The following is a 61,794-nucleotide window of genomic DNA, read 5'->3' as shown; positions in this document are numbered from 1 at the left end:
TGTGTTTCAAACAAACAAATGAGCTAACCCTAGTAAAAATGGTAGACATGTTAAGGAAAGATTTTAGCCAGTAATTTTTTTTAATTTTTTTTTATTTGAAGCCAGTAATTTTTGAATACGTTAGAGTCCAATGTGAGCAGAGCTCAACTTCTATTTGCATGTGGACAAGCAGAAGTCAGGGAAGTGAGAAATTATGAAGGGCTGGTCAGTGTAAACAAGATTGGACCAGCTGTATGCAATCATCAAAGCCAGTTCCACCCTCCCACGGAAACTGGGAGCCCTAGCTTCATATGTGGGCTGGAACAAGCAGCCCTTTTGGCCGCCTAAAGTTTTCTCAGTCAACACTTTGAGGGAGTCTTAAAAGTTCATCTTACAGATGCGGTCTTCAGTAGTCAGAAACTAAGGCTGCGCCGTGGTTAGACAGCTAAGATCTAAAATGTAAAACCGGGCCCAGGGATTTCAGGAAGCCGAGCGAGGCTCCCCCTCTCTCCACAGTGTTTCACAGGCCAAAACGGCGGCCTGGGCAAGAGGGGCCTGTGGTTCTCTGATAGTGCCGCTGCAGGGGTTCTGCACACACCCACTTTTTTTTTTTTTTTAATAGGTTGTGATCATGTCTCCAAAAACATCTACTAGGAGCTGAGAGGTTGCAACCCAGGGGAGTCAGGGATCTATTACTGGGCCACCTGGCTCTGGTCAGGAGTCCAGCTGTGCAAGGCCGTCCCGTTCCACTGGGGTCCTTCCTTTGTCGTTGGAGCATTGATGACGTGTGCGGAGGAGGGGCGTTCTCCCACCTCTGGGAGAAGAGGGGTCACCACCGCCCACCCTTGAGAGACTCGAAGGATGCCGCCGTTCACATGGTGACCGATGTCATAGCTGCCCACAGCTGTGAGACGTCACTCCTAATCCTGGGGTGGGTATCCATGGGGTTCCCAGTGCTGGGCAGAAGATTGGCCACCTGTCCAAAACCCGGAGCCACCCAAGGGTCACTCACTGCATGCATGTGAAAGGCCAAGGTTCACCCACCCAGCCCTCAGGATGCCACGGGGTAAACCGGCCAGTGCAGGGCCACGCGAAGCTGGGGGGCTCCACCCGGGCAGAGGGCCACCACGCACCCCAACCTCGGCGAAAGTGCAACAATCCGAAGCAGGCCACAGGGCACATCCCCGCAGTGACCAAACAGAGGGCAGCCACACCCCAGGGGAGAGGCCGGGTGGGGTGCCCAGGGCTCAGCCGTCCCAGTCCAACGCCTCGGCCCCCGGTTCGCGCCGACGCGGCGGGCAGCGCATCGCCGAGCGGGTCGTCGCCGCCGAGCCGCGCAAGGGCAAGGGGGCGTCCTCGGGGCGGCGCGACGGGCGTCGCAAGGGACCCTGCACGCCCAAGCCGGCGCCCAAGGCCCCCGACATGGCCCGGGGCGGCAGTCACAACTGGAGCTCGGGGGAGTCGGACGGGCAGCCCGAGGAGGAGCCGGCGCCCGAGGACAGCGGGTGAGCGCTCGTGGTGGTGGTGGTGGTGGTGGTGGTGGGGAGATAGGGGAGGTCGGGGGTGGGGGAGCCCGGCTGCTGCCCCGAGGACCCAGGGGTGGGGGGGGGGTTGGTGGGCACCGCCCGGAACCTCCGCGAAGGTTCTGGGCCTTCGTGGCGTCACTGTCTCCGCGCGGAACCTTCCGCCCGCGCGCGCCCAATAAAACCCCGCGGCGGAGGAGCCGGCGGCCGAGTGTGCGCGGCCGAGTGTGCGCGCCCGCGGTGCGGAGGTCGGCCCGGAGCGCGCGGGAGGAAGTCGCAAACCCCCCCCTCCACCCCGGCGGCCCCCCATCACCCCCCCCATCACCCACCCACCCGGAGCGGCGGCCGTGGCCGTGGCCGTGGCCGTGACGCGCGCGCCGGCGGCGGCGGCGGCGGCGGGGGGCGCGGGCCCAGGTGGGGTGGGTGGGTGGGTCGGTGGGGAGGGGGGGCGTCCGGGACGCCGCGCGCTGACCCGCCCCGCCCTGCAGAGACAAGATGGTGAAGGAGACCGAGTATTATGACATCCTGGGGGTGAAGCCCAGCGCCTCCCCGGAGGAGATCAAGAAGGCCTATCGCAAGCTGGCACTCAAGTACCACCCGGATAAGAACCCGGATGAGGGCGAGAAGGTGCGGGGCGGCGGCGCGGGCTGTGAGCGAGGGTGTTTTTCGGGAGTGTGTGGGGGGGGGATCGGGAGGGAGGCTGGGGTCGCGGGCAACTTTAGTTATCTCCCCCAACCCCCACCCCCGGGCTGAATTGATTGCAAGGTTTCCTTGGAGAGGCTGGGACACCTGAAGCGGGGGCCCGGAGAGAGGTGGCCGGTGGAGGGCACTTGTCCGAAACCCCAGTTCACCCCCAGATGCGGCTGGTGAGGGAGAGGGGGGAGTGTCCAGGGGGACCCACATCCAGAGCCCCTGCGCAGTCCAGTCATGCCTCCATCCACTCGACAAGTGTTTAATGGAGCCCCTACCTACCGATTGCGCCCCAAACGGAGGAGGCACCGGAGTTGATCTGTGGCAACCCAGTTTTCACAGTTTTTATTGGCATTCCTCTGGGAGAGGCAGCCAGCAAAACGGAAAAACCATGGCACGCCTGACCAGAAGTTGTACACACTTGGTGGGCATTGCTGGTATCGAATTACTTTTTTTTTTTTTTTTGCTTATGTTTTCTTGTTTTTGCATCAACCTCCCAAAGATATATTTCTGTAATCTGAGCTGTACCGTCGCCCTCATTTGACAGGGTAGCTGAATGGATTTGATCTGTGATACAGTTTGCAGACATTTATTTGGTATTAGGCAGGGACACAGGTCTGTAACCTGACACATCTGTTTCTAATGTGTACTCCAGGCTTCTGTGACAAATGACCCATTATAGATCCTTAAGTACCAAGGACAGGCTGATAATGCTCCATGGTTCTAAATTAAACTTTTCCACCTTATTTACAGAAACACACTTTCTGCTTTATTTATTTATTTATTTATTTATTTATTTATTTGTCTCCAAGGAGGACATGACCCATCGGAATAGGTGACTTGGAAGGGAAGCTTGTTAGCCATCCTCTTCCTCCCTTCATGCCTTGCCATTTTCTAGGCAGATTTTGGATGTGCTAAATGAGTCTTGGGAGGTGGGGCTATGGCAAGAGCTGATAGCAATGACACTTGCACCACTTTTGAAGCCACCGCTCGCCCGGGTCTAGCATTTAGACCTGTGGAAACCACACGCGGATCAAAATACCTGTCTGCATTAGTAATTCCAAGCTGGAGCCGGCAAGCTACTTAAGGAAGGTTGGCCGGGGTGGCAGCAATGATAGAATATTTATATTTAGCCACATGTGCTGAATCGTGGCTGTCACAAGTTTAAAAATGCTTCCCTGTAAGACCATTATACCCATTTGTGTTCTCTCTCATCTATATTTAGGTGGCTTACTGTAGCTTTTAAAGTTACGGGCTTTTCTGCATGGTGTTGGTGATTCATAGACATGCTCCCTCAGTTTCATGTCATTTACTGCTGTCAGACTGTCCTTTAGGGAGAGCTTCTGGTCTTCTAATTTTATGTTTCAGCAGTCTGGCTACCAGCAAGTTGGGGGAAAGCCTTCCATCTTGCCTCAGGTCTCATAGCACTCACCAAGAGGAAGTTCAAGGCTGTCTAGTTACTAGTTAAGATGAGTGAGCTTTTGATGTCCACAAGCTTTCACCCTCTGTACGCCCCTCTGGGTAGGTTGTTTGCCCTTTATGTTAAAACTATTTAGAGCCAGATACCCAAGTTAAGTGCTATATGGGGAGGGGGGAGATCTGTGATATGCCCATTGGCAGGAAGACTTTGACTTCCCTACTTTTTCATTCTCTGCTAAGACATTTTCTCAGTGTCTGCCTCTGAGTATACACTGACTCAGTGGCCCTGTGCTCTTCCTGCTTGTGATGGTGTTACTGGTCTCATACCTGCTCCACTTAGGGGTGCCCTGTGTCTAGCTGGTCTGTGAGGTGCTAGAGTGTTTGTGGGCTGGCTGAGTGAATAATAATATCATAAGAAGAAATGTTCTTCAAAAACGTCCACGTGCGAGGAGATCACCTCCATAGGCGTGGGTTGGAAGGAAAGGAAAAGGGAAGGGCGGCTGGGGACCCCATTTATACAAACTGCTGTGAATTTTCCCAGAGAAGCCTCATTCATTAGTTCGTTCATTCATTCACTCACCAAATACTTCCTGTTGTGGTCCTACAGTTCTCTATGCATACTAATACGCAGGCCTTTTCTGGTTTGTGTAGTCTGTGTAGTTCTGGTCTACTTTACCTGCCACAGGTGGCACTGTTTTACTTGTTTATTTTATTTTATTTTTTTTTTCACCTAAGTTGGTCACTGTATTCATGTCTCCTTCAAAAATAGACTGAGCCAGTTTTTTTCCCCCCACCTTGCCCTAGGACAACTGAGAAGGCCACTGGGGCGTTGCTCTTTGTTTCTTTGCTCTGTTGTCCTGGGTTGCTAAGCGTTGGCCCTGCGTGGAGTCTGTGCCGCTTCTAGCCACAGTTGGGGTTTGTTTTTTGGCAAGACACAGGGAGGCAGGTCAGCAAAATAGTCCCCCTCCGAGCAGTGATAGGCGCATTCTTGGCTGCGCATTAAGATGCGCTTGGTCTTTTGGACAAGTTCTTTGCAACTTTTAGTTTGAACAACAGCTTTTTAGGGTAAAAAAAAAAAAAAAAAATCCTACCAGATTTTTCTAACAGTGCCAAAAGTTTCAGAATAGAGGAAAACCCACCAAGAACATACCATACACACCCACGTGCCTCTCCAATCTGAGAGTGACCATATGTGGTCACTCTGGTACGTGGTGGGGGGTGGGCAACGCTCGTCTTGTCTTTTTCCTTGTGTTTTCTTGCTTTGAGACAGGATCTAACCCTGTAGCCTATGTTGGCCTCAAACTCACAGTTCTGCTTCAGCCTCTTAGGTGCTGGGATGACAGGTGGGATCTGACTTTTTTTTTCTCTTTCTTTTTTATTTATTTTTCTATTTTGATTTTTCGAGGTAAGATCACACGTCCAGCCCAGGCTGAACTGGAATTCACTGTGTAGTCTCAGGCTGACCTCGAACTCACAGTGATCCTCCTCCCTCTGCCTTCTGAGTGCTGGGATTAAAGGCGTGCGCCACCACGCCTGGGTATGATTCAGTTTTTGAAGAGGTGTTGGTATGTGGTACGTATTTATTTGCAGAAATGTGAGAACTAATGTATCAAAAGGTCTTTGTGCCTTGTATATGGTACTGATGGCCTTATGAGATTTCAGCATAGCTTGTAAAGTTATAATTATTAGCTATGGTTTATTAGTTATTGTTCTTGGTCAAGAGTCCACGGAACATGGAGTGACCTGGCATCTCTATCGATTCCAATATTTATGTCTTCATACACACACACACATACACACACATTATATAGACCCTACTTTGAAAAACATATAATCATATATAATATAATAATACATATTATATATATATTTTTCGAAGTAGGGTCTTACTGTAGCCCAAGCTGACCTGGAATTCACTATGGAGTTTCATGGTGGCCTTGAACTCATGGCAATCCTTCTACCTTTGCCTCCCAAATGCTGGAACTAAAGGCAGGAACCACCACTTCAGCACTTTTTGTGTGTGTTTGTTTTGTTTTTTTGAGATAGGGTCTCTCTCTAGTCCGGGCTGACCTGGAGTTCACTATGTAGTCTCAGGCTGGCGTCAAACTCCTAGTGATCTTCCTCCCTTTGCCTTCTGAGTGCTGGGGTTGAAGGTGTGAGCCACTACACCTGGCACTTTTTAAAAATAAATATTTTTATTTATTTACTTGCAAGCAGAGAGAGATAGAAGAGAGACAAAAACGAGAGGGGGTGGGGAGGGAGGGAGAGAATAGACATACCATTCATGCAGATGAATTCCAGATATATGTACCAGTGCGCATCTGGCTTAATGTGGGTACTGGGCAGTTGAACCCCAGTCATGAGGCTTTTCAGGCAAGCTCCTTAAACCACTGAGCCAGCCCCAGAATACTTTTTTTTTTTTCCCTCCCTCTTGTGCAGTTCCTGGAGCCGCAGCAGTGCGAGATAGTTATGTATACATCTTTCCCTGAAACTAAAGGTCTCTGTAGGGCCAAGAGCCATCCTCATTTATTCATCTCTGAATTCCCAGAATTGAGCTGTTCATTTCACAAATATTTACCAAGTCTTGTCCACCCGGCAGACACAGTTGCAGGCTCAGGGATGCCCTTGTGGGCCAAGCTGACAAAATTCCCCATCTTCATGGGGCTTGTGTTGTGGCGGAGGCGTGGCGTGGTAGAAGACCATGCACCGGGGGAGGGCCGGGAGCCTCTGGGTGGTGGTGGGGTGGGCCTGCGTTGGAAAGCTAGGGTGTGGGCTCCCTGAGAAGGAGGGCTTTCAGTGAAGGCTTGAAAGAGGAGGGAGGCTGTGCTCCTAAGTGGCAGTGCTCAGGAAGTACAAGGAGACTGAAGCAGATGGGAACAGGGGGAGGCTGAGGACCGTTGAGCTTGAGGCTAGTCTAGGCCTAACCGTGTTTCCAAAGAAAGAAAGAGAAAGGAAGGGAGGGAAGAAAAAAAGGAGAAATATTACGGAAGGTAATACAGCCTGAGTTCAATTCCCCAGTACCCATGTAAAGGAAGGGTGACAGCTCACAGGTTTGGTGGGGAACAGTGAGGAGGTCATTGTAGTGGTCCAGGTAACCTCAGCCAATACAGACAATGGCAACAGGAAGGAAGGATGGAATTAGCATGTTCTAGTATCCTGATTTTATTTTAGAGATGTCCAAATACTTAAAAGAGACTGGGACGAGGCACACTGGCATATTTTCCACCTGACCTCACCTTTTACAGATCAGTTGCCACACACACTCTGTCATCTCTTAGCATGACCAGTGCTGTTTGCTAAGGCTTTTGAGAGTGGAACGTGTCCGTCGTAGAACCGTTCAGTGCTCGGTGGTTTAACGCATTTTCCCTGGGAACAAGGACGTCCGTGTAGGTAATCATGGTACAGTTATCAGACACAAGAATTGTTGTTTTTTAGGTAGACCCGCACTAGCCCAGGCTGACCTGGAGCTCTTCTGTTGTCCCAGGCTGGCCTCGAACTCACAGTGATCCTCCTACCAGATGTAAGAATTTTCACATTGAAAAACTAAATTTGTATTTCCCACTTGTTCCAATCATGTCATTTATAAACGTCCCCCTTTCTTTTAACCTATTCAGGATACACTCCAATCACCCATTGCGTTTAGTTTTACTATCTTTTTTGGGGGGGGGATCTTTATTTATTGCAATGGCCTGTAGCCATTGCAAACAAACTGCAGATGCATGTACTACCTCGTCCATCTGCTTATGCAGGTCCTGGAGAATCGAACCTGAGTCCTTTGGCTTTGCAGGCAAATGCCTTAACTGCTAAATCATCTGTCCATCCCAGTTTTACTGTCTTTTAGATTTGCAGAATGCCTCTTACTTAGTCTGGCTTTTCTGTTTTGTTTTGGTTTGTTTCTCTCGTAATTGGATTCTGAGCAGGTGTGCATACATAGGTAGCGCGTCTGTCTCCAGGTGCCGGAGACACAGAGCAAACACAGCGCTGCCAGGGTTTGTTGGCAGGAGGAACTCCAGGCTGGTAACGGAGATACAGAGGGGACTGTGGGCAGGGCGGGCAGGACTCGGGGAAGAGCAGGAGTACAGGTCCGCACGCGGTACCTGACACGCCGGCTGGTGCTCCCAGATGCCTGTAGTTGAATTTCACACTTGTAAGCTAGTCAAGTGACTCCTGTGAGCTAGAAACCATAGGAGCACCTAGAGTCCTGAGTGGTGCCTAGTTACCACTGAGCCTCCACTGCACTCTGTAGCTTCCCGTCTGCTGCAAACAAAGTGCTTTCTGACTGTGTCCTCACAATGTCCCCACCACCAGCCCCTTGGTATGTGCCTTGTGCATCTCACTTTATTTTGTTTGTTTGACGTAGGTTCTCACCCTAGCCCAGGCTGACCTGGAACTCACTATGTCGTCTCAGGGTGGCCTTGAACTCTCGGTGATCCTCCTACCTCCGCCTCCTGAGTGCTGGGACTCAAGGCGTGTGCCCCCACGCCTGGCTTTTTAAAATATTATTTATTTATTTATTTGAGACCGAGAAAGAGAGGAAGTGTATGTGGAGTGGGGGCCACACCAGGACCTCCTGCCACTGCAAAGGAACTCCAGACACATGTGTCGCTTTGTGTGTCTGGCTTTACATGGGTACTGGGGAATTGAACTCAGGCTGTCAGGCTTTATAAGCAAGAGCCTTTAACTGCTGAGCCATCTCTCCAGACATGCTGTCAATACAGAAAGTGTTGGGCACTAGCTGGGCAGCTTGAGGGGCTGGTGCGTGACCCTTCTGTCACGGTGTTTCATTTGGATGGTAGGCTTGCTTAAGAGAACAACTCATACCTCTCCATGCCTCTTTTACAATCTTTCTTTCTTTTTCTTTTTAAAGTTTAAACTTATATCCCAGGCATATGAAGTACTTTCAGATCCAAAGAAAAGGGACATTTATGACCAAGGCGGAGAACAAGCAATTAAAGAAGGAGGCTCTGGCAGCCCCGGCTTCTCCTCACCCATGGACATCTTTGACATGTTCTTTGGTGGTGGAGGACGGATGGCTAGAGAGAGAAGAGGTAAATATTTTTTAAAGAAATGTAAGCAATGGTTATGTTACCACAATTGTACATGTTGCTGGGTTCAGGATGGATCATGTTTTGTTATTGTTTCTGTTTGAGGCAGGGTCTCGCGCTAGCCTAGGCTGACCTGGATTTTCTATATAGTCTCAGGCTGGCCTCGAACTCACAGTGATCATCCTACCTCTGCCTCCGGAGTGCTGGGATCAAAGGCGTGCACCACGATGCCTGGCTTGAGATGGATCATGCTTTCAAAGGGGTGTGATTGTTATGTTTGGGGATCAAGTTAAAGAGTTCACTATTTGTTAGTAACTCAGGCTGCTGGGATCTCTTGTACATCTTATATCAGACACCTCACATAAAGGACTGGATGGGACTGTGGACAGGCTAGAAGGTCAGCTGGGTGAGGTGGCACACCTGTAATTTCAGTCCCCTTGAGTTTGGGGAGGGAGGATGCTAAGTTCCATGCCAACCTGAGATGTGTAGTGGTACCTGGTCTCAAAGCAGGCAAACAGATGAAGGAAAGAGTAAGCTTAAATTCTTCTTGCTGTCTCCTGCTGTGTGGGATTGGGCACCATGATGTTGTAAGGGACAGAAGTGGCACCTCTCCGCTAAGTGAAGCCTCTACCAAGAATGCTTCTCTCCTCCCCGTCTGCCCTCCGCCCTGGCTCTTGGTCCCCTACCTGCGCCAGGGCCTGCAGGCCCTCTCATTATCCTGGCTGGGACCCTGCTGTTCAGGGCAGCCGCATCTCAGCCAGTGTGGGATTTTTCTGAGTAACAAAATTCAACTCTTTCTGTTTTAAAATCTTTATAAAATAAATGACCTGCCTTTTTGTTTTTAAAGAAGGCATTATGGTGTAGATTAATAGCCTTATTCCCACGAGGTGAATAAGGAATTTTTTTTTTTCCCCCTGAATGGTCCCAGGCTTCTGATTTTGAGTTCTGGGATTTGCTTCCCCCATCCTCCTCCCTTTCTTCCCATCTCTTTTTTGTTGTTAGGGTTTTTGGTTGGTTTTTTTTTTTTGTTTTGTTTTGTTTTTCCCTAAGATAGGGTCTTGCTGTAGCCCAGGCTGACCTGGAATTCACTAGGTAGCCTTAGGGTGGCCTCGAACTCATGGTGATCCTCCTACCTCTGCCTCCCGAGTGCGGATTAAAGGCATGCGCCACCACGCCTGGCCCATATTTAGGGTTTTAGAAAATATTTTTATTTTCAAGGCCAGGGGAGAGGGGGATGGGAGGGAGAGGGGAAGACAGTGGGTAGGTTGGCCTCTTGAAGCTGCAGAAAAACTCCAGGTGCAAGTGCACTTTATATATCTGGCTTTATGTGGGCACTAGGGGACTGAACAAAGGCCAGTAGGCTCTGCAAGTAAGTGCCTTTAACCACTGAGCCATCTCTCCAGCCCCTCCTTCTCTCTCTCTTTTTTTTAGATAGGGTTTTACTCTAGTCCAGGCTGACCTGGAATTAACTATGTGGTCTCAGGGTAGACTGAAACTCTCAGTGATCCTCCTCCCTCTGCCTCCTGGAGTACTGGGATTAAAGGCATGTGCCACCATGCCCAGCGCCCTCCTCTTTTGGAGACAGGTTGTCATACATCCCAGTCTGGCCTCCCAACTTTCTTTGTAGTTGGGAATGATCTTCATTTTCTGATCCTCCTTCCTTCACCTCCCAAATGCTGGTGTTACAGGTGTGTGGCACCCTGCCTGGTTTATGAGGTGCTAGGGACTGAACCCAGGGTTTCGTGCATGCTAGGCAAGCACTCTGCCCACTGAACTACGCCCCCAGCCTCAGTTTTCTACATCTCATCTGTTGCCAAACTGCCTGCTGTCATTTCTGAATCGTCTGTGACCGAGCCCCTCCCTGCCCATCAGTTCACTGCTGACGATCCACTCTGGATCCTAAGACCAGATGGATAGCCAAAGCTTGGTGCACTTCCAAATACAATCAGCTCTGCATGGGTTTTAAGAAGTATGGCTTTGGTCAACGAGAAGCCCCTGGGTAAACATATTTGCTCTCACATTATAATTGACTTTGAGCTTTAGAAAGCTTGGGTGTCAATCCTGCGAACGCAACATCCTGAAAATCACAACATGCTTATAAGGGGAAGATTCCCATCCCTGCCCTCTGGGTGCGCTGCCAAAATTGTGGGTATTCTCTTGCTGTCTTCAGAGGAAAAACCTCACACCCTTAATTAAGTCATCTCTCAAAGCTGACAGCCAGTAAAACAGGACACCTTGTCCCAGTGACTGCAGAAATGCTGGGGCAACAGAGAAGGTCTCGATGCTGTCAGTCCTCCTGAGTGGGCACATCGCCAGTGCAGCGACTACCACCCTGAGGACTAAAGACAGAAGCCAGACTTGGCCATAGGGGAGGAAAGAGCCCCCACGTGGCTGTAGGCCACAGCAGGGCTCAGAAAGTGAAAAGCCAGGCACCCAAGGAAGAGATTCAATGAGAGGGCCAGACCAGATGCCACGTCATCTGAGGGAAGGAAGGGCTTCCGTCATAGTTTCACCGGTGAACTGCCTTCAGGTCTCAGCGGTCTCCCTGCCCCCAGAAATGAAGGCAGACAGTCTTTTTGTTGACCACTATCAGTGATCGCATAACTAGCTCATGGCTAGGCAAATGTTAGTTCTCTGTTTTGGCAGGGGCAGTAGGATGGACTGGTGTAATGGAAGAACTGCTTCTCTGGGAGGGGGGTGAAGGGCCCAGGACTGAGCTTTGATTCTCCTTATGGGGACTCAATAAGGGTCATGTGGGTGGTATGTAATACAGTAGAATATTTAAGATATTACTAACTGGCTGCTTCTTCCTACCCTGGTAAGGCAAGAATGTTGTACACCAGTTGTCTGTAACTCTGGAAGACTTATATAATGGAGTCACAAAGAAATTGGCCCTCCAGAAGAATGTAATTTGTGAGAAATGCGAAGGTAAAACTTTATTTTTGAATGGCTGTCACAGCTCTGATCCCTTAGATCTGGAAACAGGCAGAGTCCTTTCTGTTGCCCAGTGCAAAGAAAAGTAATTGATCCTTTTGAATGTGAGGTGCAGGCAGTTTGCAAACAGGTAGCCCGAAAGTCAGGCGTTTGTACATACGTTTACTATGTTAACAGTCATTTGAAAAGCTTCAAAATCAAGACAGTTGGGGTGACGTGGGAGTGGGTGGTTTGTGTGCCGGGACACAGCAGGGACTGCCAGCTTTGTGGACCTTGCAGCACGGCACACAGAGGAGTCAGGTGTGCTGTGTCCCTCTGAGGCCTTATTTGCATAATGTAATTAAATACAGTTTCAAGATCTGTGTTTTCAAGAAGTCAGGTCTGGTGACTTCAGGATACACGTCGTTCCCCAGAGAACTGGCTGAGCTGTGCAGCCGCCCCCATGTGTGCTAGAGCTTCACAGTCCCCCAGCTTCTCACGTACCTGTGAGCGTGAGTGCTTTGCACCCCAACAGTGCATTTAACAAAGCTAGAGTAATACATTTGGGGTAATGCATCTCCCAACATAATTGTTTGAGGCCATGTTCAACATCTAGATATGATCTGCCCTTCTACACTGCTTTCCATGTTCGTAAATAGAATTCCAGCCCCAGTGTCCAGCGTGATCCCTTAGTCGCGTTCTGCCTGGCCAGGGAAGAACACAGCGCTCTCATTTTCCCGATGTCCCTCCCCTCTGCAGGCATTGGTGGGAAGAAGGGATCCGTGGAGAAGTGCCCACTGTGCAAGGGGCGGGGCATGCAGATCCACATCCAGCAGATCGGGCCTGGCATGGTGCAGCAGATCCAGACGGTGTGCATCGAGTGCAAGGGCCAGGGTGAGCGCATCAACCCCAAGGACCGCTGCGAAGAATGCAGCGGCGCCAAGGTGATCCGGGAGAAGAAGATCATCGAGGTGCACGTGGAGAAAGGTGAGGCTGCGGGCGGGAAGCGGACCGCGGTCCCTGCTAATGGCGCCCCCGGGTGGGTGTCAGACATACACTTAAAAGGACCATGGCTGCCAGCAGCCCTTTTTCTTACTAGGGCCTCTTCCCATGACCTTTCCCGGCCTTGCTTAGTCGCCCACCGTTTCCTGCTGAGGTCTACACCCTTAGGGTTCACAACCTTTTCAAGGTTTTCTAATGCTCTGAAGGGTCTTGACCTCAGTTTTGCTCAGTTGCTCTTTTCCAGCCACCCTTCAGAATCTTCTGGAATATCTTGTCCTTACAGCTTCGATTGCTCACGGGCTGTCAGAGCTTGGTCAAGTCTCTGCACCAGCATGTTCCTTTCCCCACGTTTCCCTCCTGCAGTTGTCTGGCCATCATTTTAATATCACTCCCAGCTATTTTCCAAATACCCAAATATATCCTGTGGGTTTCTGATAGCACATATGCCATAGGTCAGATGAAACCAAGATGAGACCAAAATTTAAAGAATCAATAACCAAACCAAAACAGGTGTTGTGAGAAGACTTCTCGTTTAAGCACACCTTCCCTCTGCTTGTGTGCACACCAGCATGCTAGAAAGGAACGCACCTGGGCTGAGCTTTCCCCTTCACGCCCAGGAGCCAGGGAACCCAGCCTGCACCAGGAAGTGGGTGATGACCTCACCAGACTGGCTTCAGTGTCACACCTCAGCTCCTGGGGCTGACGAGTGTGGCCTGGCCACATGTGGGGCCTGATTTGCTCTCCCAGCTGTGCCCTGCACAGGGCCACTGGTGGAAGTGAAACGTCATTTTTCAGTGACAGTGCCAGCACCACCTCTCCCTGTGGCCATGTGAGGTTGGGAGGCTTAATGTATGAAGAACCCCCCCCCCCCCAGACCTCCAAGTCCCATCCCTAAAAGCTCTGGGAAGCTCTGGCTGTTGTGAGGAATGGCTAATCAGAAAGGGGTGATGTTTCATAGGTATGAAGGATGGGCAAAAGATACTATTTCATGGAGAAGGAGATCAGGAGCCTGAGCTGGAGCCTGGCGATGTCATAATTGTGCTTGATCAGAAGGATCATAGTGTCTTTCAGAGACGAGGCCATGACTTGATCATGAAAATGAAAATTCAGCTTTCTGAAGCTCTTTGTGGCTTCAAGAAGACAATAAATACACTGGATGACCGTGTCCTCATTATTACATCCAAATCAGGTAACGCTCTGCTCTTCCTGTTCTGCACGCTGGCCTCGTTCTCCTCCACACGTCAGCCTGCTTGCACGTTTTGTTCTTTATATAAGGTATTATGACTTGATAGTCTCTCAATGACAGTCATCTCGGATGACTGGAGAATCTTACAAGTTTCTTAACCATTCTCCTAGAGTGGGAGGAGGAGCCTCAAATAGGCACCTTGCAGGTCTGAAATTCTAGCTGAAATCTTCTAATTAAACTTAAAAAGCCGGGTGTGGTGGCACACATCCTTTAATCCCAGCGCTCAGGAGGCAGAGGTGGGATCACTGTGAGTTCAAGGCCACCCTGAGATTATACAGTGCATTCCAGGTCAGCCTGAGCTACCTCAAAAAAACAAAACCAAAGGAACCAACAAACCCAATCAACAACAACAAAAAAACCCTTAAGCTTGCAAACCTGCTGTATATAGGAACACAGATGGCAGCAGGGGCTGATTAGTCCACATCTTCCTCTTGCTTCTGTCTCTTACACATGAGAATAGACTTTAAAATGGACTTTTCCTGGGGGGCAGCGTCATTGGCTGTGAGCATGTCCTTGGAAGGTTCCACAAGGACTGTCTGTACACAGGAGCTGCCTCTATGCTGCTGAAAAAGGGCGCCCAGGGGCTGGGTTCAGCCTGACCCCTGCACAGGCACCGGGCTCTCAGCACCCGGGAAGGTTCATGTTCACTGAGGCCACGTGTGCCTAGAGCACTTGCTTAGAAGGGACAGAGCTGGGCAGAGGCTGGGCAGACCTTGACTTGGAGCTATTGTGAATAGCATGAAGGCCACCTGTGCCCAGCCAAGATGCGTGCACAGTGTGGAAGCAAAGTCACCCGGGTGTCCAGAGGTTCACACCAGCCACAAGCAGACTGCCTGTGGCCATCTAGAGACTAAGGGGTGGTGTCAGGGATGGGGAGCAGTAGCCGATTGATAGGTCTGTGCACCGCTATGGTGGCCCGTGATAAGTCAGTGGGGCGGGGACACCAGAGCTGCTCCCTCTCCCTGGCCACCTTCCTGGACCTTGACTTTCTGCCTCTGCCTATTTCTCTTCCTGTCTGTTCTCTTTCTGGTCTTGTTTCTTTCTCTGACAACCCTCCTTTCTTTGACTCCATCTGGTGCCTCCTCTGCCGGAGTTATTCTGAAAACAGTTTCTAAGCCTTGACCTTTTATGGTCTTTTGAAAAAAATTCAAATTTAAGAGTTGGGTATGGAGGTACATACTTAAAACCCCAATACTTATATGGCTGAAGCAAAATCAGAGGATTGCAAAATCAAGACTAGCTGGCTGTGGTGAAGCAAGTTCCTTTCAAAAGCATCTTTCTTTCTTCTTCTTTTTTTGAGATAGAGTCTTGCTCTAGCCCAGGCTGACCTGGAATCATTCACTATGTACTCTCAGGATATCCTCAAACTCATGGCAGTCCTCCTCCTCCTGCCTCCCTAGTCCTGACATTCAAGCCTGTGCCACCACACCTGGCTCAGAAACATCATTGAGTTGTAAAATGTACAAGGCTCACCCATGTATGAGCTGCCTATTAGCATCTCGCCCCATTTCTCAGCTGTGCTGTGTGCTCATACTTATCAAGGATTAGTGAGAAGTTCTGCAGTATGATGCAGAATTTGAGTGGAAAAAAAATTTTTTTTTGAGAAAGGGTCTCAACTCTAGCCCAGGCTAATCTTGGATCCATGGCGATCCTCCTACCTCTGTCTCCCAAGTGCTGGGATTAAAGGTGTGGCCCACCACGTTTTAAAAATTCAAACACCTTTCTTTAGGCTCCATTCCACAGGCCTGCCCAGGTGCCCAGCCCCTGCCCTCACTTGAAGCACTGTAGCTCACAGGAGGTCCCAGGCCACTGGTTGTGAACAGAGCCATGCCTGGTGGCTCCAGGCCTTCTTGAGCTGTCACAGCCCGTGCTCTGAGAGCTGGGGCTGGTAGCATCTGTGTGACTGATCTGGAAAAGCCCATCCTTGGCTAAGGGTGGACGATGTGAGGTCAGGTCAGCTTGGCCGTACTCCCTGGAGCAGGGCCCTGGGCAGCATGTGAGCTCAGCACTCCTGCCACCTCCCCCTGACCCCAGTCCACAGAACAGGGCAGCCAAGGATGGAAGTGAGGATCATGGGGAAGGAGATCCTGGGGGAGGGAAGTGCAAACCCTGTTTAAGTAGAAGGAAGGCAGTGAGGCCCTGGAAACCTGTTGATTTCAAGTGGTTTGTTCTTCTCACCTTTCTTCTTGTAGGTGTCTCCTTCTACTTTTTTTATTTATTTTTCTTTATTTGAAATAGAGAAATAGGCCGGGTGGGGGGGGCGGGGGGAGAAAGAAGGTGCACACCAGGGCCTCCAGCTGCTGCAAACGGAACTCCAGATGCATGTGCCCCCTTGTACATCTGGCTTATGTGGGTTCTGGGGAAATGAACCTGGGTCCTTTGGCTTTGCAGACAAGCACCTTAACCACTAAGCCCTTTCTTCAGCCCCTACTTTTACTTTAAAATATATTTTATTTCAGGGAGAGAGAGAGAATGGGTGCACCAGGGCCTTTAGCCAATGTAAATGAACTCCAGACACATATGCCACCTTGTGCATCTGGCTTACATAGGTTCTGCGGAATTGAATCTGAGTCCTTAGGCTTCACAAGCAAGCACCTTAACCTCTAAGCCACCTCTCCAGCCCACTTTTTTCTTTTTCTTTTCTTTTCTTTTTTTTTTTTTTTTTTTTTTTTTGGTTTTTTGAGGTAGGGTCTCACTCTGGCCCAGGCTGACCTGGAATTCACTATGTAGTCTCAAGGTGGCCTTGAACTCACGGTGATCCTCCTACCTCTGCCTCCCCAGTGCTGGGATTAAAGATGTGCACCACCACGCCTGGCCCACTTTTTAAAAACTTTTATTTGTTAGAGAAGGAGACAGACAGATAGAATGGGCATACCAGGGCCTTTAGCCACTGCAAACAAACTCCAGATGCATATGCCACCTTGTGCATTTGGCTTACGTGGGTCTTAGGGAATCGAACCTAGGTTCTTTAGCTTCTCAGAGAAGCACCTTAACCACTAAGCAATCTCTCCAGGTCCCTTCTCCCATTTTTGAGGCAGGCTGTTTCCCAAGCCTCTCGAACTTGCTGTGTAGCCGAGTACAACACTGGTCTTGCTCCTCCTGCCTGTGCCTTTCAAGTGCTAGGCTTACAGGCGAGAGCCATCGTGCCCGGTGTATGTGCTTCTGGGGCTGAAACAGGGCTCCATGCTAGGCAAGCACTCTGCCAGTGGAGCTACATCCGGGCCCCTTCCCTCCTCAGTTTGGCTTCTCCCCCCCCCCCCGCCCCTTTTACTTCCTCTTCCTTTCCCTCCACTGTTGGGCCACTTGCCTTGCCAGAACCCCTCAGCTCATGAGAGGTTAATGAAGTCACTTTGGAGCCACAACCTCTACCTGTTGGCAGAGGTGGTTGGGTTTTTCCCCCTCCTCCTAACCTGTGGTCTCTCGTACTTGGGCTCTGGGCTCTCAGCGAGTCAGGAGCAGAAGCATGGGCCACTGGCTTTGAGAAAAGCAAGAAAGGCCGCTTGGCAGAATCAGGACACACAAAGTGTTTCCAAAAAATCCACCAGGCTGGGCATGGTGGCACATGCCTTTAATCCCAGCACTTGGGAGGCAGAGGTAGGAGAGTTGCAATGAGTTCGAGGCCACCCTGAGACTCCATAGTGAATTCCAAGTTAGCCTGGGCTAGAGTGAGACCCTACCTCGAAAAACAAACAACAAAACTATCCACTCACAGCATGTAAAGCCCAGCAGCTCGGGCCTGTTCACCACCCACACAGGCAGTGACTGAGTCATCCTTGCCCTTAAATGACTTTAGCATAGAGGCATCGGCATACTGTAGTTTTCAGAGCCCACATGAGGGATTTAAATGCTTCTCTGAAAGATGCTGCTTTCTGTGTTGAGTACCCTCCTAGGGGAGAAACAGAAACTGCTGGATAAATCAGTGTTTACCTTCCTCTCCACCTCCTTTCCCATTTTTCTTCTCTTTGTATATTTTCCTTTTCTTTTTTTTCGAGGTAGGGTTTCACTCTAGCCCAGGCTGACCTGGAATTCACTATGGAGTCTCAAGGTGGCCTCGAACTCATGGTGATCCTTCTATCTCTGCCTCCCGAGTGCTGGGATTAAAGGCGTGCGCCACCACACCTGCCTCAGTTTCCTTTTCTTTTTTGTTATGCGGTGCTGGGGTTTGAACACGGAGTCTCCTAGGTGAGCTGTTTTACCACTAAGCCCTTTGTCTATTTTCTTGACTAAAGGGCACCTCTTCCATGCCTGGAGGGAAATACTGTTTTTAGTCTTGGGGAGAGCCTGGGAGCCTTGGGATCTGCACTTCTACAATGCCCTTTAAGGTCTTGCCAATGACAGAGTGAGTTGGTGCAGGTGGGGAGAGCATCCCAGCTCACCAGCCAATGAAGAGCAAGTACTTTGTAACCAAGAAAGGGGCTGCCTGGAGTCCCCTCCCCAGGAAGCTGGCTGTCACCTGAGGGGGGAGCTAGGGATCTTCTGAGAAGCCCCCTGTTTTGGTTTCTTTGAGGTAGGGTTTCACTCTAGCTCAGGCTGACCTGGAATTCACTATGTAGTCTCAGGGTGGCCTCGAACTCATGGCAGCCCTCCTACCTGTGCCTCCCGAGTGCTGGGATTAAAGGCGTGCGCCACCACGCCCGGCTGGGAAGCCTTGTGTTGCTCCAAGCTCTGCCTGAGTTTGTGAAGGGCACTTTGACCCCACTGTCATGGCATGGAGGCCAGCAGGCTCAGTTCCCTTGTACCAAGCCTTCCTGTGTCCCGGTGGCGGCCTCAGTGTGCTGTGTCTTTGACACACTGCTGGAGTCCAGAGCCTGGGCCAGAGTCCTAACCCATCGCTCACCCCGTGCCTGACAGCTATAGGGCTCACCTCCTTCAGCCCTTGCCAGAGTCACCTTGGTACCATCTAGAGGAGGTTGACTTCTTAAGGCCTCCTGTCTATCCCCTTTCATAAATGACATCTTCTCTGGCAGGTGAGGTGATAAAGCACGGGGACCTGAAATGTGTGCGCAACGAGGGGATGCCCATCTACAAAGCCCCCCTGGAAAAAGGGACTCTGATCATACAGTTTTTAGTAAGTGCACCATTCTCCCCTCCCCCCGTCTCTGTCTCTCTCTCTGTCTCTGTCTCTGTCTTTCTCTGTCTCTCTCTCTCTCTCTCTCGGGACATGCCTGAGCTGCAAGGGAAGACACACCACCACACCACACCACCTCCCTCTGTGCTCGCCCCTTGCAGGTCGTCTTCCCTGAAAAACACTGGCTTTCTCAGGAGAAGCTTCCTCAGCTGGAGGCCCTGCTGCCCCCTCGGCAGAAGGTGAGAGTCTCCGAAGACATGGAGCAGGTGGAGCTGAAGGAGTTCAACCCCAGCGAGCAGAACTGGCGCCAGCACCGGGAGGCCTACGAGGAGGAGGAGGACGGGCCCCGCGCGGGAGTGCAGTGCCAGACAGCCTGACGGGCGGCGCAGTAAGGCCTGCTGGACTAGCACGTGATGAATGTAACGTTGGCACAATGAAAATGGCATCACTTTACTGGCCTCGTGTTTGGGGTGTCCTGTGTATATGTTCAGCATTCTCCATTGCTGAGTGTCTTTTGGGTTTTCTTTTGTTTCTCTTCTGATTGTAATTTAAGTTATAGCTGATTTCTATTTAAATGTTTTAAGTTCACTCGCCTCTAGTCTGCATACGGAATCTGTTCATTTCTACCTGCAGAACACTGGAGATGCCAGTGCGGCCCCAGCACTTGGTGCTGCTAGTGGCTTTGCCTTGGTTCAGTTCCACGAAGCACGGCCCAGAGAGCCACACTTGGCCCCTAACCAACACCTGGGCACCAAGTCCGTGTCCTGGCCTGTCCCTAGTCTCTGGATTCTCTTCCCTCCGTCCTGTGGCAGAGCCATTGAGGCATGAACTCAGGTCTGCTACTGACATTTCTGAATTGAGATTCTAGAACCTCTTGAGGAATAAAAGCTCAGTGGAATGGACTTGGTGCCCCGTACCTGGTTCATACCGAGTGGGCTGCACTCATGAGCTGTCCTGCCCTCCTGCGTGCTTAGAGCGAGTTGTGGGTCTGCCTGTCTCTCCTGGAAGGTTTGAACTTTCCAAGCCCCGTAATGAGGACAAACCAGGGTTTGAAATGACAAGCTGATAAAAGCCATTTGCCTGTGACCCCACACTTTGGCTTTTGTGGTTTGGAAGCTTTTCTGTTGATAACCTTTGTAATGGTCTCCCACCCAAGTGCTTACTTGTTTAGAAGGTGAAACCCTTCCGTGTCCCAGGCAGCCTCAGGGCAAGAGCAGAGCCCAAGGGAGGACGCTGGGGGTTTGTCCCTACAGCACAGCCAGCCCCATGTCTCTGACTGGTGACCCTGGATGGCTTGAGGTCTAGAATGATATTAAAATTTCAGTATTTTCCACCTCATTCTCTGATTCAGCTCTTTTCCAAAGGACGTTCCTTACTGCCCCGGCCATCTTACAAAGGGCTTCTTGCTCAAGTGATACTGGGCGAGAATGGAACTAACCCAATTCTAGTTTTCATCAACTGCCACTGACAATGATAGCCCCCTTTGCAGGGGAGAGCTTACTCTACTCCTGGCAGCGACAGAGACCCTGCACCTTGAGTCAGGCTTACCTCAGTCTTTTAGCCATTATTGCTCATTTCTTCCCCACAAACGATGATTTAAAAAAAGAAAAAAGAAAGCAGCCCTGCCTTTTAGGCTGCTGGGTTAACTATTAGATCTTAACCTGTCAGATCCACCCACATTTGATCTTATAGCAGCTGAGAGTTTGACTCAGACCAAGGACTTCCCCTAGGAGTGTCAAAGGGCAGAAGAGACCCATGGCAGGTGGAACTCAAGGCTGGCTGGTTGGACCAGACTCCCCCAAAAACACTGCTGGCTAGTAGAATATAATTTGCTTAAAGTACAGAGAGCCCGCTTGTGCCTGCCTTAACCAAGGGTAGACTTCCAGCTGATTCTTCCAACTAAGCCCTTGTGAAAACCACTTCATACATGGACCACAGCTCCAGGGTGTTGTTTCCGTGCTGTGACTTTCTAATAAATTTCTGCTAGAGAACTACTGTTTAGTTGGTGATGGAACAAAATTTGTATCAGCTCCTCTTTCCTATGTAAGTAGACTCTGAAGGGTGTTGCTTAAACTTTTATTCCACCTGTACATCTGTCACCTTACAATTAAAGCTGAGCTGGTATGAGACAGCGGCTTTGCCTTTTCTTGCGCACTCGGGGGCTTGGCGCCAGCTTACGGTGGCTGATAAAAGGAACGTGTTCTCCACTGTCAGGGAGCTTCCCTCTTAGGGATGGGGTGAGTGCTGAGTGGGTGGTCACGGCTGTGAAGAGCTGGGGTAGTGGATAGGAGGATGAGGGCTCTGCAGAGATGCCGTCCCAGAAGCCCCTGCCTGGGGGAGGCCCAACCTGGCGGCGGCAGGATGAGCACACAAGGCAGGAGAGCCGACAGAAGACTGTGGTGGAGAGCGCGGTCTTGCTCTGAGGGGGACGGGGGCTTTGGAGGGAAAGAACATGGCTTGCGGGCTGGAGAGATGGCTTACTGGTTAAGGCACTTGCCTGCAAAAGCAGAGGACCCAGGTTCAATTCCCCCATCTGGAGCTTATTTGCCATGACTAGAGGCCCTGGTGTGCCCATTCTCTATCTGCCTCTTTCTCTCCCTCTCAAATAAATAGCCCGGTCTGGCAGTATTGAGTGTTGGCAATGGCTAAGGCAACACCAGCAGGTTAGACTTCTCTGAAATGAATAGGAGAAAAGTAGGGAGTGGCAGGAGCATTTAAAATATACCAAATAGTGCCAGGCATCATGGCACATTACCTTAATCCCAGCACTCGGGAGGCAGAGACAGGAGGACTGCCATGAGTTTGAGGCCACCCTGAGACTACGTAGTGAATTCCAGGTCAGCCTGAGCTAGAGACAGACCCTACCTTGAAAAAAAAGGGAAAAAAATTATACATAGATAGAAATTTTTTTTCAAATCGAAGAATCACCCTTGGGTAGGTAGCTATAAATATTCCTATCTATTCAGTCTGTTTCCTGCAGAAGAAATGGGAGGTGTCCTTAGGACAGCCCACGGGAGCTGCCTGCTCCACGTCACCGTGGGAGTGGCTCCTGGGCCCGTGCTGCCCTTCTGAAGCCCGGCTCTGCTCTGAGGCAGGCGCTTGATCACTTAACAGTACCCATTCTTCTCACTGCTGTCCAGAGACAGGGACAAGGAGAACAGCATGTCACACAGGCAAGGTCTGCATTAAGAAGGCTTTATTTACATTCAAGTATGAACAGCATTTCCAATAAAACAGGAAAAGTTTTATACTCGCTATCTACAAAATGTAAGCCTTGGCTACAACATATGCTGTATTTCTTTCAAATGTGTCTGAAAAGGTGAGGAATGTCGTGAACAACCTGTATGTTCTCTGAGGCACTAGCCCTGAAGACACTGATGCTTAAACTGGGCAATCGTAGATGTGAATTTCCTGGTCATCTCCAACAGACACGATTTTTGAGCCATTTCCATTATATTTTACTCCCCAAACCTATAAATAATAATAAAAAAAAGTTCGAATACCTGTACTGTTTGTGAGGAACATTGAAGAAATACATATCCTCTTTTCTCGTTGTTCTGACTGGCGGGAGGATGTTGTTACATTTCCTGAGTCAGTGAGAGCGGGGCCTGCTTAACCAGGCCTCTTCCTCTTGCTGCTATCTATCATTCCCTTCTCTTCCAGGACTCAAGGAAAAAAGCTTTTTAAATTTAATTTGTTTTTCCCTAAAACAAGGTTATCTACAACTTTTGAAAGTTTCAGAATCCAGAGCAGTAACCTAATGCCACTAAGGTGATCGGTTTGGGACTGGCATTAAAGTTCCAGGAGGAATAGGCCCTGCCAACCATTCCAATATCACTGCCTACAAGCAAAGCGGCAGACTACTTCTCACTACCTCCTGTGCCCAGCCCAGGGACCAGTGGTCTCACTTGTTAATAGTGGCTCAGACATACCATGTATGTTGCCTAGATGTAGACAACATCTACAGTATCGTAGACCATTGGTTTTATCTCCTGTATGTTGAATTACCAGCTTCACATGTTCTCTAACGTGATGTGCCTGGAGTTCGTTTCCTGATTACTAGGAACTAGGGTGGTCAGGCTGTCACCTTTACCTTGAGATGGGTGTCTTGCCCTGATTTCAGTGTGGTAATCAGTCCATATGATGGGCTCACTCCACTACAAACATCATCTACTAAAATACTATCACACTGGCTCCACAACTAGGTGACAGCCAGGACTCACTTCATAAGACGAATGTTTCCATCCCAGAGGACTATCAAGATCTAACCCCCCCCACTTTACTGCAACAATTTACGATTAAATGTAAGACAGTATGAACAATTATGCTAACCTGAAGCTGTATTCCAAAAGAAGAAAACTGTTAAGATCATCTAAAAGCATTCAAAATACATGAAAGCCAATTTTATGTTGCCGTGAGCATTTTACTTTTGATGCTAATTTCCCTAGATCCTTGGTACTCAGAGTGGGTGGGAACAGCAGTCTTCCCGCTGGGCTCGATGGCCCATGCTTGGAATTCCAGCACTCAGGAGCCCAAGGCAGAGAGGACTGCCTCATGTACAAGGCCAGCCTGAACAGTGCAAGACTACTGGAAATGTACTCCCTCTAGCCCCCACAAAAAGCGAAAAGCAGGGCTGGAGAGATGGCTTAGCAGTTTAAGGTGTCCATGAAGCCTAAGGACCCAGGTTTGATTTACGCACAAGGTAGCACAGCGTCTGGAGTTCATCTGCAGTGGCTAAAGGCCCTGGAATGACCGTTCTCTCTCATTAAAAAAAAATAATAATAAAAAAATCCAGGCATAGTGGTTCATGTCTTTAATCCCAACACTTGAGAGGCAGAGGTAGGAGAATCGCCATGAGTTCGAGGCCACCCCGAGACTTCATAGTGAATTCCAGGTCAGCCTGGGCTAGAGCGAGACCCTACCTGGGGGGGGGGGGGTAAAGGACCTAGAATACTTCTTTTAAGCATTTCAAATTCATCGTGGCAAAGATCAACAGGAAACCAAGGGTAGTAGCACTGTTATTAAAACAACCTGTAATAATTTCCAGCTTCTGCTATCTTAAAAAAGGGTGGAGAGACAGCTTAGCAGTTAAAGCAGTTGACTACAAAGCTTAAGGACCCACACACATAAGATAAAATAAAAACTCACATTTCCTTTTGTGGACAGTTTCAAAAAATGATAAATGATGACCAGTTAGAATGGGTGCTCCTGATAAGAAGTTCCCTCCTGGGCTGGAGAGATGGCGCTTGCCTGTGAAGCCTAAGGACCCCGGTTCAAGGCTTGATTCCCCAGGACCCACGTTAGCCAGATGCACAAGGGGCGCACGTGTCTGGTGTTCATTTGCAGTGGCTGGAAGCCCTGATGTGCCCATTCTCTCTCTCGCTCTCTGTCTCTCTCTCCCCCCTTCTTTCTCTGTCAAATAAATAAATAAATAAATAAATAAATAAATAAATAAATAAATAAATAAATAAAAGAAGGTCCCTCCTGAGCCAGTCATGGCCTGGAGATGCCAGACCAGGTTCCCAGGCTCAGCTGCATAAGTGGCCAGTCTCATGTCCTCAGACCTGGGAACCGCTTATGGAAGCCAACCAGGGCCCCACGCACAGGGACAGAGACTAGACAGATGATAAAGGAACTCAGATGTTGATGACTGCATACCTGATCCTGGTGATCAAAGAAGGTGTGCACACAAGTCCTCGTCCCAACATCCCAAACTTTTACACTTTTGTCAGATGAACTGTTTTAAAGAGTGAACATGAGTATTAGACACAGACTCCACAACCTCACTGACTTTACACCCTTCGGCCTTTAGAGGACCCCTGGTGCAGGACAGAGGCACAGGCAGCCCTCCCTTCTCCCGGGACAGCCATCCTCCTAAGACCTCTCTGGTCTGGCCCTCTCGCCAGACTCCTGGGCCCATCTCCTACTTCTAGTATCGAGCGATTTGAAGCTTCAAACTAAAAACCTCAGAGGCCTTGGAGGCACTGGGCGGTACCCTTTAGCTGCCCATCCCATGCTCTTGCATCTCAACCACCTTGGCCACCTTGGGCCAGCACACCACATTTTACAAGCAGCTTTAAAGATTTTAAGTCCTCCTGGGAACCCAGGTATAAAATGTTTTACATGTATATGTATATGTATATGTATATGTATATGTATATGTATGTGTATATGTGTGTGTATATGTGTGTGTATATGTGTGTGTGTGTGTGTGTGTGAGAGAGAGAGAGAGAGAATATATATGAATGTATATATGCATATATATAATGCATAATAATATAACTCAGAATAACTAAATGAATACCAGGACTTACAAGAAAAATCTAAGGTATTTATCAGTTTAAAAATCTTTGATCCAGGGACTGGGGAAATGGCTTAGTGGTTACAGTATTTGCCTGTGAAGCCTAAGGACCCGGGTTCAATTCCCCAGGACCCACATAAGCCAAATACACAAGGGGGAGTTTGTATGCAGTGGCTAGAGGCCCTGGCCTGCTCATTCTCTCTTTCTCTTTCTCTCATAAATAAGCAAAATATTTTTTAAAAAAAATCTGTGATCCAAATCCAGGCATGGTGGTGCAAGCCTTTAATCCCAGCACTCGGGAGGCAGAGGTAAGAGTTCAAGGCTAGCCTGAGACTACATAGTGAATTCCATGTCAGCCTGGGCCAGAGTGAGACCCTACCTCAAAAAAAAACCAAACACTTTGATCCAGCTAAGAACAATGGACTTCATCACTTATGTTAAACTAAAAACTCAAAGCAAACAGAGGTGACTTGAATTTGAGTCATGCAGTCTAAGTTTTAGGACAATTCATACCAGAATACAACCATCTGCCAAGCATTTTCACAAATGTTAATCCTAAGTACCTGGAGACAAAGTGAGTGTCATCAGGACAAAATGCAACATTCAGCACCCAGGAAGCATGGCCGCTCAGTGTGCCAGCCAGGTTGGCATGTTGTCTGAAATGGGAAGAGTCAAACAAAATGGAGATGTTAGCCTGGGGGAATACAATCAGTCAACTGGAAAATCTATTAATGCTGCTCATGTAACTGGACTGAACCTGATACCATAATTGCGACCATATGCATCAAATTTTCATTGCACTGAGGTGGCATCAAGCATCGCAGGAAGTTTTTATAGCAGTGCTAACCCAAAAGGTGGTGGCGCCACCAGAAGCCAAGAACAAGATCCTAACCATCAGTTTCAAACCTAAACAACCCAACTCTGGTATGCGGAAGCAGCAGAGGCGGGCAGCCACACCCTGCCCACACCAACACCTTTACACACAGCGGTGAGAAAGCATCGGGATACACGCTTCTTTATTTTAATATTTATTTGACAGAGAGGGAGACAGAGTAAGAGGCAGACAGGATGGGCAAACCAGGGCCTCTTGCCACTGCAAATGAACTCTAGATGCATGCATCACTTTGTGCACCTGGCTTTACATGGGCACTGGGAATTGTGCCCAGGCTGTTAGACTTTGTAAGTAAGTGCCTTTAACTGCCAAGCCATCTCTCCAGACCCAAGATGCACTCTTTGTAACAAATGTGGCTAAGACAGACCATTTTGTCACCTAGTCAAGAACAAGGCCAGTCGAAGTTCTATAGCCCTGCTCATGTTTAAAACGGGAGCCACACTGCCTGTGGGAGAAACACCCTGAGGCAGTTCTTCAGCTGGAAGCAGACCTGTTAGGTACAGCAGAGGCAGCCTTGGTGGGATGCAGAGGGTAAGCCATCTTGGGTTTGTTCAGCACCACCTCACCTCAGGCTCCACTTCTGCAAAGTGAGGACACCAGGGCAGTCTGCTCCCTCACTAGTTGTGAGGGTCAGTGAAAGAATGCCACCAGTCACAAAGGAAGATACTCAGACAGCTGCTAGTGTTTATGCTCACTTGGTTTTTTTTTGTTTTTTGTTTTTTTGAGGTAGGGTCTCACTCTGGTCCAGGCTGGCCTAGAATTAACTATATAGTCTCAGGGTGGCCTTGAACTCAGTGATCCTTCTAGCTCTGCCTCCCCATTGCTGAGATTAAAGGCATGTGCCACCATGCCTGGCTATTTATGCTAACTTTGCTACTAGCAAGTTAATTTGTTTACTTGAGAGAGAGACAGAGGTAGGTAAGAGTACGGGCATGCTAGGGCCTCAAGCCAATGCAAACAAACTCCACATGCGCCAACTTGTGCATGTGGCTTACATGGGCACTGCAGAATTGAACCTGGGGCCTTAGGCTTTGCAGGCAAGTGCCTTAACTGCTAAGACATCACTCCAGCCCTAGCAAGTAAATATAAAGTGGAGTCCTCTCCCCACCTTTATCACTATCTGACAACTTCTTGCCATCCAAAAGCCGCCAGAAATTGGAAGAAACAGTATGACTATTCTGAAGTTTAAACTTTCAAACACAGCTTGGGAGATGGCTTGGCAGCTGAAGGCTCTTGCTTGCAAAAACCTGCTAGCCTGGGTTTGATTCCCAGTACCCATGTAAGGCAGGATTCACAGAGTGGCACATGCATGTGGAGTTCGTTTGCAGTGGCAAGAGGTTCTGGTATGGCCATACTCTCAATTTCTTTTTCTTTCTTTTAAAATATATTTTATTTATTTATTTGATACAGGGGGGGGGGGAATGGGTGTGCCAGGGCCTTCAGCCACTGTAAATGAACTCCAGGTGCATGTGCCCCCTTGTGCATGTGGCTTATGTGGGTCCTGGAGAATCAAACTGGGATCCTTTGGCTTTGCAGGCAAATGCCCTAATCACTAAGTCATCTCTCCAGCCCTCAATTTTTCTTTCTTTCTTAATACACACACACACACACACACACACACACACACACACACACACACACACATTTTGTTTGTTTGTTTGTTTTGAGGTAGGGTCTCACTCTAGCTCAGGCTGACCTGGAATTCACTATTTAGTCTCAGGGTGGTCTTGAACTCATGGCAATCCTCCTACCTCTGCCTCCCAAGTGCTGGGATTAAAGGCGTGCACCACCACGCCCAGCCAATTACATAATTTTTTAAAAAAGAAACTTCCAAACATCCCACACAGACTTATCACAGGACACGTACAGAGATGGTCAGGAAAAAGGTTTCATGCAGGTGGTAAGGATGTATGCAGTAAGTTAGAAAGTCACATTTGAGAGCAATGAATCAGAGGCACACTTAGCAGGGGCAGCAGGTGGTAGTACCAAGTCACAGTACCGAAGACACAAACATACGACCATATAGGGCACACATCGGGGAGGAGGAGCGGGATTGAGAGTGACGGGAGAAAACATCAAGAGAAAGGGCTCAGCACAGGCTCTCAGTGGTGGAGCCAGGACTGGAAGAGAATGACCAGCTCAGGCCCACACAGCAGACCAAATGACCCACTTAGACCTGCGGGTGCAGCCCACTGACCGCCAGCTCCCTAGCGATCTGCCGGAACAGTCCCGACCCTAGAAGGGATGTTCTAAATTTCTCATTCTAAATGTTCTAATTCTAGGCCAGCTACAGGCCAGAGCTCCTATAGTAGACACCTACAAGAATACTACATACCTACAAAAGAGAATTTAAAGTCAGTAAGACAAAAAGTCTCGGCCTCCAGAGAAGAATTAGCAAGCACCTAGTCCTACCCAGGAGCCTATGCATAGTCACCTCCACTAGAGCTTCAGGACACATGCTCAGCTACAGGATGATGAGCTGACTAGCGGAGGAAGGACACGCGACCAGGGTGTTGAAGCTGACCTGAGTGGAAGTCCCTACTCAGACCAGGAGAGTTGAGGGGAACTCACACGTCGTAGATCTTGATGTAGCCATCATCTGAAGCCGTGACGAGAAGCTGGGAGTCCGGGGAGAAGGTCAAGGAGCGGATGGGCATAGCATGGCCTGAAATTGAGAAGGGTTTGTTAATCTGGCCAGCTCTACTCCCTCACATGCTCCTTTGAATAACCATGAGTGACTAAGCTGGAATGGCCCTGGTGCTTCAATCAGAGAAGAAAGTAATGAGTGGGCCCTTCCTCCCAGTGCACATTAACCCCACCTCTCCTCCCGGAGGCACGTCTTTGCAGGTCCCCTCTGACCAGCTGGGTCTCAGTACAGCCTGCTTTGAAAAGACTCTTCAAAGTCATGCCGCTGAGCGCTAAGCCGCCTTCCTGGCTGACCCTGCTCTTTGGTTACCTAGTTCTCTGCCCACAGGCCAGCAGCATGCAGAGTGGGCCCAGTCCTTTCATCCATCATCAAGTTACCACCCAACAAGGAGCTGCTTTCCAATCACAAAGTTCTTTTTGAGAAGAAATGAAAATTCTTATAGCTGCTGTGTATTAACACAAAAGTTAAATGAGCGGGGCGTGGTGGCGCACGCCTTTAATCCAGCACTCAGGAAGCAGAGGTAGGAGGATCACTGAGTTTGAGACCACTCTGAGACTACATAGTGAATTCCAGGTCAGCCTGGGCCAGAGTGAGACCCTACCTCGAAAAACAAAAAAAAGTTAAATTAATTTACAAAAACAAGCATTTAACACTGTTACAATAAATATTATGTTTAGAATAAAATCACAGTATCAAGTCTAAAGCAAAGTCATCTCTGTTTCCCAAACTGAGTGTAAAGCACTTTGTTTTTTGTTTTAGTATTTTATTATATTCATTTTTTGTTTTTTTTTCAAGGTAGGATCTTGCTCTAGCCCAGGGTGACTTGGAATCATGGTGGCCTCAAACTCAGTGATCCTCCTACCTCTGCCTCCCAAGTGTTTGGATCAAAGATGTGAGCCACCATGCCCAACTTGCATTACTTTTTTTTATTTTAAAAAGAGAGAGGGAGAGGGAAAGAGAATGGGTGTGCCAGGGGCTCTAGCCATTGCAAATGAATTTCAGATGCCATGCACCACCCTTGTGCATCTGGCTTATGTGGGCATGTAGGTACTAGGGAATTGAACCTGGGCCCTTAGGCTTTACAGGCAAGTGCCTTATCCACTAAGCCATCTTTCCAGCCCCTACATTAGTATTTTTATACATTTTTTAAAACCTTTTTATTTTGATTTATTTAGTTGAGAGAGAATGGGCGCACCAGGGCCTCCAGCCACTACAAATGAACTCCAGATGCATGCACCCCATTGTACATATAGCTTACATGGGTCCTGGGGAATCAAACCTGGGTCCTTTGGCTTTGCAAGCAAACACCTTAACCATTAAGCCATCTCTCCACATATAAAAAATAATATATTAGTATTTTAATGACCGAATAATTCTTGTGATCTTATACCTTCAAGCGTATGCAGAAGTTTTCCAGTTGCAATATCAAAAATATTGATGATTCCATCTATGGCTCCGCTGGCCAGGTATTTCCCATCAGGACTCTGTTCAGAATATCAGAAATGAGGATTTTGAGACTCCATGTGACTAATCTACCCTCCTCAGCACAAGCCATCTCCTGCTGATTTTGGGTCTCACAGCTTCCCCAGCAAACCATGCCATCAGACTGCACTGGCAGACAAGGGCAAAGCAGCCTGTGCACCGAGGACCACCACAAGCCAGAAGAGAGCGGGCCTCCTTACATATGCAATACTGAGAATGAATTTTCCTCTCGTGTCCAAAGAATATTCTTTTTTCCCACTTTCCACACCAAAAATGTTCACTTTCCCCACATGTGTTCCTGTGGCCAGATACTGGGAATCAGGAGAAAAGGCCAAAGTCCAGGCATCCACTGGAGAGGAAACAAAAGAAAAGCATATGGTGAGAAGAGTTGACCTTCATTTTTAAAATTATAGCTTGACAAAATGACACAGTCTTTAAAATTAGACAAAGTGTCCTGATTCAGGAAACTATTCTGTAAAGATGCTAATTCTTCACCAAGTTTAGTTTAAGGGCTTTCTTACATTTCTAATGAAATATAGGACAATACCTAGAGCTAACAAGGACATGGAGAAACCAGAGCTCTCATCCTCTGCTGGTGATGTAAAGTAGGACAGCCACTCTGAAAACTAGTCGGACAGTTTCTTAGGTGAAAGTAATCAACACTCAGCAATTCCACTCCTCGGGAACCCCTCAAGAGAACGACAACACGTCTACACATAGACACACGCATGGTCTGGAGAGATGGCTCAGTGGTTAAGATGTTTACCTCAAAGCCAAAGGACCCAGGCTCGATTCCCCAGGACCCACATAAGCCAGATGCACAAGGTGGTGCAAGCATCTGGAGTTCATTTGCACTGGCTGGAGGGCGTGGCGCACACATTCTCTCCCTCCCCTCAAATAAATAATAAAAATATTTTAAGCTGGGAGTGGTGGTGTACGTCTTTAATCTCAGTGCTCAGGAGGCAGAGGTAGGAGTATCGCCATGAGTTCAAGGCCACCCTGAGACTGCATAGTGAATTCCAGGTCAGCCTGGGCTACAGTGAAACCCTACCTCAAGCCCCCCTCCCAAAATTTTTTTTAAAGAAGTATGCACTCATGCTCATTGCAGCTTTAAAAACAATCCAAACGTCTACCAATGGTGAATGGATAAACGAAATGTGGTATATGCTTACAAGAGACTATGACAGCATGAAATAGAATACACCCATGTCACATGGATGAGCCTATGAGCCCGTTGAGGAAACACTGAAGATATATAATAAATCCCAGAACAAACAAAGCAGCAACTTTTACAACGCAGTTCAAGGCACTGTCTGTCAGAAAAAGCAAGCCGGATACACACACCATCCTGTTACTTGGAACTACCGCAGCACATTTCCTCTGCTGTGATGTGTCTAAGGCTGTCATCATGCAGTGACCAATGTCATGGTCAAGATGAAAGCACAGCCACAGATATGCCTCTTCCTAAGATGCCTCCTATATCTGGAGTCTTAATAGGCTTTGCAGAAAGGCTGGCGCCCCATGTTCTCATGAATAGTGCAGTCAGGGGAGGGCAGGGACAATCATCTAGGAAGGCAGACGGTGTCTGGGTGGCTTTTTCCTAACACATATCTCAGGCCCTGTTCTCTCAAACTGTGATTCAACGGATCTAAAGCGGACACTGGGCATAAGTATTCTTAAAGAAAAGACGAAACCCTGCAGGTGCCAGAGTCACAGAATACAGCTGTGAGGGAGATGCGCTTGGTTTCCAGAGTGCCCAGCCTCCATGAACTGTGGCACCTTCACTCCTTGCCACATAGCTGCAGCCTACCATGTCTATTGAGCATGCGTGGTGAGAGGCAAGTCCACCGGGACGTCCTGGGTGCTCAAGCATTGGGGCAGCTCTGCCATAATCACCCCACAAAGGGGCATGTCAACCAAGAGATGCCAGGATATGCGCACCTCTGCACTCACTGCCCGCTGAGGTAGGACGAATTTGCTGGTGAGTGCCACACAGGCGTTTAAAGAAGAGGCAAAAAGGAGTCCTGAAATGTCACACTGCGCATCTTACATCAATCCAGCCCATTAAAGTCATCCATTATCATCAATGTCAATTGACGCTGAGGGGAAAAATTACACTGGAGAGATGGCTTAGTGGTTAAGATGTTTACCTCAAAGCCAAAGGACCCAGACTCGATTCCCCAGGACCCACATAAGCCAGATGCTTTACTTTAAGAAACAAATTCATTAATTTTTTTTTAAAGTCTCATGCTTTACTGACTGAGCTAGCTGGGAACATTTTTTTTTTTTAATGTAAGGTTAAGATTTTTTTTCATCATTTTTTTAAAGCAGGTTCATATCTATCACGTACTGGAAACTAGGCATTTAAACCATAATTAGAAGAAATAACCAAAATACAGACCTACGAGTATACAATGCTCTCTGCCCTGTTTTCTACAAGGCAATGAGTTCAGAATGTGGCAGAGAGAATCACTGGACCAGCCAGTACAACCTACCATCCAAAACTGGCAACTCTGAAATCCAAAAAGCTGTGAGAACTGTATTTTTTCTTACGTATAATACCATAATTCATTTGTTAGCAAAGCCTGACCTGAACTAATGAAAAGGCTATTTTCAGCCTTTATATATCTCACTTAGAACACTCGTGTCCAGTGATTTTAGTAGTGTGATCACAGCTTCTGCACCCACATCCCCCCTAAAACCTGACAAATTATTAACTGTGAACACCCTAACCCCAAGGGGTTTGAAGCAGGACTAGGGGCCTCTACCAATTCCCCGAACATAAACTCTTACCAGGTCCTGCATCTATAGACTTTATTTGCTTGCCATTTTCCAAGTCCCAGAGCCGAATGTGAGCATCGAGAGAGCTGGATGCAGCAATGGGCAGGGTGTGGCTGATGTCCACAGACACCACTCCCAGCTGATGTCCTTCCAGGCTCCACTGTAGGTCCAGCCTCTCATCACGCCTTTAATGAGGGGCAGAGAAATGATTTCTTCACACATACAATGCTATATATGGTATCAGAATTTTTGTGTCATTGTGACTATGTATTACCAAAAAAATGGTATATAAAATGTAGACTCAGAATTGAAGAGCCACAGAAACTGAGTCAGATTTGAACTTTTTTGTTTGTTTTGTTTGTTTGTTGAGGTGGGGTCTTGCTGTAGCCCAGGTTGACCTGGAATTAAGTCTCAGGCCGCCTCAAACTCACAGTGATCCTCCCACCTCAGCTTCCCGAGTGCTGGGATTAAAGGCGTGCAACACCATGCCTGGCTGGGGTTTGGTTTTTTTAAAACAAGGGAGACAAAAATAAGCCGCTACTTTAAACCAGCATGTTGCCCCCACTTTCTTGCCCAGAATAATTATCACTTCTCCACAACAATATGGAAGACCTGAAGCAAACCTTGCACCCCAAATTTCCAAGGCAGTGTGTTAGGGGAGAGGTGCTCACCATCTCCAGACCTTCACCAGGTCATCCAAGGATCCTGTGACCACTGTTTCAGCGTTTTCCTTCTTGTATGACCCCCAGGCAACTGACCAAATGGCATCATCATGGGCTAGAATGGAAAGTGCTTTGTTTAAAGTATCCCTAAATGGGGCTAGAGAGAGAGCTCAGTGGTTAAAGGTGCTTGCTGGTAAAGAATGATGACGGGGATTCAATTCCCCATACCTACGTGAAGCCAGATGCGCAAAGTGGTACGCGTGTCTGGAGTACACGTGCAGTGGCAGGAGGCCCTGGTGCACCCACACTCACGTCCACTCTCTTCTTCTCAAATAAATATAAATATAAATATAAATATAAATATAAATATAAATATTTCTTAAGTTTCCATGCTTGCAACTTAACAATTGATATGTGTGGTGTGCCAGAGTTGATCACTCTCGACCTTATTCTTCAAAGTAGATTTTCTAGCTGAACCTACTGCTCACTGATTTAGCTAGTTTAGGGATTTCTGTGGTCGTGGGGATTGAAACTGTGGAACTTTACTTCCTGAGCTCTATACCCAGTCTGCTTTTTTTTTTTTTTAACTTTTACTTGAGAGAGAGAGAGAGAGAATGGGCACGCCAGGGCCTCCAGCCACTGCAAACAAACTCTGATGCATGTGCCCCCTTGTGTATCTGGCTTATGCGGGTCCTGGGGAATTGAACCTGGGTCCTTTGGCTTTGCAGGCAAACGCCTTAACTGCTAAGCCATCTCTCCAGCTCCCCCCGCCCCCACCGGCCTGCTTTTTACTTTTAATTTTGAGATAGGCTCTCACTAAGTTGCCCAGACTAAGCTTGAGCTCACTCATGGCCCAGATAGGCCTTGAACTCACAATCTGCCTGTCTCAACCTTCTGAGTAGGTGGACCTGTTTCCTTGTAGTACAGGCCTGTTTCACTTGACCCAGCATTAATTTATTAATTTTTATTAATTAATTTTTTTGTTTTGTTTCATCATCATGGGCTAGAATGGAAAGTGCTTTGTTTTTGTTTCAGCTGCCATGCCTGCATGTCTGGTTGGCATGTCAAAATTTTAAAGAAACCAGGAACAACAGTTTTCACAAATGACTCTACTCAAATAGGCCGGCTCCTTACCTTGTTCTTGCTTGAAGAGAATACTGTACTGTGTAAGAACAGAAGCTACATTAAGGCGGTGGACAGAGTTCAGTTTTCCTGCCTCCCTCCCAGAAGGGCTTCAGGACAGTCACTACAGTGTCTGCTACACTCCCTGCTCCCACCCTGACCATCCCACAAGCTCCTGTGCTCCTGCTCATACAAGATTTATATAGTCATGGACAAGGTCCTGCTAGGTAGCCTAGGATGGCCTCACACTCACTATATAGTCAAGGCTTGCCTTCAACTCATGGCAATTCTCCTTTCTCAGCTTCCTGAGTGTTGGGAATACATGTGTGCACCACCACACCTTGCAAAAAAAAAAAAAATTCTTTTTTTTTTTTGGCTTTTCGAGGTAGGGTCTCGCACTGGCCCAGGCTGACCTGGAATTTACTATATAGTCTCAGGCTGGCCTCAAACTCACAGAGATCCTCCTAACTCTGCCTCCCAAATGCTGGGATTAAAGGTGTGTGCCACCACGCCTGGCTAGAAAAATCAATTCTTAAAGCCAAAATACTCTCTCCTTCCCTATTCTGACCCAAGAAGACCAATCAATTATATTTTCTTTCTGCTGCTCTGGTCACCAGGACTGAGTCTAGTTTGCAGCTTAAGTTTTGTAGTTGTGTAAGGCTGCACAGCCCACCTACAGAGCCATTAGCTTTGTCCCTAGGCATCTTCAGATGTTTCTGGCTGTTCACTTCCCATTCTGATCTCTACCTCTGTGTACACATACTTTCAAGTTTCTTCAACCCCTCTCTCAACTGTGATAAAGGCTTAATTAAACGAGTCCTGCTCCTAGTGTGATACATCTTACTAGTGATGCCTAGCCCTCTGGTGACCAAGAGCCTACGGTCTCTTAGCTCCTTAAGAACTGGGGAAGAATTAAACACTAGGTTACTAAATACACACCCAGATAATCTATTGGGCTTGAACTTGACAGAGGCCAACTGATATTCTTCCTCTCAACCCCAGCCTTACCTGGTTGGTCATTTCTTTAACCAAGGATGATGGGCTAAAGGCCAGACAGCTCTGTGGAAACAACACCAGGGCTCTGGTAAGGGGGTGTCATTAAGCCAGAGGAGGCTACAGAGGTCCCTTTATGCCAAAGTAACCCTTTGATCTTCTTTCTCCCAGGGACTCAGTATTTTGTCCCCATCCCAAGGATTATTCTCCCCAACCCTGAATTCAGACAGTGATTAGTGTCTGTCTCTTGCTGCTCTTTAAAGATAAACAAAATAAAACAACAAAATAACAAAAAATAGGCCCTTTTCATTTTAATACTACTTATTCAACCCAGCACGAAAATATGGGGGAGTCCAAAGATAGCAAAGTTCTTACATGCACCGACATGCAGAGGTCTCAACCAAAATTCTCTTAAGAGCTTACAGATGGGGTTGGAAGGATGGCTCAGGGGTTAAGAGCACATACTTGAAAAACTGTTGGTCTGGGTTCTATTCCCCAGCACCCATGTAAAGCAAGATACAAAGTAGGGCATGTATCTGAAGTTCATTTGTAGCAACAAGAGATCCTGGCACACACACAATTGTTTTTATATATATTTATTTATTTGCGAGAGAGGGAGAGGGAGAGGAAGAGGCAGAGAGAAAAAGTATGGGCACACCAGGGTCTCCAGCCACTGCAAATGAATTCCAGACGCATGTGCCCCCTAGTGCATCTGGCTTATGTGGGTCCTGGGGAATCGAACTGGGGCCCTTAGGCTTCACAGGCAAACGCCTTAACTGCTAAGCCATTTCCCCAGCCCGCAATTAATTTTTTTAAATTCAGGCTCTTTTTAGCTATTTTTTTTTAGAAAATATTTTTATTTATTTATTTGCAAGGAGAAAGGGGGGAGGGAGAGAGGGAGAGAAAAGACAGAGAATGGTGGGCCAGGGCCTCCAGCTGCTGCAAACAAACTCCAGATACATGCTCCACTTTGTGCATATAGCTTTACGTGGGTACTAGGGAATTGATTGGATCATTAGGTTTTGCAGGAAAGTGCTTTAACCACTGAGCCATCTCCCCAGTCCCACAATTTGTTTTAAAGTCTGCAGATATGTACATAAGGACAGGGGCTACAGGGAAACATGCATCTCCCAAAGTCTTGAAGGACTGAGCTTAGCTAAATATGAGCCTAACTTAAAGGACAGACTTAATTCCACAGACTACATGCTGGAGAAACCTCTACCAGCCTTGTAAAATCTATAAACCCTTCTCTGATTGTTTTTAAATACATGTAATATATTACCTTAGAAAGAAAACCAGGTATGGTTTGTTCTTACTATTCCTGGTAGTTATGTTCTATAAAATCACTACAAATACTAACTTGGCAAATAGTGCTCAGCAGACACTGAGTTGGGTTCCTGAAAGCCTCTGGGCTTTGGTCAAGTGATCAATATGTAACCATGTTCTGTGCATGATTCTGTTTAAAGGCACTTCATTGAATATACATTAGTAGTTCAATAATATCAAACTCATGCCTAAACAAAGCTTACCTAGCACACTTATTTCTCTCTCTCTCTTTTTGTCGGGGCAGAGTCTCACTCTAGCCCAGGGTGATATGGAATTCACTATGTCGTCTCAGGGTGGCCTCAAACACTCAGCAATCCACCTGCCTCTGCCTCCTAAGAGCTGGGATTAAAGATGTGCACTACCACACCCATCATTTATTTTCCCTAAAGAACATATCCAAGATTTCTTCCACTGGGTAATACTCCCACACCAGTCTCAGAGGTTATCTTGATCATGAAATTGCCAACAAAAAAACATGGCACTGGGGCTGGAGAGATGGCTTAGCAGTTAAGCGCTTGCCTATGAAGCCTAAGGACCCCGGTTCGAGGCTTGATTCCCCAGGACCTACGTAAGCCAGATGCACAAGGTGACGCATGCATCAGAGTTCATTTTCAATTCTCTCTCTGCCTCTTTCTCTTTCTGTCACTCTCAAATAAACAAATAAATAAACAAAAAAGCATAACACCAAAGGCTGCAGAAGGACCCTTGTTTGCACTGAGGGCTGAACCAAGGCACAGTGGCAGCTGAGAACTGTCCATCATGTGACTCAAACTTTCTACCACCTTGCATGTCCTCCAAAGACTTACAAGAACCATCAAAGTATTGCTTTTGGAGCTACATATGAATTTTATGGAGCAGGCAAATCCACACAGAATCCATGAATAAATGATAATACTATGTTGCAATATAACTTCTCACATGATAAAAACCAAAGTGACCGTGCTTCTTTATGAACACATAACAGAACTAGCAGCAAGTCAAGTAACTACCACAATTTCAAAGCATGAAGAACTCAGAATAGTGCCCTGCCAAATGTGATGGCACAAACCTGTAATCCCAGCACTTGGGAGGTACCAGCCCTAGCTACATGGCAAGACCATATTTCAAAACAAACAAGCAGCCAGGCACGGTAGTGCATGCCTTTAATTCCAGCACTCAGGTGGCTAAGGTATGAGGATCACTGTGAGTTCCAGGCCAACCTGGGCTACAGTGAGCTCCTATCTCAAAAAAGCAAACAAACAAAAACTTTCTCAAATCATACCCTGATATGAAAGCATCAGTGATTTCTTAAGTCATAACTAAATCACATAACTAACAACTGCAATTTGTTGCCTGCTCATTATGGCAAAAAATGTTGAGTTTCGATCTGATGTTAAGAAATGTAAGGGTGCAATTTGTTTTCTAACTCACATTCACAATCCCTTCAGTTCTGTCCTCAGTTTATAAGACCATACAGTTCAGGCACTCATGTTCAGGTGGTCTGCTTTACACCAAAAAAGCTACGAAAAGTTGTCCCAACAATAATAGAAAATCAAAGAGACAAATGACTTCTAAATAGCCTTGGCAGATGAGCAGCATTTTATTATCTTGACTCACGAACAAGGTCTTGCCATTGCAATAATGACATCAAGACAGAAGAGAGACGAGTTGGAAAGAAGGGATTCAGTGGAAGGGAGAAGAGTGTGGAAGGGAGACTATGATCATGGTATATTGTATGTATGAAGGGTCTCAAAAACAAGTTAAGCTGGGCGTGGTGATGCACGTCTATAAAGGATGGATTGCTATGAGATCAAAGCCAGTCTGAGATTTCACAGTAAATTCCAGGTCAGCCTGCGCTAGAGTGAGACCCTACCTCAGAAAAACAAAATAATAAAAAGCAATCCTCCCACTTTTGCCCCTGAGCAATAGGCTTAAAGGCATGCACCACCATGCCCAGCTTTTTTGTTGTTGCTTTGTTTTAAAGAACAAGATCATGCTGGGCAGGGTAGCACACGCCTTTAGTCCCAACACTTGGGAGGCAGAGGTAGGAGTATCGCTGTGAGTTCGAGGCCACCCTGAGACTACATAGTGAATTCCACGTCAGCCTGGGCTAGAGTGAATCCTACCTCAAAAATAAATAAATAAATGAACGAGGTCTTTCCCAGAGTGGAAAGATGAGAAAGAGCCGAAGCCAGTTTGGTGAAAACAAATGGCATACAATCTCTGCTTGAATACCAGCCTCTGTCCAGTGAAGTACTACTTTGCCAATCTGTTCTCAAGTTTCATACTAGAAATAACAATAAAGCAAGAAGGAAGGTTTGAGCCGGGCGTGGTGGCGCACGCCTTTAATCCCAGCACTTGGGAGGCAGAGGTAGGAGGATCGCTGTGAGTTCGAGGCCACCCTGAGACTCCATAGTGAATTCCAGGTCAGCCTGGGCTAGAGTGAGACCCTACCTCGAAAAACCAAAAAAAAAAAAAAAAAAAGAAGGAAGGTTTGTAGGAAGCCAACTTTCAAAAGGCTAGCTCCCCTCCATAGGGTCTGTGATTTTTTTTTTTTTCTTTTGCAGTAGGGTCTCACTCTAGCCCAGGCTGACCTGGAATTCACTATGTAGTCTCAGGCTAGCCTCCAACTCACAGCTATCTTCCGGGTGCTGGGATTAAAGAGTGCACCCCCATGCCCGGCCAAGGTGTGTGATTCTTTTACAGAGTGCACATTAGAGGATGTACATCAGGTCCTGTTTTTTTTTCAATATTTCATTTTTATTTATTTGAGAGAGAGAAATCGGCAAAGAGAGAGAAAGAGAGAATGGGCACACCAGGGCCTCCAGCTGCCTCAAATAAACTCCAGATATGTGCACCCCCTAGTGTATCTGGCTAATGTGGGTCCTGGGGAATCAAACCTGGGTCCTTTGGCTTTGCAGGCAAGCATCTTAAACGCTAAGCCATCTCTCCAGCCTAGGTCCTGTTTTAAGAGCTACACAGACCAGCACACCCGTGCCCTCATAACTCCAGTTAGTAAACATTCTCAGCTCCACTTTCCTGCTTTAAAAAAAAAAAAAAAAAGTGGCCAAAGAAGCTTCCCCAAGAAAGAAAATCCCATGCACAGTTCAGGCTACTAAGACCTATCATTGGGTCACCTTACAACAGATAATGACAGGGATAAGACCCCAGAAGCCCCCTAGCTATCCTAGTTTCTCTCTTTATTTAGGAAAACTTCCTCCTACTTTCTGCAGGCCATGTTTTGCTGTTCATTGCTGAGTGTCTACAAAGAATACTACCTGTGCCTCTATATTAAAGTACTCAGACACGGGCTGGAGAGATGGCTCAGTGGTCTGCGGTTAAGGCACTTGCCTGCAAACCCTAACCAGTTCTGATTCCCCAGTACCCAGGTAAAGCCAGATGCACAAAAGTGACATATACGTCTGGAGTTCATTTGCAGTGGCTGGAGGCCCTGGAGTGCCCGTACACACACAATTTCTCTCTCTGAGCCTGTCCCTCTTTCCGGTCTCTCTGTTTGCAAATAAAAAATTTTAAATTAAGTTTAAAGTACTCAGACATACCAATAATGCACAATGCAGTATAGTATTTGAAATAGGGGAATCCAACCTTTCTTTTTGGCTGTCCAGTGGCCAGAAGGCTCGCCATCTAAAAGCGTGCGCCTCATGCCTGGAAAATGTCGGTTAAGACGGTCCTCCTGGGCTGGAGAGATGGCTCTGCGGTTAAGGCGCTTGCCTGCAAAGCCTAACGACCAGGGTTCGATTCCCCAGTAAAGCCAAATGCACAAAGTGGCGCATGCATCTGGAGTTTGTTTGCAGTAGTTGGAGACCCTGGCACGTCCATTCTCTCTCTCTGCTTGCAAATAAATAAAAAATATTTTTTTAAAAAGAGACAGTCCGCCTGTCTACGGAAAAACGACTTCCCTCGTAAAGAAACAAGTCCTAATCACGGGTCTGCACAGGGCATTCTCAGTATGCCAAAGAACGCAAAATGATGGGCATCTACGGGGCTCCCCTGTGGACCGGTGCCTGGCGGGTTAGTCAGGGTACGTGGGGTCACGGGAGCCACCCACGACCTGCGGCGTCTGTAAACAATCCGCTCCGGCAGCCTCCAGAACCCCTCGCTCAGCCGCCCTCCGGCCCGGGCCGGCGTGGTCCTCAAAGACCACCATCCCCAACCGCCTTGCCCATCAACTCACCACCACACTGCCTGATCGAAGTCCCACGTCAGACTCCGCGCGACCGCAACCGCGACGCGCGGTGATGAGGTCACGAGGGGGCGGGGAGTCCCGTGGTCCCGCCCCCGGCGCACTGCCCTCGCCGCAGCGCCCCCTGCCGTCAGAGGAGAGGCGGGAGCAGAGGCGGGGGAGTGGGCGGGGAGAGGAGAAGCTCCGCCCCTGCACTGTCCCGCAGGGCGGGGCCTCTGCAAACCTGCTCCGGTAAATTCAGGGTCTTAACTTTCTGCTGCTTCCTGATGGCTTTCATAGTTCTTAAAATGTTTTCTTAACTTTTTTCTCCCTTTCTTTCTCTTATTCCTGATCTTTTTTTTAAAAAAAAAAGATTTTATTTTTATTTATTTACTACTCTCAGAGAGTGAGCCAGGGCTTCTAGCCACTGCAGACGAACTCCAGACGCATTTTTGCTTAAGTGGAACCTGGAGAATCGAACCTGGATCTTTAGGCTTCGCAGGTATGCGCCTTAACCACTAAGCCATCTCTTCAGACCTCTGGGCTTTTTAAAAAATATTTTTATTTTTATTTATTTATTCGAGAGAGGGAAAGAGACAGAGAGAGACAGAGAAAATGGGCGGGCCAGGGCTTCCAGTCACTGCAAACAAACTCCAGACGCACGCACCACCTTGTGCATCTGGCTAACGTGGGTCCTGGAGAATCGAACCGGTCCTTTAGCTTTGCAAATGCCTTAACCATTAAGCCATCTCTCCAGCCCTGTTTTTTATTTAGTTATTATTATTATTATTTTTGGATACAGGGATTTGCCTGTGTAGTTCAGGCTGGCTTTGAACTCGCTATCTAGCCCAGATTGGTCTTGAATTCACGTTAGTCCTTCTACCTCGACCTCCCAAGTGCCAAACACTTGACTCTGTTGTTTCCTAAACTGGAATTGGAATATGTCACGTATTTATTTAGTGAGTGGAAGAGAGGAAACCCCCATTCTCAAGAGGCTGCCCTGCTCCTCCTGCCTGCCATTCCTCTGTATGCTGAAGGGCTGAGGTGTTTGGGGAAGGAGGGGAAATGTCTGGGGAGGTCCCTGAAAGATCCTGTTTCAGCTGGCAATGGGGCAATACAACCTGTTCGGATTTAACCAGCCTTCACTGTTCACAAGATTGTAGGCAGTGGCAGTTGTTGTCGCATATGGTGGTGTTCAATGCACACTTTTGCCTTTTTTCAAAAAAAAAAAAATTTTGTTTAACAAAGAGAGAGAAAGGGTGTGCCAGGGCCTCTAGCCACTGCAAACAAACTCCAGACACATGTGCCACCTTGTGCCTTTGGCTTTATGTAGTAGGTACTGGGGAATTGAACCTGGGTTCTTAGGCTTCACAAACCAGCGCCTCAACCATTAATCCATCTCTCCAGCCCCATCTGTGCTTTTTTAATATTGTTATTGGATCACCAAGGCTTTCTCTTTTTGGGTTCTTTTCTGAGGAAGGATGTAGTATGTGATGTGTGTCTTGGGGGTGGCCTATACGTGTATGTGTGCAGGCGCTTGTTTATGTGAACGCGGAGGGTCAAACTCAGGTCCTCACGCTCTTACGCACAGAGCCATCCGCCCAGCGCCTCTTCTGTGCTCTTGCTTCCAAACCCAATGCTTTTAATTTGCAAATTAAGCAGGGTGTTGTGATAAAAGTCAAGTTCATTGTCTAAAGCAAAACAGAAAACAAATAGGCTAGATCAATAGAATAAGAGATGAATGAGTGCACCGTGCATGGTAAAGTTCTATCATGCTCTGTAAAAACTGTTTTCCCTTGTGCAGACACTGGATCACAGAAGAAAACCTATTTATTGCCATGAGTCACGGCCAAAAGTAGTTTCAAAATCATTCCAATGAAGGGCTTTTTTTTTGGTTTTTCGAGGTAGTGTCTCACTCTGGTCCAGGCTGACCTGGAATTAACTCTGTAGTCTCAGGGTGGCCTTGAACTCACGGCGATCCTCCTACCTCTGCCTCCCGAGTGCTGGGATTAAAGGCGTGCACCACCATGCCCGGCTTTTTTTTTTTTTTTTTTTTTTTTTTTGAGAGACAGAGAGAGAGAAAGAAAGATAGACAGACAGAGAATGTATGGGTCAGGCTGAGCCTCCTGCTACTGCGAATGAACTTGACACATACACCACTTTGTGTATCTGGCTTTTATGTAGGAGCTAGAGAATGGAACCTAGGCCGTCAGGCTTTGCAGGCAGATCCCAGTATCCCCATCCCCTCCTCAGTGAAGGTTTTCTGAAGGTCTCTAGCTCTGTAATTTCTTTCTGTGGTACTTTGGATCAAACCCAGGGACTTACAAGGTTAGACAAGTGGTAAGCACCCTACCACTGAACTACATCCTCAGCCCTTTACTTACCTATTTTGAACCAGGGTCTCACTAAGTTGCCTAGGATGGGCTTAAATTAACTCTCTAGCTTAGGCAGGCTTTGAATTTGTTACATATGTGTATATATATGTTTATAGGAGAGAGAGAGAGAAAGGGAGAGGCTGATGGAGACAATGGGCATGCCAGGGCTTCTAGCCACTGCAAAGAAACTCCACATGCATGTGCCGCTTTGTGCATATGTATTATGTGGGTCCTGGGGAATTGAAACCGGGTCCTTTGGCTTTGCAGGCAAATGTCTTAAGTGCTAAGCCATCTCTCCAGCCTTGCAGGTGCAGGTGCTTTTAACCACTGAGCAATCTTCCCAGGCCCTCACAGTCATGATTTTAAATGCGTTCTAAAAGCCACATAGAATTAAAAGGGAAAATAATTATATTAAAATTGTTGTAAGGGTCTAGAGAGATACATAAGGTGTTGCATGCATCTGGAGTTTGTTTGCTCAGGCTAGGAGGCTCTGGCATGCACATTCCCTCTCTCAAATAAATAAATAAATTATTTTAAAAAATCATTATAAGGCTGGGCATGGTGGCACATGCCTTTAATCCCAGCACTCAGGAGGCAGAGGTAGAAGGATTGCTGTGAGTTTGAGGCCACCCTGAGATTACATAGTGAATTACAGGCCAACCTGGGCTACAGCAAGACCGTACCTCGAAAGTTAAAGAAAATTTAAAAAAAGAGAAAAAAATCATTATAAAATATTTGTGAAATAGTAGCATGTGCACTAACTTATTAATATGGCATGTCTAATACCAATACCTTCTGTAATTTCAAAGCCACGATGAATGTATATAGTATTTTGAATTATCTGTAATGTGATGGGGAAAAAAAAGCTGTGGTTTGTATTAGTGGCAAAGTCACAGTTATTACTAATACTTCTAGATTTATTGCATACATTCACAATTAAAGAAAATATTGAATTCCTGTTAGAAGTGACATAATTATGTCTTTATTTTCCTTCCCATGGGTTCCCCCAAATGCCTGCTGTAGAGCAAATTTGGAGACTTGCCAATGCAACTGCATATCATTCAAGTATGTGCAGGATTAAAATCGAACAAAAATGCAAGTTAGTGGTAACATTACAGGTGTGTGGCCTGCTCTGAAATGCTCTCCAAACCATAAGAAGGTCAAGGTTGTAGGCTAACCTAAACCGCCCCCCCCCACCCGAGGTTTCTTGTTTCAAAAAAAAAATGGTTTACAGCCCCTCCAGCTAGCCAGACTGATACAGGGCCACAGTGTCCTGAGACTGGAAGTTCAGGTATTTCAAAGGTGACAAACCTTACAGGTTCATACCACCCTCTGCACAAACTCCCTATGGGCTTACAGCCTCTGCTTGCACACCTCCAAGAACAGGGAGTTCACCACCTTGTGAGGAGGAAGGGCTGTTTGGGCTCCAGTTCCAGGAAGCCACTGATGACATTCTAGAAAAGTCCTGAAGCCGGGCGTGGTGGTGCACACCTTTAATCCCAGCACTCAGGAGGCAAAGGTAGGAGGATCGCCTTGAGGTTCAAGGCCACCCTGAGACTACATAATGAATTCCAGGTCAGCCTGGGCTAAAGTGAGACTCTATCTCAAAAAAAAAAAAAAAAAGTTCTGAAGCAGCTGCGGGGTGGGGGGGGGAGGGGGGAGGCGGGGGGCGGGGGAGCGGTCCTGCTTTCTGCTCAGCACAAGCAGAGGGAGGGAAGCTCCTATGGGACACATCTATCCTGCCAGGGGTCACTGGATCCTCCCCTGAGTGCTCTTGGTAATCCTCTCCAGAAGTTCATATTGCAAAGCCTGATGTCAGAGATTCCACTCGACTGTTCTGATGTTTATCAGCCCCGTGTAGTGGTTTGATTCAGGTGTCCCCCATAAACTCAGGCATTCTGAATGCTAGGTCCCCAGATGGTGGCAATTTGGGAATTGGAGCCTCCTGGAGGCAGTGTATTGTTGGGGGCAGGCTTATGGGTGTTATAGCCAGCTTCCTCTTGCCAGTGTTTGGCACACTCTCCTGTTGCTGTTGTCCATCTGACGTTGGCCAGGAAGTGATGTCCAGTCTCTGCTCATGCCACTGGTTTTCCTTGCCATCATGGAGCTTCCCCTCGAGTCTGTAAACCAAACTAAACTCTTTTCTCCCACAAGCTGCTCTTGGTCGAGTGTTTTCTGAGAGCAATGTGGAGCTGACTGCAACACCTCCTGAGGTTCCCCCCCCCACACACCTCCCTCTCCTTCCTGTTCTCCTCCTCCCAACCTCCTGCAGGCTGCAACATCTCCTGTGATGCCTTTTGCCTTCTGTGGATGCCACTCCTCACTCTGCCCCTCAGATTTATCCATTTAATCCTTCATTCCTCCATGTTCCCTCAGATGAAACCTAGGTTCCCTTCGTTTCCATTTTTTTGTTGTTGTTTTTTCCAGACAGGGTCTCACTGTGACGCAGGCTGACCTGGAATTCACTATGTAGCCTCAGGCTGGCATTGAATTCACAGTGATCCTCCTACCTCTGCCTCCCAAGTTCAGAAATGAAAGGTGTGTGCCACTGTGCCCAACTCAGGCAAAAATTTTAACTGGAAAGAAATAGGAGTTGAGGGCTAGAGAGATTGCTTAGTGGTTAAGGCTCTTGTCTGCAAAACTTAAGGACCCAGGTTTGATACCCCAGTACTCAAAGCCAGATGTACAAAGTGATGCATGCATCTGGAGATTGTGTGCAGCAGCTACAGGCCCTGGCATGCCCATTCTCTCTCTCTCTCTCCCTCCCTACCTCCCCCCTCCTTGCAAATAAATAAATAAAAATTTTAAGAGCCGGGGTGTGGTGGCACACGCCTTTAATCCCAACATTTGGGATTAAAGCAGAGGTGGGAGGATCACCGTGAGTTTGAGACCACCTTGAGACTACATAGTGAATGCCAGGTCAGCCTGGGCTACAGCGAGACCCTACCTTGAACCCTCCTCCCCCAATAAGGACAATAAATAAAAAAGAAGCAAGCATACTCCATGAATTGTTGGCAAGGGTGAAGAGATGTGGGAGGCTTTAACCCCCCAAGGACCCTCATCGCTGCTCCTGTGCTCTCTATAACTGCCTAGGGGATCTTACTGCCAGGACCTGCAGAGGTCACAAGGTGGGGAACCTCACAGCTTGGTCTCAGGAACCACCAGTTGATACAGGATTTGCATCCTCCTGACTCCAGGCATCTCTGAAATTTATAGCCCAGACATTTTGTAGGTGGGCTTCACCAACCCAGCAATGATGAAACCTGGATCTATCTTTTTTTTTTGGGGGGGGGGGTTCAAGGTAGGGTCTCACTCTAGCCCAGGCTGACCTGGAACTCACTATGTAGTCTCAGGGTGGCCTCAAACTCATAGTAATCCTCCTACCCGTGCCCCCCAAGTGCTGGGATTAAAGGTGTGCGCCACTACACCTTGCTTAAGCTAATATATCTTTTTGTAATTTTTTTTCTTTGTAAAAAAGATTTTATTGGGCTGGAGAGATGGCTTAGCGGTTAAGCGCTTGCCTGTGAAGCCTAAGGACCCCGATTTGAGGCTCGGTTCCCCAGGTCCCACGTTAGCCAGATGCACAAGGGGGCGCACGCGTCTGGAGTTCGTTTGCAGTGGCTGGAAGCCCTGGCGCGCCCATTCTCTCTCTCTCCCCCTCCATCTGTCTTTCTCTCTATATCTGTAGCTCTCAAATAAATAAATAAATAAATGAACAAAAAAAATTAAAAAAAGATTTTATTTATGTATTTATCTCAGAGAGCGAGAAAGAAGGAGAGAGAGAGAGAGAGAGAGAGAGAGAGAGAGAGAGAGAGAGAGAGAATGGGCCAGGGCCTTTAGCCACTGCAAACAAAGTGCAGACATGTGCCACCTTGTGTATCTGCCTTATGTGAGTACTGGGGAATTGAACTTGGGTCTTTAGGCTTTGCAGGCAAGCACCTTAATGCTAGGTCATCTCTCTAGTCCTCATTTTTAAAATTTCTATTTACAAGGGAGCGACAGAGAGAGAGAGAGAGAGAGAAAGACTGGGCATGCTAGGGTCTCCTGCTAGTGCAAATGAACTCCATGTGCCTCATTATATGTGTGGCTTTACATGAGTACTGGGGAATCAAACCTGGGCCATCAGGCTTTGCATGCAAGCACTTTAGCTGCTAAGCCATCTCTCCAGCCCAACATATGTTTTTAAAAATCATTTTTGAATACGTGAATGTTTGTGTTTGAGTATGGGCACATGCCCACGGAGGTCAGAGGACAATCTCCCATGTCCATCCTCGCCTTCCACCTTGCTTGAGACAGGAGATCATTGTTGTTCGCCACTGCAGGTGACAGACTACCTGGCTAATGAGCTTCGAGGGATTCTCCTGTCTCTGCCTCCCATCTTGCTGCGCTTGCTGCTGTATCTGGCTTTACACGGGCACTGAGGATCCTAAGTTGGGTTGTCATGCTTGCATGACAAGTGCTCTATCCACTGTCATTTCCCCAGTCCTCTGAGTCTATCTTCACAAGGAACTTTCTAGAAAGTTATGCTCTATCCTCTAAAACAGTGACCTATATATCTATCATATATATATATATATTTGTTGTTGTTGTTTTGTTTTGTTTTGTTTTGGTTTTTTGAGGTAGGGTCTCACTCTAGCCCAGGCTGACCCAGAATTCACTATGTAGTCTCAGGGTGGCCTCGAACTCACGGTGATCTTCCTACCCCTGTCTCCCGAGTGCTGGGATTAAAGGCATGCGCCACCACGCCCGGCTCTATAATATTTTCTTTTATCATGCACTCTACGTTATTTATAAATCATTTGTACATACCATTCTATGAGCATATTTGTGTATATTATAAAACAAATACAAAAATAGAATTTAAAAAGGATGGGATAAATATAATGAGAAGGTCTGATATCTTCTTCCCATACCTCAGTGAATGGTCTTGCTCATACAAATCCTGTTTTGGAGATCGTAATGTCTCCAATTAATTTGTGTGTGTGTGTGTGTGTGTGTGTGTGTGTGTGTGTGTGTGTGCGTGTGTGTGATGTGGGTGAAGACACACGCATATCACAGTGTATATGGGGAGGTGGGGTCGAAAGACAGCTTTGTGTGTCTGTCTCTGTCTCCCACCTCATTTGAGACGGGGTCTGCCCTTGTCCGCAGCTTGTTTTTGCCAGACTAGTGACCCTCCAGCTTCCTGTAGAGGGATCTGGCTTTTTAAAATAGAACTTTTACTTGGAACTTTAATAGTATGTGAGCATACTGGAAATTGGACATACTCCCATTGGGTTCTCCTCTTTGGTCCCCTCTTCCCCGCTCTCATTGCACCGGGGGTCCCTCCTCAGTGGGGGTATCAGTAATCACTCACATCTGGCTTTTTATGTGGTTTCTGGGGAATCCAAACTCAGATATTCATGCTTACACAGCAAGTGTTTATCCACTGAGTCATCTCCTCAGCCCTGTCTCCAAATTCTTGTTTCTTCAAAAAATATTTATTCATTTGAGACAGAGAGAGAGAGAGAGAGAAAGCACACAAGAATGGGCAAATCAAGGGCCTCCTGATACTTTGTGCATCTGGCTTTACGTGGGTGCTAGGGAGTCGAACCCAGGTCATCAGGCCTTGCAAGCAAGTGCCTTTAACAATTGAGCCATCTCTCCAACCCCAAATTCTTGTTTTAACATTGAACATTTGGAGGGCAGCGCCACGCAAAGAGAACCACAGTGACCCAGAAAACTGGCAAGTAGCCTTTTCTTTGTACATGGAGAAGGAAGTTGTCACAAAGGCTGACAAAGTGACTTCTCCAGGGCTTCCTGGCCAGCAAGGCAGAGAATAGAAACTCAGGCTGCATGAGGAGATGGCCATGTCTAATTCCACAGTGGTAGGGAAGGACAGGAGGTCACAAGTAGGAAAGGGCCAGAGGTGAGGGCAGGACTGTTGCGGAGCCAGAGTTCTAGGTACAAATTGTCTAGGTACAAATCCCAACCCAGAAGGACATATTGACCCTTTCTCCAGGCAACCTCAGACAACTGACTTTTACTGTGCCACCCGGGTCTTTGAGCAGCAAGCAGATCTGGGAAACAGGTCACAGCTTTGCCATGACTGGCCAGAGGGTGGCAGTCACCGCCTGTGTGAAGCCACTTGGCTGGCTCCTGGCCATCAGGCGCCCTCCAAACCCTGAAGACTGAGAGTCTCCTGCTAAGTCATGGTGGGACCATGTGTAAGGATGTCTCAGGCTCCGGTATCCTTTGAAAATCAAGATCACAATACCGTGGCTTAGCTCCTGGTGGCTTCCAGCACATGATTCCCAGACCAGCAGCATCAGTATCACTCAAGGCAAAACTGGCTGGAGAGATGGCTTAGTGGTTAAGGCACTTGCTTGCAAAGCCAAAGGACCCAGGTTCTATTTCCCCAGCACCCACGTCAAGCCAGATGCACAAGGTGGCTCATGCGTCTGGAGTTTGTTTGCAGTGGCTAGAGGCCCTGGTGCAGCCATTCTCTCTCTTGTTCCCTCTCTAATAAATAAATAAATAAATACATTTTTAAAAATCCTTTCAGGCTGGGCGTGGTGGCACACACCTTTAATCCCAGCACTCCAGAGGCAGAGGTAGGAGGATCGCTGTGAGTTCGAGGCCACCCTGAGACTAGATAGTGAATTCCAGGTCAGCCTGGACTAGAGTGAAACCCTACCTCAAAAAAACAAAACAAAACAAAAAATCCGGGCTGGAGAGATGGTTTAGCGGTTAAGTGCTTGCCCGTGAAGCCTGAGCACCCTGGTTCAAGGCTCAACTCCCCAGGACCCACGTTAGCCAGATGCACAAGGTGAGAAACACATCTGGAGTTCGTTTGCAGTGGCTGGAGGCCCTGGCACGCCCATTCTCTAACTATCTGCCTCTTTCTCTCTGTCACTCTCAAATAAATAAATTAAAAAAAAAAATCCTTTTAGGCTCCATTAGATAGGCCCAACTACCGGGGCTCACCAGCCCTCTCAGGGGATTTTTATGGCTGGTATGTGAAAAACCACTGCTCTGGACCCCTATGAGGATGGAAAGGAAGGTGCCTTCAAGGATTGTCACTCAGTTCTTGGGGTCTTACAGGGGTTCCCACAATGTCTGGAGCTGAGGAAGGTGCAACCCCCTGGAGACCAAGCTGAGAGGTTCCAACTGTAATTCCTGCAGTTCCTGGAAGTGAGATCCCCCAGCATGTTATAGAGAGAAGAGCAGTTCAGAGAGAGAGAGAGAGAGAGAGAGAGAGAGAGAGGGAGATTGAGCAAGCTCACACTGACTAAAGGGTTGCCATTTGCAGCTGTGGCCCTAGACCTGTAGCTCCAGGTAGAGGGTCATTTCTATTCAATTCACCAGCTGCTGGCTGGGGGTTGGTGGATACCTTTTGCCCATGGTTGCCCTGGCACTACCCATTCACTAGACTGGCACAGGGCAAAGCCAGGGAAGGGTTGGAAGGAATCAGAGAGTATCCTTGCCCCCAAGGAGCTCACAGTGGTCTGTCTCACCAGGACTTGGGGCCATCTTCAAGAGAGAGCAACGTTCTGATCAGAAAGGCCTCCCCAGGCTGTATCACATACAGCCCCTTAATAGAAAAGTTGGCTCCCACAGAGGATGTGGCTAACCCAGAGCAGTTAGTTAAGACACGGCCGCAGGAAGACGAGAACCAGGCCCCTTAAGTTCTCTTGTAGCCTGGATTTCCACTCTAGAGCCTGAGCTGAGTATGGCCCACAAAGACAGGACAGGAAATCAGGGCCCATGCCCCTCCTCCGCAGCCAGCAGTGCCCACACCCTTCAAAAATGGGTAACAAACCCCGGGCATGGTGGCGCAAGCCTTTAAGCCAAGCACTCGGGAGGCAGACATAGGAGGGTCACCATGAGTTCGAGGCCACCTTGATACTACCTAGCACGATCCAGGTCAGCCTGGGCTACAGCGAGACCCTACCTTGAAAAAAAAAACACAAAAAGGGGGGTAACACATAGGAGTGGATCCCCTCCCATGCCTGGAGCCAAAGTGCTGCTAGAGGAACCAGGCCATGTGATGGGGAAGGGGCAGTGACTGGACTAGTCCAGCAATGTGTGAAATTCTGCTTCAATGGGCCATGCCATTTACCCACTGACATGAGAAGTAATAACATCAGGGTGCACAATGAACTTGGAGTAGAAAGGTGGTCAAGGGGGACAGAGTGATGGACCACTCAGCTCCCGAATAGCCTAGCAAGGCAGAGGAAGATGGAGAGGATTCTTCCTAGGTGACCAGAGTCTCAAGGGAGCCGGGGTAGGAGAAGCAGGACTTCCTGTGTCAGGCTGACATATGTTGAACAGGCTCTTGGGTGAGGGGGTGCAACTAGCGTTTGCCAGTGTGTGTGGCATAATTACAGCTCCTGGGCTGGCGCGATGGCTCAGTGGAGTACTTGCTGCTTAAACATGAGGACCCTTCTGGCCAAGTTCAAGTCCCCAGAGAAAAACTCCCCAGGTATAAAGCTGAATATGGCCACTCGTATCTATAACCCCAGTCCTTGGGGACAGAGACTGGGGAATTGGAGAGTCGCTGGGTCTTGCCAAGTGACAGAAGCTGCCAGATGACGGAGGGAACCAGTCTCAAGGTAATAGGCAGGTGAGATAGAGGACACCCATTTGCCTCTGGCCTCCACACACACATGCGTGAGGCATGCACATCTGCACACACACGTATACACAACCCATCACACACCAGTCACACCACACAGCTCACATATACTCTCCATAACACACATACCGAAAATAAGCCGGGCATGGTGGCGCATGCCTTTTTAATCTCAGCCCTCAGGAGGCACATAAATTCAAGGCCAGTCTGATACCACATAATAAATTCCAGGTATGCCTGCGCTAGAGCAAGACCCTACCTTGAAAAACCAAAAAGAAAAAACGTACGGCTCCTGCGAGAGTCAAGCCGTGCTCTGATGCCGCTGACCAGTGCTGGCAATGACGTAGAGTGAGTTGTATGTGCTGGTTCGGAGACACCTCTGAGTGGTTCTGGCCCGTCACTTGGGTGTCACCCTTGACGCAGAGCACACGTATATCCCACTGTCTCCACTGCGGAGCCTGCCGCAAAGTGCTATACCGGGAGAGCCGAAAATGAACAGACTCATTTACAAATTAGTAGCCACGGAAAGATTGCAGGCAGGGCAGGACAGACGGCCACCGGAAAATGCTGAGCAGAGGGGTCCTGCGCTGGGTAGTTGGGGCAAAGCAAGCTCTGGGGAGAGAATGGATTACATTCCAACGGGACTTGGAGATCTCTTCTCACTGCCACTCACACAGAGGTCCTTGCCCGGAAGAGCAGATGCTATGGCCAAGCCCATGAGCCCGGGAAAGCTCCAGGAACCCCATATTGAATGCACTTCCGAGGGACAAAGGGAATTCAAGAAGCCAAGGGTAGATTCAAAACAGAACAGACTCACTACAAAACTCCCTCACCCTACCTTAGAGCGAGGGAGCCAGGGATCAGGGAGCAAGCTGATGTTGCTAGCTGGAAGCCTCCATGACTACTGCGATTGAAAGTAAAAGTGAGGAGCTGGGGAGATGGCTTAGTGGTTAAGGCACTTGCCCGAGTAGCCTAAGGACCCAGGTTCTATTCTCCAGGTCTCAAGTAAGCCAGATGCACATGATGGCGCATGTCTGAAGATCGTTTGTGTTGGTGGCTAGAGGCTCTGGCAGCACCCATTCTCTCTCTCTCCTCTCTGTCTCTAATAAATGAATAGCCAGGCATGGTGGCTTTAATCCCAGCACTCAGGAGGAGACAGAGGTAGAAGGATCACCATGAGTTTGAGGCCACCCTGACACTACATGGTGAATTCCAGGTCAGCTAGGGTGAAACCCTACCTCGGGGAGGTGGGGGGGATAAATCTTAAAAAAAAAAAAAAAAAGAGCTGGGCATGGTGGCGCACACCTTTAATCCCAGCACTTGGGAAGCAGAGGTAGGAGGATCGCTGTGAGTTCGAGGCCACCCTGAGACTACATAGTGAATTCCAGGCCAGCCTGGGCCAGAGTGAGACCCTACCTCAAACTCCCCCCCCCAAAAAAGAAAAGAAAGAAGAAATGAGTCCTGCAAGGCCTTGCTGTATAGACGCCCGGAGTGTCCTGGGGCCATTTGGCATAGCAGCCAGACATGGCTTTTGTCATGCTACTTCATTCTGTCACGACCTCAGCCATCCCCTATGCTCTTGCCTCGCTGAGCCAGCCCTGGCTGTGAGCGGGAGCAGCGTGTGCCCTCTCGGGCCTCTGTTTCCTCCATCCTCTGTCCAGTGAGGCCCATGGCTCTGGGCCCCTTTTGGTCTTGATCTTCTGATTCACCGCTGCTGTGCTTACTCAAGAGCGCCCTTTCCGCTGGTTTGTCACGTTGGCTGTGTCGCTAGAACTTAAACTGCTCTGCATTGCATGGGGGACATGTGAGTCCCCTCATTCTGAGTCCTGTGTCTTCCCTTCTTAGCCACGACCCTGGGATCTGTTCTGTGCAGGTTTCAACCAGTGCTCAAACGGAGCTGGCAGCGCCTCCCCTCCCCATTGACCTCAATCTCCCAGCCTGGGAACGGCTCCACATTCATCCAGAAGGGCCAGGGGGCCTGTTGCCTATGGGACAGACCTGACCAATGGGGAATTCTAGCCATAGATGTTTCTCCCTTTGTCCCCTGAGGGACAGTTCTGACACCTCACACAGGCTTTGCCTTTTGTGTTGTCCCTGTCCCTCACTCTTGTTTCCTGGGATCCCATTCCTAAATAATCTCTCTGCTTGGGGTCTTTGTCTTAGGCTCTGTTTTAGGGAGAATTCTAGATGAGACAGTTTCTAAGTGACCATAACTGCAAATAATAAAACTGTTTTCATGAAGTGGGCTGATGTGTGCGCGCAGGCCTGTGTGTGTGCGTGCACATGCCAATGAAGGTTTCACTTCCTGGCATTCAGAGATGACTTTTTTGTTGTTCATTTTTATTTATTTATTTGAGAGTGACAGACACAGAGAGAAAGAGGCAGAGAGAGAGAGAGAGAGAGAGAGAGAGAGAGAGAGAGAGGGAGAGGGAGGGAGGGAGGGAGGGAGGGGGGGAGAGAGAGGGAGGGAGAATGGGCATGCCAGGGCCTCCAGCCACTGCAAACAAACTCCTGATGCATGCGCCCCCTTGTGCATCTGGCTAACGTGGGTCCTGGGGAATCGAGCCTTGAACCAGGGTCCTTAGGCGTCACAGGCAAGTGCTTAACCACTAAGCCATCTCTCCAGCCCTAGAGATGATTTTTTTGAGGGGGTGACAAGGCGTGTCAGGATGATACAGAGGGCCTTGTTTAGGAGGATGAGGTCACTGGGAGGTGGCCTGGAGTGGCTGTGGATACTCAGCACATGGTGTAGGGGGACAGTTGCTATTGAGGTGTTCTTATTAGCAAGCCAGACCTAAATGCACATTGTCCAACAGGCCTCTCACTGACGCAGTGGGTAATCGCAAAAGGGGAGTTACTCATGGGGTGGCCATCTAGAGAGGGTGATGGTGGTAGAAAGGAGAGAAAATCTGAAACCCTTCTCCCTGAAGAAAGGTTTGGGGCTGTTTTGTGCTGAGGCACGAGAAAAGGGGGGTGAAGGTTGGGATGCAATTGGTGGTCCATGGATGATTAATCAGACTTCATTGGCTGTTACCATCATGATTCATACACCAGAGATATTTCGTATTCCTATAAAATTGATGGTGTTTTTGAAGCAGAGTTGAGGTTTGTTTTAAAAATTATTTATTTCTTTGAGAAAGAGAGAGAGAGAATAGGCACACCAGGACCTCCTGCCATTGCAAACAAACTGCAGATACATGCACCACTTTGTGCATCTGCCTTTATGTGGGTGCTGGGGAACTGAACCTGGGCCATCAGGCTGTGCCAGCAAGTACCTTGAACTGCTGAGCCACCTCTCCAGCCCCAGGGTTGAGGTTTTATTGAATATATTTTAATACAGACTTTAAAATTATTATTATTTTTTTAATTATTTATTTATTTGTTTGAGAGCGACAGACACAGAGAGAAAGACAGAGGGAGAGAGAGAGAGAATGGGCGCGCCAGGGCTTCCAGCCTCTGCAAACGACCTCCAGATGCGTGCACCCCCTTGTGCATCTGGCTAACGTGGGACCTGGGGAACCGAGCCTCGAACCGGGGTCCTTAGGCTTCTCAGGCAAGCGCTTAACCGCTAAGCCATCTCTCCAGCCCCAGACTTTAAAATTAATTACTTATTTAGGGTGTGTGTGTGTGTGTGTGTGTGACAGAGAGAAATTGAGGGAGAGAGAATATTGGCATGCCATGGCTTTGCCATTATAAATGAACTCCAGATGCATGCACCACAGTGTGCAGGAAGCTTTGTGAACAAGTGCCTTTAACCACTGAGCAATCTCCCCGGCCCTGGACTTTAAGCACAGAGGTTGAGAGAGTCACTCAGAAGGAAAGTAAGGCACACCCCGGGGCATGAGGGCGGGCTTCTCTAACCAAGAGTCAAAGGAAGTAAACCATGCTCAAATTGGGGGAGTGGCAATGGGCTCCTCAGGGGATAATTACCTAAAATCGGTGATTTTAAAAACCAACCAAGAACAAGGAAAGCCGGTTAAGTGGAGAAAGTTGGTCTTGGCTTCCCTTGGTGTCACTGTGGGCCTGCAGAACTGGTTATCCTGACCATAGTGTGATGTGAAGAACTGTCCCGGGTCCTCCGCTGATCTCAGTTCGGGGCCTGTGCAGACCAAGGGGCTAAGGAAAAGAGGCCTGCAGACGTCTGCTGTGAGAGCTCAGGCAGGAGACAGGGTCCTGCCCCGTGGGGGTCCCAGAAGAGTGGCAGTGTTTAGAATAGGCCCAGAAGGTCATACCTTATGAAATGGCGCAAAGCGGCAGGCAGCCTGCGCGCCTGGAGGGACCTGGGAGGCTGGGCTGAGCCTCTTCAGCAGATGGATGGAGATGCTGACGGCAGGGGTGAGGTGGACTATGACCTCAAGGCTGTCCAGGACTCAGGTACCAGACACAGGGAGGTGCCGTGCACACAGGGATATAGGCAGACGCGTTACCCAGGGCGGGGCGGAGGGGGGGGCTGCCTCAAAGGTGTCGCCTCCTGTCCTGGAGAACTTATGAGCTGCATCTGAACAGTCAAATGCAGCACTGGCAGAGCGGACATCAGCGCCACGGGATGGCCTTCAGCCTCCCCTCACCACCTCCTGCTGTGATTGCCAATTTGGTCCCGTTGGTGAGCTGTTGCTGGCAGGGCTCTGGAAGATAGCAGTCTTAACACCAGACAGTCTCTGAGCGCTCGATCCTTTTCCCTCCAGTGACCATCTAAACTGTGCCAGGCTCTCTCTTGTCCCCAACCCCTAAGGTGTGCACGGGCAAGATCAGGAAACGTCCCTGTGGAGCTCACGGTCCTGCCTCTTATGCACGGTCATCCTTCTGAGTCTCTGCATTAGCTCCTCTCTCGTGGCTGTGACCGATTACCTGGCAAGAAGGAACTTAAGGGGGGAGGGCTTATTCTCAAGGGGATATGGTTCATCTTGGTGGGAAGGTGTGGTGGCAGAAGCAGGAGGCTGACTGCCCCGGCCAGCGGGGAGTCGAACAAGGCAGCGAGGGGAAAAATAACCTGAATGAAAAAAGGCAAACAGACACAAGAAGGAGACCATGCTAGGTGTTTGTCACGGCCTCGAGAGTTTATTCTTACATGTAGGGTTATATAGGGTTGTAGGGGGAAGGGGACATGGTCAGGGCAAGGAGTTGTAGGGGGAAGGGGACGTGGCCAGGGCAAGGAGTTGTCAGGAAACCTAGAGGGGATGTGATTAGGTGTTCATCTAATCTTGCCTCACTGGCTTAACATCCTGACTGCACCAGGCTTCACATCCTGACCATAAACTGGCCTTTTGCAAAAGATAAGATTCTGTAAGCAGTCTGCAGACTGGTTCCGGAAGTACCTAACAGAAAGCTGGATGGACCAGCTTTCCGAGTAATGAGTCAGCTTATGAGCAGGCCCAGGCAAAATGGAGAGGCTTTTGCTCTATGACTCCCGACAGCTGGCCATGTTGCACTTGCAGTCAGGGAGAGAGAGAGAGGGAGGGAGAGAGAGCGAGCGAGCGAGCAGTGTTGTGCTCAGCCTGCCTTCTTCTGTTTACTCAGTCCCGGACCTAAGCTGATGGAAAGGTGTCACCCACAATTAACATGGGTCCTCCCACTTCAAACCTAAGCCAGAAGGTTCCTTACAGACATCCCAGAGATTTGTCTTCAAGGTGGTTCTAAATCCTATCATGTTGACAACCACTATTCATCATGATAGTCTCCAAATCCAGGTGGTCATTGAATGCCCTGCCCAGGCTATGCCAGGAACCCTCTGGAAGCCCAGCTCTCAACCTTTCACTTGATACTTTCATGGGATAAACCAGTAGTGGTTCTGGATGCTGGAGACCCTGTGCCTAAGGCAGGAGGTCTAGACCCCAGGTATGGTGGTTTGAATCACATGTCCCCCATAAACTCATGTGTTTTGAATACTTGGTTCTCAGCTGATGGAAATTTGGGAGGTGGAGCCTTGCTGGAGGAGGTGTGCTGTTGGAGGGTGAGCTCAGGGAGGTTACAGCCAGCTCCTCCTTGCCAGAGTTCGGCTCACTCTCCTGCTGCTGTTTTCCACCCGCTGTGGCAGAGGTGACGTCCAGCCTCTCCTCATGCCATGCTTTTCCTGTCGTCATGAGGCTTCTCCTCAAGACTGTAAGCCAAAATAAAACTTCCCTCCCTTTTGGTTGGGTGCTTTGTCCCAACAATGAGAAGGTAACTAAAATACCAACCAGGACATGGTTTCGGAACATGTAATTGGAAAAAGACTCATGGGGGAAGCGAAGCAGAGCCAGAACAGCCTGACCTTTGGGTCTAGGGGTCATTAACATTTCCATGACAACCAGCCTGAGACTACCAGGGAAGGTCTAACTCTATAGGAGGAGCTAAGAGGTCCCAGGCATGCGGTGAAGCTCTCTTTGCCCTCTCCCCGTACTGTACTCCTTTCCAAACTGGAGACCAGAGGGCATCCCTGTACCATGAAACATACCCTCACCTGCCTTCCCTAGCTGGATCTGGGCCCCTGTTCTCTGGTCCTCTCTATCTTTGTTCCTAAGACAAGCACCAGACACCTGGACTATTAGATGTGACTTCAGTTCCTGAAGTCTTAGTTTTTTGTTTGTTTGTTTGTTTGTTTTTCCCCTGTAACATGGAGATAGCTTCTTCCTGGGGTTACTAGGAACGTTCAGGCTCTGTAGCATGTACTCTAGGACCTGTTTAGCATAAAGTGCTTCCTAAACAAAAGTTATTAGCAATGAAGCCACCTCTCCAGCTCTATGCTGCAATATAATTTTAATGTATAATTTTTATTGACAACTTCTATACTTACAGACAATGAACCATATGCTGTAATATTTTAAAGAGAAAAAAATAAATAAAAGTAAAATAATTCATATAAAAACCTCTTCATTGCTCAACGGTTAAGATGCTTCCTTACACAGCCTAGTACCCCAGTACCCATGGAAAGCCAGATGCACAAAGTGGCACATGTATCTGGAATTCATTGGCTGCAGCTGGAGGCCCTGGAGGCCCTGGTGTGCCCATTCTCCCCATCCCTCCCCCCTCCCTTTCCCTGTCTCTCTCCTTGCAAATAAATAAGTAAAAATGTTTTTATTTTGTTGTTTATTTTTATTTATTTGAAAGCAACGGACACACAGAAAGAAAGAGGCAGAGAGAGAGAGAGAGAGAGAGAGAGAGAGAGAATGGGTGCGCCAGGGCCTCCAGCCACTGCAAACGAACTCCAGACACATGCGCCCCTTGTGCATCTGGCTAACATGGGTCCTGGGGAATCGAGCTTCGAACCAGGCTCCTTAGGCTTCACAGGCAAGCGCTTAACTGCTAAGCCAGCTCTCCAGCCTGTAAAAATGTTTTTAAAAACATCAAAAACAAAGTTATTAGCCATGGAGTCACAGGTTCCTGTTGTGAATCTTTCATTTTGCTCAAAGTGAACACAGGTGTAAAGAGAAGCTGTGGGGCTGAGGAGATGCCTCTGCGGGCCCAGTGCTTGCTGCGCACGGGTGAGTTCCTGAGTCCAGAGCCCGTGTGAATCCACACGCGATAGCACCAGCGTCTGCAGTCCCAGCTCTCAGCGTGTCTAGGGCAAGACGAGAGGCAGAGATGGAATTGCCCAGAAGTTCATGACCCAGCCAGCCTGGTGACAATGCAGCAGTGAACGATGTGACACATCACCTGAAACAAGGTGGAAGGCGACGATTGACACCTAGAGTTGCCCTCTGACCTCTATGTTGTGCCATGGTGCACGCACGCACACACACACACACACACACACACACACACACACACATGCTCACACCCATACATCCCACATACTCACAAAATAAAAATAGGTAAAAATTTCAAGAAGAGGAGATGTGGCTGACACAAGCCATCAGCAGGGCGGGGTATGAGTTGACATCCCTCACGCACTCTTCCGTCCTCCAGCCTTTGGTTATCCGTTGTTTCCTGGCTGCTGGCACTTCCTCTAATCATACTGGAAGAAGTGAAGATACTCTAAAAAGACACATGTCCTTGCTTTTCATTATTAACTGTCTTCTCTCTCTCTCTCTCTCTCTCTCTCTCTCTCTCTCTCGATTTTTAAAATTTTTTGTTTATTTTTATTTATTTATTTGACAGCAACAGACAGAGGAAGAGGAAGAGGCAGAGAGAGAGAATGGGCGCGCCAGGGCCACCAGCCAGTGCAAACGAACTCCAGACGCGTGCGCCCCCTTGTGCATCTGGCTAACGTGGGTCCTGGGGAACCGAGCCTCGAACCAGGGTCCTTAGGCTTCAAAGGCAAGCGCTTAACCGCTAAGCCATCTCTCCAGCCCTCTCTCGATTTTTTGAGGTAGGATCTCCCTCTAGCCCAGACTGACCTGGAACTTACTCTGTAGTCCCAGGCTGGCCTTGAACTCACAGCATTCCTCCTATCACTGCCTCCTGAGGGCTGGGATTAAAGACGTACACCACCATGCTTGGCGTCTGTCTCTTTAAAAAAAAAATATTTTTATGTATTTGAGAGAATGAGATAGACAGAGAGAGAGAAGGAGGCAGTCAGAGAATGAATATGGGCATACCAGGGCCTCCAGATGCATGGACCACTTTGTGCATATGGCTTTACATGGGTAACTGAGACCCAAACCTGGGTTGTCAGGCTTTGCAAGTAGGCACCTTTAACTGTTAAGCCATTTCTCTGGCCCCATCTGTCTCTTTTGGCCTGTTGAGGATAAGTGACTGAGCTTAGGTTGTTGGGGATGCCAGGACCCGGGCTCTGACTACTCCAGTTACAGTAACCACTGTTCTTTTCCCCACCTCTCCTCTCTCATCTGTGTCTGTACTTTAAGAGGTTTTCACACCTCAATTAAGGAAAGAGACCAGACCCTTGCAGACTTTGTAGAAGGACAGGGGCTGGCGGAGCTGACCTGTCGGGGAATTCAGAGCTCTCAGCTTGACCATAACAGGGAGGGAAAGGGCTTGTCAGTGATGCCAGGAGTTCTGAGTTCCAACCTCAGTGCTGTGTGCTTGGAGAGTACCACAGCTCCCTGGGACCCAGTTTCCTTGGTCACATCTGCGTGGGATGCCCTGCATTTAGCAGGGTCTCAGTCCGTCAAGAAGGCTTTGGCTTGGCAGGGACAATTCTGTCCTCCCTGAAAATAACAGCTCCTTGAGCCATGCCTCTGGGGACGAGGGTTCCTGCTCCACAGGAACTGCCTCCACGGGTCCCTTGTCAATTAATTTAGCAGCTCAGTGTCCAGGGGCAAGTGATCTTTGAGAAGCATAATGTATCTAAGTCAGAAATGAGTTATGGGATTGGCCGGGGGTGGGGTGGGGGGAGCTGCGATCATTCTTCCCTCTCCCCCCCACCCTCCCCTGCAGGCTTGCTTTGTCATCCGGGCCCTGAGTCTGCATGCATCATTGCCTGGCCAAATCCTGGTCAGCCCGTGGCCACGGGGGACTCGTTGGAGGCACATTATCGGCCACTGGTTGTGAGGGATGACGGAAGGGCAGGCCCATCTGCACACGCATTAGACCCTTTGTCTCTGGGCTCGGTGGGGAAGATGAATGAGGCCTGTCGCTAGGCCTCTGCTGCCTTGGGGACATGTGGGGTTTGGAACA

General features: G+C 48.4%; 2 protein-coding genes across 3 annotated transcripts; one reads left to right on the top strand and one right to left on the bottom strand.

The window, feature by feature from the left end:
- Window positions 1-1,345: 1,345 nt before the first annotated feature.
- On the top strand, window positions 1,346-21,014 carry Dnaja4 (DnaJ heat shock protein family (Hsp40) member A4). The gene is made up of 8 exons (XM_004660435.2): window positions 1,346-1,484; window positions 1,991-2,129; window positions 8,479-8,659; window positions 11,480-11,584; window positions 12,329-12,556; window positions 13,530-13,760; window positions 18,785-18,885; window positions 19,047-21,014. The coding sequence occupies exons 1-8, from the start codon at window positions 1,402-1,404 to the stop codon at window positions 19,260-19,262; spliced, it is 1,284 nt and encodes a 427-aa protein (XP_004660492.2). The 5' UTR covers window positions 1,346-1,401; the 3' UTR covers window positions 19,263-21,014.
- Window positions 21,015-22,066: 1,052 nt separating this feature from the next.
- Window positions 22,067-41,323, bottom strand: Wdr61 (WD repeat domain 61). Of its 2 annotated transcripts, none has more exons than XM_045160400.1 (11): window positions 41,266-41,323; window positions 35,781-35,831; window positions 34,785-34,812; window positions 33,660-33,765; window positions 33,001-33,173; window positions 30,408-30,556; window positions 30,116-30,209; window positions 28,650-28,743; window positions 25,750-25,842; window positions 24,544-24,622; window positions 22,067-22,356 (listed from the first exon to the last, which is right to left on the bottom strand). In XM_045160400.1, the coding sequence occupies exons 2-11, from the start codon at window positions 35,790-35,792 to the stop codon at window positions 22,267-22,269; spliced, it is 918 nt and encodes a 305-aa protein (XP_045016335.1). In that variant the 5' UTR covers window positions 35,793-35,831; window positions 41,266-41,323; the 3' UTR covers window positions 22,067-22,266. The 2 variants fall into 2 exon arrangements, with proteins under 2 accessions (XP_045016335.1, XP_045016334.1); XM_045160399.1 differs by lacking the exon at window positions 41,266-41,323 and adding an exon at window positions 40,677-41,236.
- Between the last annotated feature and the right edge of the window lie 20,471 nt (window positions 41,324-61,794).

The sequence above is a fragment of the Jaculus jaculus genome, chromosome 10 (genome assembly GCF_020740685.1).
Source record: "Jaculus jaculus isolate mJacJac1 chromosome 10, mJacJac1.mat.Y.cur, whole genome shotgun sequence".
NCBI classification, from domain to species: domain Eukaryota; kingdom Metazoa; phylum Chordata; class Mammalia; order Rodentia; family Dipodidae; genus Jaculus; species Jaculus jaculus.
The sequence above is the reverse complement of the archived record's forward strand: the minus strand, read 5'-3'. Positions and strand labels throughout refer to the sequence as shown.

Coding starts and splice junctions, on each gene's coding strand:
- Dnaja4 (XM_004660435.2), top strand. CDS start 1,402: ATGGCCCGGGGCGGCAGTCACAACTGGAGCTCGGGGGAGTCGGACGGG. Junction 2,130..8,478: donor ACCCGGATGAGGGCGAGAAG/GTGCGGGGCGGC, acceptor TTCTTTTTAAAG/TTTAAACTTATATCCCAGGC. Junction 8,660..11,479: donor GATGGCTAGAGAGAGAAGAG/GTAAATATTTTT, acceptor TACCCTGGTAAG/GCAAGAATGTTGTACACCAG.
- Wdr61 (XM_045160399.1), bottom strand. CDS start 40,715: ATGGCGAGCCTTCTGGCCACTGGACAGCCAAAAAGAAAG. Junction 34,813..35,780: donor TTAAAGAAATGACCAACCAG/GTAAGGCTGGGG, acceptor GTTCTTACACAG/TACAGTATTCTCTTCAAGCA. Junction 30,557..33,000: donor GTCTATAGATGCAGGACCTG/GTAAGAGTTTAT, acceptor TTTCCTCTCCAG/TGGATGCCTGGACTTTGGCC.